Source organism: Ixodes scapularis, unplaced genomic scaffold, assembly GCF_016920785.2.
Source record: "Ixodes scapularis isolate PalLabHiFi unplaced genomic scaffold, ASM1692078v2 PGA_scaffold1__304_contigs__length_218370807, whole genome shotgun sequence".
NCBI classification, from domain to species: Eukaryota; Metazoa; Arthropoda; class Arachnida; order Ixodida; family Ixodidae; genus Ixodes; species Ixodes scapularis.
The window spans coordinates 208,179,927-208,252,015 of NW_024609846.1; the positions used below are offsets into that span (position 1 = coordinate 208,179,927).

Below are 72,089 nucleotides of genomic sequence, written 5' to 3' on the forward strand. Positions count from 1 at the left end.
AAACAAAAACAGAGCAAAACGAAAAACTTTTAAAAGGCAAAATGTTACAGACGCAACAATGGCGGTCTTTAGAGATGTTTTATGCTCAGTAAATTGGGACACCCTTTACTCGGAGACAGATGTCAACCGTGCATATGAATATTTTTTACAAACATTTAAAAAATTGTACGATGAGTGCTTTCCTTACAGAACCGTCAACTTGTGTAAAAAAATACGTAAGCCTTGAATGACGAGGGAGTTATTGCATAAAATACGTGAGAAAAACAGCATGTACCAGCGCTTCTTAAAAACAAGGGACTCCGAAGACCTTAAAGCTTTCAAGAGGTATCGTAATAAATTAACTGGTTCACAAAGGCGTGCGAAATCTGAATACTTTACAAGTCTATTCACTAGAGATGATAACAAAGATTCACATGTTCTTTGGGAAAGGGCAAACAATGTATTGCATCCAAACCGTGAACGTTAAACATTAGATAAAATAATCTGGGGAGATGTTCAACTGTGTGGCTGCGCTCTGGCGAATGCTTTTAACAGTTGCCTAGTGAACCAATCAAGTGATGTAGATCTGCCTCAAGGTGGACCCGATGCTTGTGGTTATATCGATCGTAATTTTGAAAATTCTTTTTTTATGAGTCCGACAGATGAGTGTGAAGTGCTCGCGGTTTTTAAAAACCTAAAAGCTGCAAAAGTCAAGACGTAAATGATTTCAATATCAAACCGATTAAGTATGTCGTCGATATTGTGACACCTGTGTTAACGTATATATTTAGTCTATCGCTTTCTTCCGGTGTTTTTCCTAAAGCAATGCAGCGCGCTAAGGTGGTCACTTTGTATAAAGGTGGCGATAAAAATATGTTTAAAAATTATAGACCTATTTCATTGTTATCCATTTCCTCAAAGGGTCTTGAGAAAATAATTCATCAGAGACTTTATTCCTACTTAGAGAGACATTCTGTTATTTCTAATAGTCAGCATGGCTTTCGTAGGCACCGGTCAACGGAATCAGCGCTCTTAGTACAAAAACAGCAGATCATTGAAAGCTTTGAAAACAAGGAACTTATTTTGGGTATATATATCGATTTTTCGAAAGCGTTTGTCTTAATTAATCACACAATATTGCTGGAAAAGTTAGAGCGCTATGGTATTCGTGGAACTACTCAGAATTTATTTAGATCTTACCTGCAGTACCGTACACAATTCGTTACCATTAACAACTATATTTCAGCCACTCAAAAAATTGAAACGGGAGTACCTCAGGGTAGTGTGCTCGGGTCACTCTTATTTATTATTTTTATTAATGATATTGAAAATAGTGTACCACAGGCAAACCTTGTATCTTATGCTGACGACACAACTATTTTTATTAAGGGCCATACAGCGGATGAAATAGAGAGCACGGCAATAAGAGTCCTTTCAAACATCGATTTGTGGACGAAAGTAAACGGGCTAAAAATAAACGCGGATAAAACTAAATGTGTGTTATTTCGACCACGAAATAGACAGGCACCTAATTTGCTTCAAATAACTTTAGGGTCTTCAACACTTTAAGTGGTAAAGTCGGTAAAAATATTGGGCGTTTATTTCACTGAATCGTTGTCATGGAATGAGCACGTTGATTATATACATAAAAAAAAATTCGTAAATCTATTGGTCTACTTTGTAGGAATCGCGATGTCTTTCCAAGAGGTGTTAAATTACTTTTATATTATTCTTTGATTTATACTCACTACGTGTATTGCCATTTAGTTTGGGGCCAAACAACGATACAAAATATAACAAAACTACTGCTAACCCAAAAGAGGGTTCTTCGAATTATCGCAAATGTACCCTTCTTGGATCCTTCTCGGGGGCTCTTTCTTAAACATAACGTCATTCCTATTGACCACTTGTACCAATTTCGCCTGCTGGTGATGTATAATATGGCATTAAAACATAATATTTCTTTCCTTTTCGCACTGTCGGGCTTAGCAAAACTAGACCATAAATATGTCACACGTCACGGCGAAATTTGAAGCGTTTCAATACCGCGTACGAATTACGGCTTTACATCATTAAAATACGCATTACCATCTTTACCTAATAAACTCGAATCCAATGGTATCAGCATCTATGGGACATCAAATCGGATGTTGGCAAAAATCATACTACAGACAGCATAATTTTTACCTCAAGTGCCTGGAGTTTTTGTATCTGCGATTAAACTTGTTTCTACTTTAAAAATATTTGTTTTGATGCATTCAAGCTGAGTGCAACAATGTGAATTCTCGTGATTGTGTTTTAGTGCCCATTTTTGTGTTTGTTTTCGTTGTGTTTCCAATGCTGCTTTCCCGCCAAAGTGTGTTAGGGCGCCAGGACCTCGTCAAGCTGCAACCGCAGCTTTTTGCCCCGACGTCCTCCCTTTTTGTACCAACCAGAATGGGAAATAAAAAAATAAAAAAATACATTATTATATTAAAATCGTCTAGATATCTGAAGATACCCTTAACTCTTGGATCTTTCAAGCATTCTTGAATGACATATCCAAATGCTGTGAGGTACAAATCACTGAGGTATGGAGCTACGCGGGATCCTATACAGAAGCCTCGTTTTTGAACATACTGTTGGTTTTGATGTGTCACTACAGTCACCTTCGGGTACACGCTCTGGAGTTTCAAGAAGCTGTCTCTGTTGATGCTAGACTCGTTTTGGAAGGTTTGGAAACCTTTCTCTTCAATGGCGTTTCGCAAAATCCTATCTCTCTGTGTGTTCTTCCTTCGTGTACAGCTGGCGCCATAAACAAGTATCAACCTACTACCTAAACTTCAGACCACAGCTCAAGAGTACTGGGGCCCTATGTTAGGCTTTTTTGTCCTTTGTCTCCAAAGGTAACGAAAGTGACGTGATGCGGATGATGCGTATGATTGGTTATTAGTAGGGCTCCGTGTTTTCGGAGTTTATTTTTCGTCAAATTCGGAGGGTGTTTTTCGGAGTTTATTTTTTTGCCGAAGATTCGGAGTTTATCGGAGTTTATATTTGTTTGATTCCCAATTTTCCGAAATTCGGAGTTTATTTTCGCAGTGTTTCCTATTGAAAATAAATATGTAAATAATAACCGAATGTAAACGTATGCCCGAAAAAAAATAAAACGCGCTCGTATCGATTAAAATTTCTTCAGTTGAATTTGACGTTCGTGTCATTGCCATTGGCAATATTAATTCGTCCCACGACATAAGTCCCACACGAGTGTTCTTCGATAAACGTCGATACCTTAAAATAATAAACTCCCGGGGGCAGTCGCTAGGAAGCTCGTAGTCATCCCATCCTATTCCATCAATCTAGCGCGCGGCCGTGCGAGGTGGATTGGTTAAGGATGTAATAGAGAGTTTCAACCGTCCCTTTTCTCTATATAATACAGTCTCTCTGTAGTCCATAGCTTTCACTGTTACAGAAACATACCTTCTTGGCTTCTTCTTTCTCTAAATCACAAATCGCATGGCTCAAACTGGAAACCAAAAGAGTGGCTTTTGTCGTGACCCGAATGTACAATGACATGTTACCCTGAATCAACCTCGACGAGACAAGCGGCAAAACCCCTTTTTATAACGTTCTAAGATTTGAAAGATAATTATGGTGCCATTTTCCCAGGACCATTGACTCCGTGCTAATCAAATTGTAAATATATATATATATATATATATATATATATATATATATATATATATATATATATATATATATATATATATATATATATATATATATATATATATATATATATTCTTTTTTTTTTTTTTGCGGGGGGGCATTGGCACATAAACATTCGGAGTTTATCGGATAAATCCGAATTGACCAAAATTTTACCGGCGGGTGTTTTTCGGAGCTTTTCGGATTTATCCGAAAACACGGAGCCCTAGTTAATAGTTAAACAACGCTCTACGGGCTAGTAGCGCGGGCATCTGGCTGCGCCCAGTATCTCATCCGCATCCGTTACCTTTGGAAAGGGCAAAAAAGCCGAATGTAGGGCCCCTGTTTGCCACCGAAACACAAACATTGGTTCTTCATTATTTGTAAAGTAGCGAGGGAGCCGGCCGTTTACAATGATCCATCGATGCGTTCTATGATGCATATGTGCGTTCATCAGGTGTAAATGAGCATAATTTGATCTTTCAGACTGAGCAGGCAGAGGGATGCAAAAAGTACCTCCGGTGCGACGCCGCTAGTATGTCCAGGCGCTCTGCACATCACTACACATTACCTGGCAGAGTCGTTCAGAACTGGATGACTCTGCCAGGTAATTATTTACTATTCACATGTTAGTACCTTAGGGGAAGAAACAGTCTGAGGCTTCAGTGTTGAAACTTCCTCGCCTTTCTTGCTGGTTAGCTTTTCCTGAAACGTTTTGGGTGGCGTGAAGTTGCTCTGTGTTCAAAATTAAATCCTTCACTTTCTCCCCGAGACACCATTGATATGCAGTTTGCTTGGAACAACGCTAAGGAAGAGTCAGGTACCCATGGTATGCTAGCTGCCTGCGTGACTCAAGGCAGAGTGCTGGCCTATGGATCTCAAGTGGGAGGATTCAAGATTCAAATGCCACCCGACGTCCTTGCTATTGGACAAAGGCTCATTGTAGAGAAATAAATTTGGTTTATGAGCTTTTTTATTCATGTTACTCATCTCCCTGTGAAGTATGGGGGTGAGCGCACGACTTTAGAAAGTGGTTCAGGGCGAGAAATTATGCACCGAGCCGAACCACGTAACGCTCGCGTACCCTTGTTAACACTGCACACAATTCGTGACATGAAGTACATAAAACAATTTAGCGGAAATCTCCAAGGTTGAACAAATATAAGCATGAATAAATTTCTTATACCTGAAATGGAGCATAGTTTTCGCCTTTTCGGCGACTTCTGGCAGCCGAAAATATCCGCTACGTCCAGGAACCGACCTCGGACCTCTCCAAGACTAGCGAAGCGCTCTACCAACTGAGCTCACCAGGAGCTAGCCGTCAGTACAGCAAACGAATGTTAACAGTTTCTACTAGTCTTGGTAATAACTGCCACAAGGGTGAGATCAGACGTCTAGTTATTAAATATAATCATGAACGTCTGGGGGTCCGTAGAACTAGCTGGGGACCTGTAAACCAGCGCTTTTTATCGCTGTCTTCGAGGCGGCTATGCAACTAAATAAAGTCGCATATTTGCGATGCACAGTACAGATTAAGAATTTGTTCAGTGACAACATAGAAAAATGTTCGCAATAAAAACATAACAATAAAAACAAAATCGAAAATGTTCCAAAAGAGTCGGGGCTTTCTTTCCATATCAAGGTGAACAATTAGCGTCATTATGAGTTTTGAGGTATTTGAAGATCAGAAACAAAACAAAAAAAGAGAGACGTTTACAAATCTCTGTAACACGAAATTAGAGCGCAGCTCTTAAGGGGGAGGAGGGGAGAGTAGAGGGGAGGGCATGCCCTTCCTCTGTCTCCTCCTCCATCCCCTCCCCCTCTCCCCTCCTCCTCTCTTCCTTATTTCCTTCTCCTCCTTCGTACCTTCTCCTGCTCCTTTTCCGTACCCCCCCCCCCTTTTTCCTCCTGCGTACCCTTCCCTCCTACTCCATACCCTATTGAAAATTCCATCAAGGTACGTAATTTGGGACACTGACTGCCAGTCAGCAGCCTTGGTGGAACGTGATGGACCATCAGACGTCATCTGATAGTCCATCAGATGACGTCTGACTGCCACTGCCAAGGGAATTTCATCAACAAGGGCAGCATTTATATAAGAGTAAAGCTATACGCACTCATAAATATGGCCAAATGCCTCAATAAAACAAAATGTTCAAAAAAAAAAAAAAAAAACCTGGTCCACCGCGCATCAAACCCGCGACCACTTGCATACAAATCGGGCATCTTAACCACTATGCTATGCCTCCGCTTTGGAAACTCGATTTGACTATTCGATTTATACGAGATGCTTCGGCTACAAATGCAGTTAAGTCGTCAGCGTGTTATGCAAAGCACTCGTACATCACTCGCCGTACTTCAGTTCTACTCACCTGCCATGTAGAGTACTTTCGCGTCGTAGAGCGATCCTTTTGTTCGCGCGTCACCGGCCCAGTAGACCTGGTACACCTTGTCGTCTTCAACTACACCGCTAAAGTCCCTTACATCGTCGGAACTCAGAATAGGCTGGGTCTTGTCGAGTAGAAATTCTACTAAAACATAAGACATTGTAGAGCCCGGGCAGGATCGACAGGTTAAAGCAAGCGGGCAAACAAAACGAGTCGAGAGCGATCGTTCATGAAAGCTCGGCGACGTCTCTATGGGCGAAGCGAAGTCGGCGAAGTGTCGTGTTCGGCGCTTCGGCGGGCTTCTGACCAAGGTTGTCGGTCTGCTGCGTGTCATATCTCTAACGTCAGCGGTTTTATGGGCTCACGTCCCGAAATCGTTTTCTTGTGCATAGATTGCTTTTTGTATTCATAGATTTGACGAAATAGTGGTATCCGAACGAACTTTACGTCCTTTGACCGTACGTCTGTCTGCACGTCAAAGCTTTTTGACGTACAGTCAGAGACAATCGATGTACAGTCAGAATCACCACCAGGAGATCCTGATGGCATTTCGCGGCGGCCGGCTGCCATCAGGAAACCATCAGAAAGCCGACAAGCGGAGTCTGACTGGAGTTTGACTGTCGGTCAGAGTAACTTGTTGGCCAATCAGACATGCATGTCTGATTGGCCAACAAGTTACTCTGACCGACAGTCAAACTCCAGTCAGACTCCGCTTGTCGGCTTTCTGTCTTGACTGTACGTCATGCATGCATGACGTACAGTCAGGCACAGTCAGCGGTCCACTAGAAAACATTGACTGCCAAACAGCGTTACATTGATGGATTTTTCCTTCGGGTACCCTCACCTCCTCCCCCAGTTTCCCCACTGAATGTAGCTGAAAAATTGATGCCACGTGACCTCAACAGCAGTTCAGTTCCCCGCTAAATTAGCGGGGAATCAAACGCTGTTGAGGTGACGTGACGTCACGTTTCCCGCTGAATCTAGGAGAAAACTGAATTAGTTCGTAGGTGACGTGACACCAAGTCATGCGACGTCCTTTCCCCCGCTGAATTAAGGGGGGAAACTGAATTGGGTATGGGGTCACGTGACGTCAGTTTTCCCGCTAACTTTGGCGGGGAATCGAATTGGTGCTGAGGTCACGTGACGTTTATTTTCCTGCTAAATTTAGCGTTGTTACGCCGACGCCGACGGCAACGCCGCGAAACCCGAAAACGACGCCTAAGAGCTGCGCTCTTAAAGATAAATGTTACAACTGCTCTAATTTACGTGTATTTTTTTTAGAGCGCAGCTTTTAAGCGCCCGTCTCCGGCTTGAGCGGCGTCGCCGTCGCCTTTGTCGTCGGCGTAACCGCGCGTTGCAATCTGGGACGTTTCCCAAAATGACGTCACACGTGACATCATGTGTGACGTCATGAAGGCAAAAGTGTCCCGCTAAATTTGGTGGGAAAGTTTTCCGCTAAACTTAGCATGAAAATTTTACCCTCGTGACGTTACACGTGACGCATTCAACTCGGGAAAATCTGTGCGCTAAATTTTTTGAGGGAAAATTTTTCTGCTAAATTTAGCAGGAAGATATCCCCGCTAAATTTAGCGGAGACATTTCCCGCCAAATTTAGTGGGAAAATTTTACCCCTGTGACGTCACACGCTTCACGTCACCTCACACGTGACCCTCCCTTCCTCCTCCTCCTCAAGAGCTGCGCTCTAATTCGGTATTACAGAAAATTGTAAATGCCTTTCTTTCTTTTTTTCATTCGCATCACCGCGTGCTACTTTTAGAGCGCAGCTCTTAGGCGCCTGTTTCCGGCTTAGCGGCGTCGCCGTCGCCGTCGGCATCGGCGTAACCGCGCGCGTGCAGTATGAGAATAATGCAAGCAGGCGTAATTGCGCGTTGCATTATGGGAAAATTTCCCCGCTAAATAGCGATAAAACTTCCCCGCTAAATTTTGCGAAAAACTTTCCCCGCTAAATCTAGCACAAAAAATAACCCGTTAAATTTACCAGAAAAGCTTTCCCGCTAAATTTAGGGGAAAGAATTATCCGCTAAATTTAGAGGAAAAAAACGTGCTAAATGTTGCGAGAAATTGTTCCCGCTAAATTTAGCAGAAAAGTTTCCCCGCTGAATTTAGCGAAAACATTTTCCCACTAAACCTGGTGGAAAATGTTTTAGCGAAAAATATTTCCCACTAAATTTAGCGGGATATTTGCGAAAGTTTTCCTTTAAATGGGAGGCGAGCAGGAGAGGAGGATGGGAGGGTAAGGAGAGGGAGGAGCTGCACACACTGATCTCCACTAGACGGGGCTAGATGGCGCATTGAACGAACAGGTACGAAGCCACCGGAAGTAAGCGGCTTGTTCCGGAAGTGAGCGCTTGGCAGGCTTTGTAACCTTTCCGAGTGCTGTTTCGAAAAGCGTCGAGGGCGCTGGATTTTCGCTTGTTTCCTCAAGAGAGCCTGCTTGTTGCGCAGGAAGAGCGCATGCAGACCCCAGAAGTATCATGGGAAGCCATTCAATTTAAACATTTTGAGATTCTAGTTAATCGAGTGTGAATATGTCCCAAGTTCAAATGCCTCATTCTAGGGATTTAATCCAGAACAGGAGTATTATAACCCAATCAAAGACACAAAAAAGTATGGTCCAAAATATTGACTGAGTCCACTAGGAAGCCCAGCGCACGCCCGACTTCCGGGACAAGCATCGAACTTCTGGTGGCTTCACTTGCGCCAGGCTCGGAGAGCAGCTAAGCGCCATCCAGCCCACTATAGGAGGTATTCACTGGACGCCATATTTGAGGGCGATGTTTAGAGCGCATGCTCAGAGCGAGCTCACATTAATAGCCTGCTAAGACCGGCAACCTTGATGGTGCTAAATGCACGCTCCAAAAGGACTCCGGAAGCTCGCCGTCAGCACGAGCTCAGCAGCAGCGCACACCATAGAGATCATACATACTAACTCTAGAGGAAAAGGTCCGCCATTTTCCCATACATTGTGGCTGCCGCAAGCGGCGGATCATGCAGGCAGACCCTCGGGGTCCCAAACACGGTTACATCATCAGAGCAGTTTCGTGAACTTCAACAATCCACGAACTTACCGGTGGAAAGATATTCGCGTTCCTTTCGAAGCTTTCTTTTCGCATAGCGCGCAGATGTACGGCCTCGCGTTAACGCTAAACTAAACCATATACACGGCTTCGCCGGTGGGGCGCGGGTGGGCGCGCTTGAGGAATACGAAACTGCGCAACCACCAGATTTCCGAGATTTCGACAGAAGGGAAGTTAATGCAGCGTAATGACTTTATTGCTTTTTATAAGCGTTAGAATAGCTCAGAATTTAGTTTACAACGTTAAATTATCATTGTTTATATTGCTGAGAGTTTTCACTCTTCGCGTTTACCATGGCAACGTTGCTTTCTTTCTCTCGTGTTCTGTCGCTCTCTTTTGCGGTCGTTCACTCGGGACCCCGGGTGTCGGCGCACGGGATTTGCCACTCCTCCTCACCCACCTTTACCCCCCTGGCGCACACGGATATGGCCGCCAGTGAATACTCCCTATAGTAGAGATCAGTTGCTGCACACCCTCTCCTCCTCCTCCTCAAGAGCTGCGTTCTAATTCGGAATTACAGAGAATTGTAAACGTCTTTCATTTTTTGTTGAAATGTACAACATTTTCCCAGAAGTTCAACAACTATGCCGTCTTTCATCACAAGTAAGAACGCAATCAAATATATTAAGACACAAATACAGGAAGATCAATTGGTGGACCGTGGATTATTAAGGATTGCGATAGCATGACCCTTGGAAACGCTCAACGCTGACCATTCCCTTTTTAAAGGGCCTTTGAAAAAAAAAACTAATTTAAACAATCTGGTTGAAACGCGCTTGGGGAAAAAAAAAAGAAAAAGAAAAAGATAAGTTAGAGCAACATTGACGGCGCGAGACACGATTTAGTCGGTAGTCACCTCCTTTCCACCTGTCTTCTTTCTCGGCGTTTCGGGCGCGTGGAGAGGTGGATCGGCTTCGCCTTCACGTTGAGGTGGAAAGAGCGCTTTGCATCTACGAGCGAGAAATGTGCCAAATTGCCTGTTCTGAGTACGCTGCGGGAATAGACCATGTTGAATAACCTGAGACTGGGGCAGAAGTGAACAAATAAGTTGAAGGAACAGAAAAGAACAGGACGACAATTGACAAAGCGTAGTTCTGAAGGAATCCTTCGCTCGCACAAGCACTCGCACAGAGAAAGCGCTTTCGAAAACCGGGCGCTCGTGCCCCTGACTCGGTCGCTGGATTCATTTTTTCTGGGACAAAAATGAGGGGACGACGAGAGCTGCGACAATAAAAGATGCTCCCTAGTGGAAATAGTCTTCGTTTAGGGTATTTGCTTTCCAGCTTCCGGCGACGTAACCGAGTGGAAAGCGTCTTCTTTTATGGCATCTGCCCTAAAGCCGTCCGGCTCGGGTCGATAAGCGGGCGGAGACACGCGGGAATGTCTGAGGGCTCCCAAACAAACTCATTTCTCCATTTGACGTAGGAGAGGCGCAGAGTCGTTGTACGAGTGCAAGTCTCCGATTGGTCATCTTTCAGCGATTACAGCAAACGGAGGGGAAAGGAGCCAATGAGTGTCCCGCTGCTGCCTCTGGCGGTTACACCGTTGTGCACGACGTCATCGGTGGCTTCTATTGGGGTAATCTGATGGTCGCGCCATCACCGCCGATAACAAAAGGTGACAACACTACTAGGCCCTCTTCGTACCTCAGTGGAGCCTCTGTTGAGAGGACAAGATTGACCGGACTGTTTCTCGTATTTCGCAACAAAGGTACGTACTGCTGATCCTGCTAGCTCACCTCTTTACATCATGTCGCATAAGGTGGGTTAGTCACCTGATCACGCTCACGGAGCAGCTCTCAATTAACCTGAACTACAAAACTACATTGAATTCGACAAAACTAGCTGATAAATTCTTTACAAATATAGGTGTCATATAGTAACCAGTGTGCCTATAACGCCATATTAAGGCATAGTTTAATCAGACACCCTACTTTAGTCAGTCAGAACGTATTGGCCGCGAGTACAGCGGTTAGATAATTGCGTTGGCAGGTACTTAAGGTTCGGGTTCAATCATACGGTGGGCATTAAAAGTCATTACTGAAACCGCGAGAATAACGTAGGTGATCTTAGTAAAAGTTCGTGCTAAATTTAGCGCTTGCGTAAGTGTACGTTACACGAGAGAGCTTTAAAAGAGCATATATTCACTGCGACAGAAGGCCCAAGCATCTCACGCTTGCAACGCCAATATACACACAAAAAAAAAAAAAAATCGAGTGCATTTACGTTTTGGCGTAATATGTGTCACAGACACAGCATCTCGCCGTTTGCGTAAATCGCTATAATTGGTGAGTTTAGTATTGCGTATTTGAACGAACGCAAGCACTATGCGTTGCGTTTGTCCCGCATGTTCCACACTGTGTGTGCGCGGAGCCCATATTGCGGTCTTGGATTTGCGCATGGCGACTACGCGCATGCGCAACACGGAGCACGCAACGTTAACGCAGACGCAGAGCACTTGCATTTATATACTTCACCTCACGTCAGCATGAACTAACTGCGAAGGCTGTGCAAGCGCGAGCGGATAGCTTGACTGCCTTGAATGGAGCACCAGCCTCAGGAGCGCTTGTGCAGCCGCTGAGGCTTCATCCAAAGCAACTAGCGCGCGCTTTTAGCGTGCGCGGCTAACAATAGTCCATGCTAAGGGGAGACGAAGTATAGGGAGTATTCACTCGCATAGGGTTCTAATAATGTACGCCAGAGGTTCAACTGGCGCTAATGTCTATGCGACTTCCGGGAGGCAAATTGGAGCAGACGGCAACCAGTCTACTTTTGCGGTGCCCCAGTGCATTCCTATGCGAGAACGCGCGTGCATTCTGTCTTTTCGCCCGAACATAACATGAATAACTATGTTTTTCCGGTTGCACCCTATAGTATGTACCTTTATTAATATTCTGAAAGTGTCATTGCTTTAGTCACAGCATTTTTCTTTACCACTGAAGGATGTTAAACTTCGCTATATTTCAGGCCCAAACCTCTGTACCATGGCAGGTATGTAAAAACGAGCGGCGATTCTAAGCAAACTAACGATCGAAACAAATGTAGAGTGTGTTCAAGGTTCGCCAGCATTCCGGTGGCGCTTATATATCGCTAATATGCCCGTCCTGTCATTATATGAAAATGACTCCGTCGTGCGCATCTATACGATCAGTTCAAAAGAAAAAAAAAAACATTTGGACATAAAAAATAAAGTACGTCGGCTCTACAAAAGGTTATGTTTTTATTATTTTCTGTGTCGGGCAGTTTTTATAGGGCACATGTTCTCTGGCTTCTTCCTATTTGCAAAGATGTGGAGCGTGCGGGTGATGATTTGAATCCAGAACAAGCATCTTTGCACATAATCATGAGCAGAGAGAATAAAGCAGTACTTATTTATTGTAAGTCGGACAATATTATGTGTCTTTCAATTAATTTTGATCGTCTGAATGCACAAGGAGTTACTTATCCAGTGTTTCTGCGTAGTTCTTGCCTTCTCTCATAGTTACCACGTGTCCTTCGTTCGTTTGACACGTATATCCCCCATGCTAGAAATCGCCGACGCGGTGTTCGCGCGAACAGTGTCCGACAGTGCACATAAATACATGTACGAAGCGGTTTTAACACCGTTTTTCATGCTTCGTATTTACATAAAAAACGCCGTAACTGACCAATTATTTCTTCTGCGTGACTGAGAAATGTTCCAATGTGCCTGGTACGTACGAATTATTCGTGATATTTGCTCTATATCGAGCGCGGAGATAAAATGCACTCGCTTTTTCCCAGAGAAATGCATTACCCCAAGTCAATTTCCGACTGGTTGCTGTCTACTTCAGATTGCAGCAGCACACTAGCGCCAGTTGAACCTCTAGCGTACATTATAATAACTCTATGTTCACTGGCGACCATATCACCATGAGCGCAACTGCTGAGCACGTGCTGATGGCGAGCTTCCAGTTTTTGCAACGTGCATCCCACATTATCAAGGTTGCCGGTCTTAGTTTCCTATTGATGTGAGCTCGTTCTGAGCATGCGCTCTAAACAGCGCGTTCATGTTGACGTCCCAGGGAACCTCTGGTTCATAAAAACGAATGAACAAAGCCTACCTTAACACCGCTGCTTGAAATGCCAATGAAACGTTTTGCCATCAATAGACACTTTCCGAAATGCAGTCTGGCAGTCTCACCTAAGTGTCTCACCTAAGTGTCTATCATCTGAACATACTAATGGCGGCCTTGTGATGGCTGGTGAAGGAAGAATTTGAAGACCGATGCGGAGACTGAGCATACAGACGTTAGTACGTTGTATTGTTGTTCGATGTCACCGCGACAAGACTTATAATATAAGCTGTTACGCATTTAGGGGTGCCCTGTAAGTCCTTGGAATACTCGGCTTCGGCAACAGCGCATGACAATAAAATGTTATTTTATCAGGAGGTTTACTCAATCACAAGCGCCTCATATGGGGTGGAAGTTTCTTGACACCGTCGAAACTGAAGCCGACAGAGAAATAGCTGTTCAGCGAAAAACACCGTAATTTTCGTATGTCTACATTTGATGAATAGGTACCCGATTTTATACGCCATCAGCATACAACAATTCGGAATGATATTCCATCCACTAGATGGCGCTGAATTTGAGAAAGGTTCAAATCATCAGGTGGACAGCAAAAAAACGAAGAAGCGCGAGATCTGTTCAGATATTCCGAATCTTATTGTAAACCAATTTGTCTCCTCCAAGACGTTAAATTGTACAGCTGAAGGCCCTCGTTAAATCTCCAACTTTGTTGTCCATGTAGAATTTATGCCGTCTAGCAGTGGCGGCGTAAGCAAGCTCGATAGTATTACAAAGACGGAGCGACTGGAAGTCGCTTGGAGCTCAAGCGGTGGTTCGTGTTTGTAAAAAAATAAAAGGACGGCTATAAACAATACCAAAACTCTTTATTGTGGTGCCGTTGTCATTTCTGCGCCGCCTCTGAGCATGATTATGAGAATTTTCGGGCCATTTTCGCGTCCGCTCTCCCTTCCGCTCGCGTGCCTCATACGTATCTGCGTTTATACGACGAGCCTCTCCGGTGCGCCGGAACTGAAATTGGTGTTCTTCGGATTCGCCACGGACTTTCTGAGGTCTAGCTACACGATGTGCAAGTTCGCCTGATTGGACGGTCGTGCGCACGCATAGGCAACAACGAGGTGTCGCCAATAGCACCTGGAAGATACGGCCCACGCATGACGCCATCGTTAGTAGATCCTTGAGCCGGCCCAAGGAGCAAACAGGCGCTGAACCTCGATGAAAAGCAGACGCTCCCGGTTCGGCCTGTCTGCGTGCTAACGTTTCACTCGTTATGAGACGCTGCAATACGCGCTGCCGATGATGCTGGCGCAAGGTAGGTGGCGCTGCGTGGGAAATGGTACTGCTACAGCCAACCCGCGGCTTCTAGATGGTACTGCGTCACCAACACGCGGCGTGACGTCAGGCAACTGCGGTGGCGCTGCTATCGGCAGGGCGCACGCGCGAACGCTCCACTTCACGCAAGTCTGCTTCCTGGTCGTGCGCAGTGCCCACACCATTAGCTTCTTTTATGCTCACAAAGCCTGGCAGTTTGAGGACAGAGCCATAGAGCGCCCGGTCGCAGATTTGAAGCGCGAAGATCTGGTAGCACAGAGCATCAAAGAGCCATTTCTCGGGGAACCTGGACGTCAGCGCACAGCTTTTGCAGCGACGAGGAGCCGAAACACACTCGTTCGCTCGGGAGAAGTGTGTTTCGACGTCTGGCCGCAGCTGGGCGCCAGTCACGTGGCTCTCCTCTCATCCTCTGTCTGCCGCTTTACCTTTTCCATTTCGGCGGCCGCTTCTCGCGGCAATTTGCTAGGTTTGGTCAGTATATAGGAGGCTATGCCACACCTCATGTGGGTTTGAATGGAAGCAGCGCCTTATTGCCCTATTTGCGGCTAGAAGTTTGGGCATCGCCGCCTGGTGGAATTTCTTCACAACCAAGAGTGAGGATACTTGAATTTCCTCTGCTGCAGGTGCAAACAGGCGCAATGAAAAGCTGTTTGCTCAATGAAAATGAAAAGATAACCGCGTTGGTAGCCCGTGCCCTACCCATCGTGAGGTAAAGCCCTCGGGGAAAAAAAAAAGAAGCGCCCCTAGCGAGCTTCTCCCCGCGAATCGACCATTCCAGAAAGAGGCTTCTGACAGGCGACACTCTCACTGTTTGTGCGTATGGCGCGTGATTTGCTCGCTTTCCGAAGCAACGAACATGCGCGTGCTGGGCCGAGGAGATGACACGCTGGGCTGACTTGTATATATTGAAATCGTGTATAGACAATTGCAAGCATGGTGCCCCGACTGGTGCACCGTTAGTGCAAGCTCGTGCAGCGTGGGCGTGAGCATATATCTCTTACAAGCTTGTAATTCTACGGGCTTTCCCGCACGAGCGGAGCCGTGGCGGCGGCCAGCCAAGCTTGCAATCGTCTATAGCACTGATCTCTATTGTAGTAGGCTGGATCGCGAATCGGGAGCCCGTCGGTGGCATCACCGACGGCCATTTCTTGACACCGGGCAATACACGCTGGTCTATGGGAGAAACAAACAAAAGTTAAGAATATTGAAGCCTGTTCGCTGTGCTCAAATGCGAGTATTTTATATGTGCTGCGATCATTATATCGGGTGTTTGGAGATCGAATCAGTATTCGTCGATTAAGAAAATCAAACGTGCCTGAGCACCCACGGCTGAGTTGGCAGGTTTGCTCTCGTAGTGGAGTAAACAAAGGAACTTGCCGTCAATAAGATCGTCCACGGGAAAGCCCAGAAGTTGATGAATGTCAGAAAAGTTCCATGTGGATAGCGGCTCTCCGGGAGTGAGCGAATTCCGCGTAGCAAAGCCCTCAAGGTTGTCGTCTGCTAAACCCAACTTGTGGAAACCGCCACCGACTCCGCGGTAACTCTAGGTGACTCTCGTCTCACTGAGCTGCACTACATTTCTCGCCCAGCGAAGTCACTCTCGATCACAAAACATTTATTTATAAGAACTGCGAGGGCTCTCAGTTTGGTGTTTGTGCGGAAGGTATTTGGCTGGCTTCCTGAACAGCAGCCAAAAAGTTTCAGTGCCGACCACAGCTTAGAAGCGGGGGAAATGTCACTTTTTCCCGTTTCTCCCATAGAGTCCTATGCATTAACTGGTGTCAAATGATGGCTTCCGGTGGTGCCACTCAGCCCTAGCGAGACAAGCCTCGATCCGCGATCCAGCCTACTACAACAGAGATCAGTGGTCTATAGGCCTTGTCGAGAGCGTCAGTGCGTCTCTCTTGAACCCCCGACCTTTAGCACGAGCTCCCTGCCTTTTTGCCGTGCTATGGCGTCGCGTGTGCACTCCAGGCTCACAATATGCCGAAGCTTTATAGAAGGAAGAAATAAATGTAGCGTATGCTGCCTTTAAAGGGATTCTACGACAAAATTTCGGCGCCTATTTTTTGGTCTATACGTGTTCAAAGAAGCAGTATCACATCGGACACGCCAATATCTTGTTAGAAAGAACACAAACATTTTTTAAAACAAATTAAACGATTAGCGAAGAGCACCTGGTGGATGCCGCGAAAGCCTCGTTTGTAGTGCCCGTCTAGAAACCTTCGATAGGTAGTGACGATAACTGCCTCGCCTAGAACTATACATGGTTTGAACCTGACGTCATCCCGACAGCTCTCTGGCCAGCACAGGAGAAGAGGGGGAGGGGGGAGGAACTCCCCACTCAACGGGACTCTCTTTTGTGTGCCCCAGACGTCGCTATTTTCCCTCTACCAAATGATAGAAGATTAATTCGTCACTCAAAATTCACACAAAAGCACTTTTCGGTTAGTTGCGGTGGCCCGATCGCGCTGGCGTTCCTCGACCGCTTCGGCGGCTGCAACGGCTGCGGCATCCTGACAATGTCAGCCGCGCCGCAGCTTTGCTCATCCCGAGACAAACTACATCACGATTGCACCGGATATGATGTGCTCTCCGCTGGCGGCTCTCCGAGCGCTTGCCAGAGGGGGCCGTTTATAACGAAAAATACAGCCATCAGGCTCAAAATACAAACGTGCGATTGTCATTTACGGACATTGTGGATCATATTCAGCTTATTTCTGAACAGCCCGGGCAATCGAAGATGAAGGTGGCACTCCTGCTGGTCGCCTGCATGATGGCCATGCTCCCCGCGGTCATGGCGTTCGCCTTCGTTGGTGCTCCTGCCGGATGGGGCAGCTTCCTCGGTGACTTTCAAGGCGGCGCCAAAGGTGGCGCTCCCTCGGCCGACGCGGCCGGCGCTGCGCCGGCCGACTCGGGCGGTCTCCCCACCGAGCCGTCCTGTCCAGAGTCGGACGGCTTCGAGCCGCTCTACATCGCGGACCCGGACGACTGCACCAAGTACAAGGTGTGCAGCGGAGGCTTCGGCATGAAGCTCGACTGCCCGCCGGGCCTGCACTTCAACAAGGTCACCGGAAAGTGCGACTTCCCGCTTCATGCCAACTGCGAGGAGGGTACGACCGCTTCGCCTCCGTGAGGAGACGCTCTCAGTGTGGACGGCGGTGCCGCATCAAGCGGCGTCTGTGGGCACGCCGCCACTCGATGCGTAAGAGCGTGGAAATCAGAGTGGTGGGCTCGAACAGATTCTGTAAAAGGTGCGAAACATAAAGTTTCTGTTTCTGAATTCACGAGTTCCAACTATTTACGGGCGAAAACTGCTCAGCATTTTTCTTGACTAGTGCACGAGGGTTTTGGCCCATTTCGTGCCGTCACCAGTAGTAATGCTGCTGTCCTGGCAAAGGCATGCCCACAGGCACCGTCCGAGGTCGACGCAACCTAGATGAGTCAATGGCCTGTTCATGTTTTCCGCATTCTTTGGAAGCTGAACTGTGTCCGTCGGACTTATTGGAACTAAGGACGCAAACAGGGGCGGATGCAGGAATTTCCAGGAAAAGGGGGGGGGGGGGGGGGGGGGGTCAGGTGTTGGTCAGCGTACCATATGTTTAGGAACTCCCTCCCCTCCCCCGTTTCCACGCCCCAAAATTTTTGCACATGCAGAAATCAAGAGGGGGGTCAGGACATCCGGACCCCCCCCCCCCCCCTCCCCCCTCTAAATTCGCCCCCGGACGAAAATGAAGGAAACACCCAAATTCCAGGCGAACTGAATTACCGCATTTAACCGGTTTGTGGTGCTTGGCAGTGGGAATGCAGGCCTTGCCTTATCTGGGTTGTGTTCTTCGATTGCACGTCTGGCTGTCTTATGGGATGTAAACCTGCTGATGACTTCCTGTCTTAAACTGGACAGAGGGAAATACTACTGGAACCCGAATGCACCTCTTTAGCCGCGTGACATTAAATGAATTTTGCCTTTGAGGGTGCTTCGACTGAGACTGCACAACCGAAACTAACTGGATGTTGAGGTATCGAGAATGGTAGCAAAGTCGCGTTTTAGACTACACAGGGAAAGCCTTTTTGTTCAAAACAATTAAAAAACAACACAGGCATTTTTTTTTAATTTGCGGTTAAAAAATACGCGGGTCAAAATGAAAGGCTCTTTTTATATAGTTCCCCAACAGGGCCTCTCACAGTTGCCATTCTACACATTGCTCTGTTTGGTGCCTTCTCTCTTGCTGGCTCAAGGGGCCCGCTCACAAGTGCCCTCTTAATTGTACGCTGGACTTAGTTTTGTGAAGCGATTTTCGCTAATTCTCCATGCAAACCCGTGCGTTTTTTTAAAGTTTGCTATTTTTATGTTTACGTACAAAATGAGATGTTTAACGTGTTTAAAGCAACACAACCTGTCTCGCCCTCCTTTGGCAAAGCTATCTTAAAAGTAGCGCGGTACTTATCCTGTTTTTGAGGACAATCGAATACAACTACTTTCTTCGTTTCATTAATTAACTTTTTTTTTTTTTGGGGGGGGGGGGGGGCATAAAACGTGAAATGACTGAGACATCACGTGTGTACAGCGTGAGGTCGGCCTTTCGACTGTAGCTGAGGTTGTCGATGAAATATTTACCACTGCAGTGCCACTGTTATCCCAGAGTCTTTATCAGTAGTGAACACATGTGCATACACGGAAAAGCGGCTGAACACATGACAAAACAGCACACGCCTTAACAGCATGGTCACAAAACACCACAGCATCAAAAACAATGGAGAGTGAAAACGGTACAGTGAAAGAAGAGCACTCACCAAAGTAGGGCAACGTCTAAACAGCACGGCGTAGCAAGCACGAAGGGGGCGTGGTGTTCGCAAAAACGTGTTTAAAAGAAGTGCTGATAATTTTTAAACTCTATTAAACAAAATATTTGCAGGAGTGGAACTTGCAGATTAGTTAACAGAATCTCCGCAAATGTGAATGCAACTTTGCCATGGGTCCTTCAAATGTTGTAGGCCCTCCAATAAAAAGACTGATAATAGACATGACATCAATGGTTTCCGGCAGCTATCACAGTTCTATGAGCATAAAAATTCTGGCCCTTCGAGTGTCTCCACTAAATCTAGGGAGTAAGGGAACGTTGCACAATTTATATTTCTATATCTGTCAGTGTCTGCATTGTGATGGAGGCTTTGTTTGCTGCGGCATTGTCTGCAAAACACAGCACCCACTACGAGAACCGCCCATGATGTTGTTTCTTCCCCAAATCCTGCCTTACTGTGCCCGACAGTAATGCATAATAAGTTGCTGTGACCACGGTACTCGCTTCTAGAAAGTCAACGAATACAATATTTTTGTTGACCCAAAACACGGATGCCATCAGCTTGCCATGCAGATATTTTTCTCTTCCCGACTTGGGTGCAAATTCTTTTTTTCTTCATCTATATCAAAATGCCAAAAAATGACTTCAGAAGGTGTGACACATTCACGTTTCTGGTGAGCATTGAGGCGTTTTGAGACCCATTTGGTAGAAACCTGATTCATGCCCTGTAAATTAGTCAGTATGTAGCTCATGTGTTCTCGTGATATCGCCGCGTGCGTGGCGGAGTTGGCACGCGGACGGCTGCCACGCGGAGGAACGGGGCTGAAATCCCTCTCGAATCTGCTTTTTATTCTATAATATTTTGCTTTTGTGAAAATTTGCAGCTTATTCTCGGCTGCCATAGTCTTTTCTGTTTCCAAACATTTCTGAAAGTACCACCTGCAAGAAGCAGCGGTAACGCGCTGCTTCGGGACAATCATCCTTTCGTCTCCGATGCAAGATGCGTGCACCTTTCTCTTTAAGTTTGTAGGCATACGTTCCCGTCATTCAATGTGCATTTTGAGTGCTACGTTCGTCCACCATTTTCCAATCGTAAAAATATGTCTAGGGTCCCTACTATGCATTCAGTTCATATCCTCTTGTTAAATAGATTTTTTGAAGGTTGTCCATATTTTTCTAGGAGTCACCTCCACAGGTCTTTTGGGGCGTGTTTTTTTCTTTTTCATTGATGGTGGCAAAATACCATGTCCAAATTGAGCCACCCACATGTTCAGTGTTGAACATAAAGTGGAAAAAGAATTAACAAACGAATAGGACGTTTGCATTTCAACAAAGTAGGGTCGGTCTACCTTTGAGCTACGACGATGCAAATCAGTAATTTTGCCAGTGCAGTACGACCATAAGCATGGGTTCCTTAAAAAGTGCATTGCGCAGTAATGATACAAGACCGTACGCCAGTACGATGCTGAAATGGTGCAAAAAAAAACCTGTCCGAAATTGAGCCACCCAACTTTTCCCAGTTGCATATAAAGGAAAGAAAAGTGTTAATAACAGTGACGCTTAGTGTTTAGACAGCTCAGGGTCGGTCTACATTTGAGATATGAAGACGCTGGTTTGCGCTGCAGATAAAAAAGTTTACTAGTGCGGTACGATTATAAGCCTGGTGTTTTAAAAAAAAAGTGCATCGCGCAGTAGGGATTCATGCACGACCCGAAGCCAGTTCGAGGTTAAAACGGCACTGAAATAACCTGTGAAAAATATAGACACCCACTAATTCAATGTTTCATAGAAAGGAGGGGAAGGGGGACAGAACAAACAAATATGTCGTTTGTCTTTAACAAGGTAGGATGGCTGTACATTTCAGGTATGGCGGCACTCCTTTACGCTGTTCATACTGTAATACGAAAGTTTGCATGCGCAGTACGACTGCTACCTAAGGATTTTCAAAAGGTGTATCGCTCTTTAGTAATACATGGCATCACGCCAGTGGAATGCTGAAAGGGTGCTGAAATAGCCTGATCAAAAATCGAGTCACCCATCTTCTCCCTGCTGCATACTAAAAACGAAAAAAAAAGAGAAAATAACAAAGAAATATGACGTCTGTGTGCAAGCAGCGTACGCAGACTACCTTTGAGGTATGGCGACCCTGGATTAAACTGTTAAAAAGGCATTTTCCAGTGCTTTACGACTGCTAGCTTGGGGTCTTGAAAAAGTGCATCACGCAGAAGTGATATACGACCGCACGCCGTACGGTGCTGAAATGTTATTGAACTGACCATTCCAAAATTGACATACACACCCTTGCAGTGTGGAACATAAGGAGAGTTGTCCCCTACTGCTGCTGATATAGTGTCCAAAATATTCTTCACGGACTTTACGTACGCAAAGGATAATCATCACAGCACGACACTTTTTCTGCATAAAACCCATAGTGACTACACTACTTTTTAGCTTCAGCACTCCAAAACACGAGATAAAAATGTGAATTAGAGGGATTATATTTGGCACACAAACTTCGAAGGTAATATACTTTTGAACACAATACCTGAAGCTGTTATTAGATGAGCCGATCAGAGTAAAACTCAAGACTCACCAGCAGCCACTCGTAGATATTTGTGCAGGATCATAAACTTGTCAAAATGGTGTGTTTAATAGAATGTAGTCATTTGTAGGCTTTTGAGTTATACCATAGCCTCCTCTATACGGAGAAAGCCTGGCACATCGACGACGGAGCCATAGAGCGCGCGGCCGCAGGAAAAAGGAGAGGAGGAGCGCGCCGAACGGTGACCAATATGGTAGCGCAGAGCAGAAAGGGCAGACCTAGACAGCGAGCGCTTGGGTCATGAGCGGCCGCTCCCCGAACCACGCTTGTTTTTGTGTTTTCGTCACCGTTGTTTTCGTACTCCGGGAGAAACGGGCGCGGCGATTCGAAAGGGCGCAGGGAGAAACAGGAAAGGGTGGACGTTGAGTTTCTCCTCTCCACGATAGCGAAAAGAAAAGAGAGAGAAAAAAAAAAAGATTGTTTCTGCGTTTGGCCGCTCGCTCTTTTGTGGCGCTAGCGGACAAGGTTCTCTCCGCTCCCGTTTCTCCGCCCCTCCTTTCCCATTTACGGCGGCCGTCTTTTCACGCGACGCGCCAGGCTTTCTCCGTATAGAGGAGGCTATGGTTATACTTGAATGAGCTGTTGCTCTTTCTAAATGCAAAGAATTTATACCATCCTATGTCTCTCCAGGTATAGTGTAGATACAAAAATAGTGAAGCTAACTTTCTTGTACTTTTTTAACGCTTCACGTCAACCACACGTATTAATCTTTCTTGAAGCTCTGATCATAGGACAAAGGCATATTGCAGAGAGGCCACCGTATAAGTGGGCAATAAATTTTGCGTCCAAATATCCCCAGGTGGTTTAAATGATTCCCCAGTACCTCACCGGGGAACGCCAGATGTTCTGTATTGGTCTGACTCGTAAACCGCAAAATGCCCATTACTTTTTTTGTTTTGTTACATCCATGGGAATACCCTGGCCCCACAGCTTCAGCTTTCCTACGCGTTCTTTTTGTCCCTAACCCTTCTCGACTGAACGTTTAGGTGCATAATAGCACACGCATTTAAATAGCTCGTTTTGCAAACTATTTTTTTGTTGTTCGGACTACGCCCGGTCGGGGTTTGGACAGGGGAACTTCGCCATTTTGGGTCACAGAAGGATTAGGACACGCCGGAAGGGGCCCGCCAACCCTTTCGCTCGCAAACGCAAAGTCGTCTGCAAGGCGAAAAAGGCTATGCAAAGCACACTCAGCATCAACCACAATAAAAAATTTTAAAAAATGCATCGCTGAATTTATGTTTTTTTGTGTGCAGCTGTGCGAATTTGGGGTGGTGTGCCATACATGGCGACCTAAAAAGAAGAACCGGACAAAGTGGTATGCAATTATGATTTTTTGGCCTTGTGTCATCACAACTGCGGCATCTAAGAGGGATACATTAGAGGAAATGTAGTACCACGCACACCACGAAATGTGGCTGAAAGCATGTTATACACTGTATTGCAGCGATTAAGCGCAAATAATTTTCACACCCAGTGAGATATATCTTTTATTTTAATGACAAGTAAGTTATCAAATTGTCAAAGTTGAAAACATCCAAATTTACTGCAACAGAGCTCAATGCATCAAAAGTAAAGAAGAAACAGTTAACCTTTTTTCGGCTTATTCTTTCCTGTCGATATACACCAACTCATGTTTACAAACAAACCCAAACGCCCCTAGCGGACGCCACCGGCGCCGCGCATGCGCGATGGAGTGCGGGCAAAAAGCTCGCCGTCGCCCGTAAACCAACCATTGGAATGCGATGTTGTCGGCGTTGGTGTGGGTCTCCGTGGTCTTTTTCCCGTTGGAATGGTTGATTTTACGTCTTCCTGGCAATGTCTCACTACTGTGGCGGGCTCAGCGAAATTAACGAGGGTCGTTACACCGCAATACTTCGCGTGAATATTGTGACATGCGGCGATTCATTCCGCGTGGACGCCGCAGAATGGACGCTTAAGACTGATTGGCAGGCAAAAGAAAGAATAAAACAAACTAGGGACAAGGGACGACGAACATTTCTTTCTTTCGTTTTCGTAGGCTGAGATTCTGCTCGCTTTTTTCAGTCATGACGTCGCTCGGGCTGCGAAAGCGTGAACTGTAGCTGAGATGTCGACGTCGATACTGAAAATCGCAAGCAGAATCGGACCAAGTGAATCAGGCATAACAAGTCGGTGATGTAGTTGGCAACAATTTTCATCATATGTTTGTATCTACTGTTTATACCGAGCCTATTTATTTCGATCAAGCTTCAAACTTAGTATTTCGAGACCTGCGCTTACTTCTTACCGCAGTGACCGGACGTTGTTGGGACCGAGGGGGTTCTCCGGGTAGCGTCACGCAGGGCCAGGCCAGGAAAGGAGCAGCGGGCGGACTCCCGTCCAGGAACATGACGAGACGGGAGGGTATCTCGCAACGAAACTTTGTTTAATACATATGTACAAAGTATTTACAACGTCCGAGAGCACAGATGCGACATTCTGTTTGCCCCCTTTATAGGGTCGCTCTTCGGTACTCTCGCGGCTGGCAGCCAATGGTGGCCGAGCTGCCAACAAATCATGTTCAGGCCCCGCCTCCACTCATCCCCTGAGCACGCACACACCCACATGCACATACTGCAGCTGTTGCCGGACTTTGCACTCCGGCGCCGAGGCACCCTTGCCCTCGAAAGCTGCGCCGAGGAGGCGACAGCAAGGGGTCCAGTGTTTGCCCGGGTGACGACGTTGGCCGTGGTAGTGCTGACCCCTCCATCAGACGGCGTTGAGGCACGGGAAAGGGCTTGGCCGGATCATCCGCAGGTGGCGTCCGGGGATAATCCCACCCTCACGGAGGTCCCGCAGCTGGCGCGTCGTTACCCGGAATCCTGGCCCGGTAATCCTCCCGGTTCTTGAGTCGGCTGACCCCGTTTCAGACCAGCGTTAACGCAGCCAGAAAGAAGGGTCCGGCTTAGCTCCGCGCCTAGGTGGGGCGACGCCAACACGGTGGTCCCACGGCACCCCCTTGTCGCCTCTCGCCTCGTTTCCGGGCAAGCCGACCGGAGCCATGTGATGATGGTACTCATTGAGTTCACCGTTGCCGGACGGATTAGATAGGGAGGGTCTGGTCCGGGGATTTTCCGTTTTCACAACAGCTCCTCCGCCGCTGGGAAGAGTGTCTTGAAAAGGAGCAGTCCACACTGGTCCCTTGAAAGACGCGGTCTCACGGCTGGGCTGGCGAATGAGGTCCAGGCTGGAGTCCAGACCGGGAAGTGGCAGTAACAAAAACCCACACACCGCGCAGGCAAGTGCCCAGCACCCAATCTCTCCAATCCGCCAGACCAAAACGAACAACAAAATAAAATGCGTCGCGAAAGTTCCGTACTATATTCTATTCACGCACGAAGAAACTTATTTTCCTCCGACAGGCTGCTCTAGCGAAAGAAACTTTTGTAGACCAATAAAAGCCCTCTAACGCTCAACCTAAAATAAAACGGACTCCCGTGAAAAAAACACATTACAAACCGCAACGTAACTCACATAGGGCATATCCCTATCAAATTCGAGCACGTCCTTCAGAACCCAAACTTTACTGAGGAGAAAACCGCTTTAAAGGAACAACGCTAACACAACAAGCTAAAGTCGAAAGAAACGCAAAACTCGGACTCCCGAAAAAAGAAAAGCTAATAACCTTGCCGAATAACCTAATCGACTCAATTACACTAAAAAAAAAACACGTTTAGCCCTCCCTTTTCCCCTCAAAAGTCCCTCTCTGCATCTAACCTACGCCCAGTTTGTCCTTGGCTTCACTCGAACTGTTCAAGCTTTTCTCCTTGGACTTGCGTACAGGCCCGAAGTTGCAGTCTCGGAGATCTCCCTTAGTCTCCGCGTCCGACGTGACGCCAGGCTGAACCACAGGCGATGAGCTGTGACTCCGTCTGGAACCTCGCCGAGTCGTTCCAGGCTCGTTGTTGCCTTCTCCAGGATTCTTGCTCGTACTTGAGCTGTGGGTCCGTGGCTCGTTGGGGTGGGGGTCCTGGAGTTTGCCCCCTCCCAGCCTCGAGAACCGCTTCCTCCTCTTGAAGTGGCGCTCGTCGCGCTCAGTGCCTCGACGTTCTCTGCAGGAAGCGTTGCTGCCAGAACGTACAACGCTAGTTTGGCGCCACCTCTTCTTCTTCGGCCTCGGTCGCTTGCTCCTGACGGCATCCAGGTTCTCGGTCTCGGATCTCCCATGCCGCGAGCACGACGACGTCCTTAGATGCACCTGCGACGGGTCTGCTCTGTCCCGCCCGGGCTCCATCGTGTCCCCGGTGGATCCCTTGCTCGCGCAGCCGCCTCCGGTTGCAGGTCCCCTGGGATGGCCGGTTTGGGGTCTCCCGTCCTCCAACCTCGACGACTCGCTGCGGGACGCGTACTCGTCGACGTCCTCCTTGCACCTCGACTCCGTGAATGGTCTGGAGTCCGGGCTCCGCAGCCGTACCAGGCAGGTGTGGTTGACCTTGTCGAAGGAAATCCCAATCACCTCCCTCCTGGTCAGCCGCGTGGACTCCTGCGACGGCGCCGTGGGCTTGTCCTCAAAGCCGCACGGGTGCCGACCAGAGCGGTCAGGATCCTGGCTTGTTTGCTGAAACGCTGTTTGTTGCATCTCGGCGCCGCTCTCCATGAGCTGGCTGGACTCCCCCGGCGTCGCTTCTGTCTTGGCATCGCCTTCGTCCTCCGGGAAGTCGCAGCTGGACGCCCGAAGAGCCTTCTCTTCCTTTTCTTGCCGCTCGGGCGTTCGGCAGGTCTTGCGCGGAACGGCGTCGGTCTCGCGTGGAACAGCGTCGGTCGCGTCGGAAGAGACCCGCTGGTTTCCGGTCACCTCGGTGTCCCCAGCTCCAGTTTTCTTCTTTTCCTGACACACCAATTCTGTCGCTGCCTCCACGTCACTTTCGCCGTCCCGCCGCTCGGGGTATGGGTCGGTCTTGCGAAGCTCGGTGACGGTCGTGTCGGGAGAAAGACGCTGGTTTTCGGTCATCTCTGTGTCCCCAGCTCCCACTTTCTCCTTTCCCTGACACGCCTTTCGTGTCACCCCTTCAACGCCTGTTGCAGCCCGAGAAAGAGCCTCCAACTCCCGCGCTTTCTTCGCGAGCTCGAGCTGCTCGAACTCGTAGTCGAGCCTCTCCATTTCGCGCTTGTACTCGCGTTTCTCGAGTTCCCATCTCTTACACTCGAGAGCCCACTCGAGTTCTTTTCTAGCCCTCTCGCGAGCCTCCTCGTCGGCCCGCTTTCTGCGTTCCTCCCGCTCCCTTTCGCGAACTTCCTCCAGAGCCTCCGTGAACTCTTCAATGCTGACGTCTTCGGCCTGAAGGAGTTTTATAATATGCGGTTTGCGTTTGGTCTGCCCTAAATCGATTCCCAATTCGGTACAAACCTGCACTAACTCGTGCTAACGGAATGCCTCGAGATTCATGATCTAGCTTGTGTTGGCTCTCTTTCTCACAAAATTCTCGCGTCAGAACGGTCACACAGTCCTTCTAACAACGATTATCTCCAACCCCCACAGGCAAAACTTAGAGCTAATGGGTCTGGCAGATTGAGAAAGAGAGGGCCGGGCACTCACCCACACAAGAAGTCCTGGTCCGGCGAAGTCGATCCCACCGCTGCCATCCAGTTGTTGGGACCGAGGGGGTTCTCCGGGTAGCGTCACGCAGGGCCAGGCCAGGAAAGGAGCAGCGGGCAGACTCCCGTCCAGGAACATGACGAGACGGGAGGGTCTCTCGCAACGAAACTTTGTTTAATACATATGTACAAAGTATTTACAACGTCCGAGAGCACAGATGCGATATTCTGTTTGCCCCCTTTATAGGGTCGCTCTTCGGTACTCTCGCGGCTGGCAGCCAATGGTGGCCGAGCTGCCAACAAATCATGTTCAGGCCCCGCCTCCACTCATCCCCTGAGCACGCACACACCCACATGCACATACTGCAGCTGTTGCCGGACTTTGCACTCCGGCGCCGAGGCACCCTTGCCCTCGAAAGCTGCGCCGAGGAGGCGACAGCAAGGGGTCCAGTGTTTGCCCGGGTGACGACGTTGGCCGTGGTAGTGCTGACCCCTCCATCAGACGGCGTTGAGGCACGGGAAAGGGCTTGGCCGGATCATCCGCAGGTGGCGTCCGGGGATAATCCCACCCTCACGGAGGTCCCGCAGCTGGCGCGTCGTTACGCGGAATCCTGGCCCGGTAATCCTCCCGGTTCTTGAGTCGGCTGACCCCGTTTCAGACCAGCGTTAACGCAGCCAGAAAGAAGGGTCCGGCTTAGCTCCGCGCCTAGGTGGGGCGACGCCAACACGGTGGTCCCACGGCACCCCCTTGTCGCCTCTCGCCTCGTTTCCGAGCAAGCCGACCGGAGCCATGTGATGATGGTACTCATTGAGTTCACCGTTGCCGGACGGATTAGATAGGGAGGGTCTGGTCCGGGGATTTTCCGTTTTCACAACAACGTCTGGTCTACGGGCCGCTGTCGTTTGAACAAGCAGACTACAACAAGCAGAAACGCTTGAGAGCAGACGACAGTTTGAACGATCAGGCGGCCGTTCAAACTGAAGACGCACTGGACGTAGTCCGCAGGTGGTCCATACAACTTTGCGGTTTTCCCGCGTTCATGTTGGAACAAAACAAAATAAATCTGACGGCCGCAAGTATCTGTGAATTCAACCCAAAGTGCTTCCCGCACAAACAATTGTGGTCCGACGGCGTCTGGTTTCCTTTTTCAAGGCCCTATCCACGTTCTCGGACGCACCGAGCAGGCAGAAAACACATGAAGACTGACCTTCAAAGCTTTCCCAACTCTTTTGGCACAGTCCTAGTCGCGGTGTTTTGACGAGAAGGCAGGTTTTTGTTTGGTTTCTTCAAAAGCAAAGCAGGAATACACGCCTCGCATGATGATTTCCGCCCACAGCCCCGAACCGGAAGTAAGCCCGACGCGCCACCACCGCGCCGTGACGTAAGAAAGCTGAGTTTGTGTATACTTTTATCAACATACTCTTACTCAAATTTAGAACCCTGTGTCTTTATTAAAACTTGGGTTTGGGCGAGTTTGTTCATACTGAAATAAAAGGTTAAGAGCGCGAACAAAACGAGGACAATAAAGACACAAAGACGACAGGACAGGCGCTAACTCTCCACTAAAAAAAACATTTCACATCAACCCTTTCTCATTGACACAGTTTGATTTGAAAATAATTACAATAATTTATATTTCATATTTTGGCCAGCGATTTTCTCTCGCAGTACTTTTCCACCGGGGAAACAACGGCACATGCGCGTCGATCTCTTGCGAGAATGACGGTCGCTTCCCGCAATACTAGGATAGTAAATAGCGTACCATACGAGCGGCCTCCACGCTTCCCCGCGCCCCTTTGTTCTGCAGCGCCATGAGATAAATTGCGAATTTTACGACAGGATGAAGTGCGGGACATTTTGAACATTTTCAGTATAAATGCGGGACGCGGGACACAAGCCGTCAATGCGGGACAGTCCCGCGAGTCGCGGGACGGGTGGTCACCCTACCACCTCCTCTTCTTCTAGCGTTGAGAAAGGGGAGGATTCAAAAAGAGGAGGATTCAATAAAATAGTTGGTAGTCCAGCGAACGGTTGTCTTTTTTATTTGCTTCCTCACTTTTCATGTTCACCTGGTTCCACCGGAAATCTATAACCAACTAGCTCATCTCATTTCCGTTTCAAGAGTGTATTTTGAAGTCAATGTTAAGGTTACAAAATTTATAAGGCAGAAACTTGCGAGAAACCTTGTCAAAAGCTTTTGAAAAATCAATAAATAATGTCGTGCGCGTAGGTGGCCAAGTATAGGCAGATAGGCCGTAGCCTAACGGTTATCGGGCTTGCCTCCCACGCGAAGAGCGAGGATTCGATTCCTGCGCGCGACGCACCCGCACCTCCACCAAAATGTCACGAAGGACAAATGATGAGGCTGCGAATAACTGAAGAAACTAAACGTTTAATGGGGCGAAGTTGTGCCCAAAACAAAATAGGGAAAGGCTAGCGTCGCAGGCGTCGATGTCGGCGAAACAGCAGGATCGAGCGCTAAGGTGAGACTGACTGCATGCGGCTTGCCACGTGGAGCCCCTTTTGTACACGCGTGGGCTTCTGAAACAATCGGCGTAGAAGGTTCGCCAATAGAATATTAGGACAAGTTAGCTTTTTAGAAGGTTAGAATGTTAGGGCACGTAAGGAACCGTTAGGTCACGGCCACCTACGCGCGCGGCAATATGCAGTCAGTTATAAAGCCCCGGTTGAGAACGACGTGAAGGACATTCGTAAATGTTAGAGGTTGAGGTTCACATGTATAAAATTTCCGGAAACCGTGTTACGCTGGGTTTAGAAAAAAAAGTTGGAGTCAAGAAAGTTAACAAGATGAGAATAAATTACATGTTCAAGAATTTCACATGGAATGCTTGCTAAGTAAATGGGACGAAAATTGGCCGGAATTTATGCTGGTCGCCACTTTCGTGAAGAGGAATCACTTCTCCCCTTTCCAGTCTCTTGGCAATAGTTTTTGTTCAAGCGATTGGCATAACAGCTGGGATAGTGTAATATGCGAATACAACTTAGTGTTTAACAAAACAACTTACCATTAATGTTACCGGTGGCTGCTGCGCAAGGCAGTTTAAGGTATTAGATTATCTTAGCAATACCTTCGCATTCTAAAACAACAGGATATTGCCACGCGCGTCGGCGAGCAAGCGCGTGCGTGGCCGAGTGGTTACCGAAAAAAAGAAAAAAAGACGAGTGGTTACCGCGTTTGACTTTCGCGCGGAAGGTGTAGGTTCGATTCCAGTCAGCGGACTGGCTTTTTATTTATTATTTCAACTTGGCCTTCTCGTAAGCTCGAGAACATTCTCGTCTGATCGAGTTCCGAATGTTCTACGCACCGAATGTTCTACGCCGAATGATCCAGAAACCCACGAGGGTACATAAGGGACTCCGCAAGGCGAGCAGATTCAGTCTCGCCCCCGCGTTCGATCCTGCTGTTACGCCGCCATCGTCGCCTGCGACGCTCTATTGTTATCGTCTGTTCCCTTCTTTTCGGGCACAAGTTCGCCGCATTCAACGTTTATTTATTCCTGTATATTTATTGTTCTTTTGGTCACCACCCGTGACAATATCTTGGCAAAAATCATATAGAAGAAGCACTGAATAGTGAATAATAACAGGACATGAAAGGGATCTAATACACTTTACATAAAATAGAAGAACAGAGTTCGCTGGGCATATCAACTTCGTCATTGTCCCTCAGCGTTACACGGGAATCTGCGGTAGAAATTATAATTGTCTAAAATTGCCAGAAATTGTTTCATAACATAAATGTTAACGAAGTATTAAAAAAAGTAAGTTTTGCCTCTTCTAATGTTTTAGTTGCATACACTGGTAGCAAGATGGTAGGTTGCCCAGCTAGGCGACTCTTTGCGGGGCAGCTTAGCGGTGCAAAACCTTTTTATATTAAAGCCTTTTTAGGGGCACGCTAAACCATGGCAATTAATTTGATGACTGAACAGTGCAAAGGGGTAAATGTGCCATTATGATGATTTTTTTTATTAAACTTTAATTAACACCAATTGAGCACTCTGCAAAGAAACTCGTGTAGTCATAAAAAAAGACACAGCTCAATATTGATAGCATCAAAGTCTGCCCTAGTATACTTATACATCTTCTTAAGTGGTGAACCATATGCACGTATCATTTAGTTCTAGCATGTGCGGTTGTAAACTAAGATTCCGAGTTATTTTTAGTTTTTGACACTATATACGAAGCGGTTATCTGGCGTTGTGCATTTTGTCATTCATATTTGTTCAAGCCTGCTGGTATCGTGCGCAGCTATAAATGTGGCTGTTTTGTCAGGCTAAAACAAGGCTGGTGACCACCTTTGCATTAGCCTGAAGTAAGATGTGCAGCTGCGCTATGGTAGTCCAGTCACACCTACTGAGTGTAGGGAACTACCATGACCTAGACGCTGATTTTACTATTTGCTTCTCTCCACGGCAGTTACGACGCAAGACCCACGCACGCTGAAGGGTGCGCCCGGCATAAAAAAAGACGCCTACTTCGGTAAGACACGTTTTAATATTTGCGATAATATAAAGTTTAAGCGTTCATAGGAGCGGGGTCATGTCGTTGCACTGACGGCAGCCCCAAAGATGGACGCGATCGGAGAAGACACCGACTGCAATGAGGTCCGCCTGATTGTGTCAGCATCTTGGTGACAGAGGCCTTCTAGATTGTTAATTACGGAGTGCATTGTGTCAGCAACCCATCGGTGGCGCTATCGGGAAAAGAAAAGCTTTTTTGACTATGAATGGAGGAGGGGGGGGGGGGGGGGGTTGTTATGCGCTGATTGATGAAGCCTTTTTGTGACAAGACAGTCTGGGTGGCGCATGCGTGGTTGAGTGTGCCTTTTATGTTTTCCTGGTTCCTGTTTTCACTATTAAACATTTAGTTGCGAGTTGACGCCCGTCCTGTGATGTGTGTTCCTTCTCTGATGGTATATTCGGCTGGTCCATTTCCAGCTTCTTGGAGTACTCTGAAAAGTCGGTGCCCATTCAGCAGTCAAAGTCGGGCGCTCTAAGTATAATCGCCTGGTTCTTTCATGGCGCTCTCAGATTTTTGGATCGCGCCGTCTTCTGACTCGTAGCGCTGTGGGGCACTCTGACTTCGAAGTGGCAGCGGTGGGAGCGCGTGCCAGAGGACCGGTCACGTGATTCCAGCCACTTCCGCCGTTGAATTGAAAGAGAAAGATGCACGGCCGAGAGGCGCCACCGCCTTTGGATTCCGCACAGATCCCGCTGTGCTGTGCAGTGAGTTCAGGAGGTGCTCGACGGGGGACTGGACCGCAGCGAGAGCTATTGTCCGCATTGAAGGCTGCCATTTTTTTGTGCGGGCAAGCGGTCATGCGGCGGTGCCGCTGCATGGATAAATGGTATTGGCTAAACCCTTCGTATCGGGCGGTAGCTTGCGCCATGGCAGTGGTGCGGTCGCGGAAATTGTCCTCGGTATCCGGTTCCGTGTCAGCGCTCGGGCCGTTTAGAAAAGTGGCCGAGCATTCGGCTGGCACGCTGTTCCTCTAGCTCGGATTTGGAGGCGGTCCCGTATCTCCCAGATCCAATTCAGAGTGTTGGGGCGCTTAAAAACGACCAGCCGAATATACCATTAGTTTTCGTTGTTAGGCGCTGTTACCCCTACACTATGTTAATCTTGGTACTGTTCTTCCGACACCAAGAAATAATGCTGAAACGATGCGGTAAAACCACCAATACTAAGTGGTCGTTTTTGCACTGGTTAACAGAGATATTCATATGCAATAAAAAATCGAGAAATATTGGCTAGGCTGGTGGATTATATTCCACAGTAAAAGAAATTTAACTTTGCCTTAAAAACAGGCATTACTTTCATTAGTGTCTTTACAAGTATAGTATGTAATCCTCTTTTTTTTTCTTATTTTCGACACATACTTCGGTAACCGGATCAAATCCAACGTTGAGCATTCTTTGCGTACGTTTTGTTTTGCATTGGTAAAATTTCTCAAGTGATTAATTTCCTTCAAAATTCAGAAAACATTATTTAGTACTGTACGCTCTAATTGTGTAGAAAAGTGCCATCAACAGGTACCATGAATTTTACGATGATAGCAACTTAATTACCTCTAAAAAAAATATTATTTTCCTCATTTTTTTATGGTGTTGCTTACTACTATATGGTACTAGTGAAATACCATTAAAAACTAATGCTCATATATTAGGCCCAGCGAATCGAAAAAGTTCAGAGACACTTTATACGCATTGTTTAGAACAAATATTTCGATATTTGTTTTTTTTTTTCTTTTTAACTATGAAAACATTCTTAAAGAACTTTCTTCACGCAACTTGACGAAAATAAAAATTACTCGTGATGTTTCTTTTTTTTTTTTCTTGCACTAAGTGGTTTGCGGTCGTCTAGTAGTGATTTGTCGTCATTATTGAACTTTCATTTGCCGGGTTGTGTTTTTAGATGTTCATATATATTTTACCCATCTACTCTAGCGCAATAGACCTTTTGCAAAATCCCCCGAGCGCCCCGGCCCGCGCGCGAGGAATTGTGGGAGAGACTGTCCCTCGCCTGGCCGCTCTGCCTTGAAATCGCACTACCTTGTCGCTTGTCTCCTCTTAATCCTCTGTTTTTTTCGATTCGATTACCTATTTTTATCTATTCCAGTGCACTTTTTATTGCTTCTTAGTGCAATCTTGGTCAAGTAAGCGGAACTCAAAGGCATGCGCTGCAGTGCGAGTCAACGGAGCCAGCGCGCGCGGCCAAATCACAGTGCACTCGGCTCTCGCGTCGCGATTGTTGATTCGCAACTCCGCTGACCCCTATGACATGTGTGCGGGTTTTCATAAACGGCTCCTCTTGACTGCAAGCGGGTCAAATGAACTAAAATGAACAGCTAACAGCGCGATAGGAATCGGTAGCAACGGTAGTACTCACCCGAGGTACGACGCGCGAAGCGGCGTGTTGTCCGTTGGCACTCCCGTCGAAAAAGGCAAAATAAAGACACAAATACTATATATATATATACAAGAAATATCGCGCGCCGAAGAGAATAGAAACACTTAGAAGCAATAAAGAATACACTGGAATAGATAAAAATAGGTAATAGAATAAGAAGAAACAGAGGATTAAGAGGAGACAAGGCAATGCGATCTCAAGGCAGAGCGGCCACGCGAGGGATAGTTTCTCCCACAATTCCTTGCGCGCGGGCCGGGGCGCTTGGGAAAATTGCAAATCGTCCATTGTCACCATTACTAAGAATGATACATTTTTTCATCATCCCTCTCCTCATGTTGACGTATTTTCAGATTTGTTCGTCGGACGCTTGGAACGATGCTGGTCTTTCTTTTCCTACGCCCGATTTACTCGGGTTAATTCACAACAGTTATGTAAACTTTTTTGTCTTCTCGCCTTTTGTGTACGATGAGCCTGCAAAATCTATTCCAGTTACCTCGCAGAGACTGACTTGCTCGATGCGATTCTTCGGCAATGGAGCTGAGAGTGTGAAAGTCGATTTCAATCTAAACATTTTGAACGTGGGGAAACTATGCAGTCCTTCTTTACCGGTTGTGGTCCTCGTATAATCCAGAATCAACTCCAGCGTGAAGTAGTCGTTGATGCACAGTGAGCACAACTACCTTGTAATTCTGTAGTCGTTTGGGCAAAATAATTGTATACGTAATGGCATCGCTTGAATTGAGGTCTGGCAACTGAATTCCAACTCGCAATATTCCAGCTTCATCCAGGTACGTTCCAAGATTCGTCAATTTGGATCCCTTATTGACAGCACGATTTTATGCATTGCCTGAATATCACCCAAAAACCTCTCTTGCACGATTTTCATCCAATAACGTTCCGCTTGAAGAAAGAACTTCAGCTAATAACGAAGTGCTGGATAGGACACGGTGGTCTCTTTTGCAGCTATTCGCGAAACGAAAGGTCTATGGTGTAACCCCTAAGATTGCAGAGTTTACTGTAACGTGTCAAGTTTAGAACAGGTTATACTGTAGGTGCAAAGGTTGATATTAAAAGTGTACTCATATTTTGTTCAAGTTCAGAATATTTCTTAGCATCACGTTCCTCCTTCTTATGTGGACAATTTGAATGGCTTTTTTGTGAGCCAGTCAGGACGTTTCCACCACGGATGATTCTCCTAAAGATCTGCAACTGAAATGCCTCTGGCAAGTAGGTCGGTTGAATTCTTTTTTCCAGGACAGAAGTTCCACCGTGACTCGTCAGCATTGTTTTCCATTTCTACGATTCCGTTGGCGACGAGCGCGTTCCATCTAATGGCTGATCCTCGAATTCACATCAATGTAATCGTACAATGTTACCACAAATAGTAGGTCCTTGTCTTCGAATATTTTGATGACATACTGCAGTAGTCGGCTGCCGACATGAGCACCCATCAACTATAAGCGAGGTAGAGTTAGTCGTCTTGTCGGTTTTTGCTATAGTAGAAGGTGCGTCTCTACTTTTTCGGTAGCGTCCGACGTACACGCGCGGACATGTGTGGCTGCACCATAAGCCTGTGGCCTCGCATCAGGAAATACATGAATCTGGTAGTTGAGGTTCTTGTCGCTAACCACCTTCGTGGTTAGGGTCTCGTCCTAGCCTATTTTTTTCTTTCTACATTGCCTGGAATAATATCTTGACTCGAATCATAAAAGGCGGGAGTAGGCCTATACAATCAAAATCAGGGTTGATGCCTGCAGAGGATAGCGCTTAGAGTTCACTTTGAATTTCATAATCTTCAATATCGAATATAGCGAAAATTTAAAAACGACTTCCGTGCTGTCTCAGATTATTCCGTAAACCTGCGTGCATGTCGTTTATTTGTTTGTTCTTCACCATTTCGATCAAAGACGCTTTGTAGTGCCTTTCAGTTAGATGTCCATTTCTTCAGTTTCATCACCGCTTACTGCATGATGGAACATGCTTCGATATATAACTGTATAGCCTCTCCGATAGTCGACGCTCCCCTAAGCGGGTCGTCTACGTAAAATGACTTCTCTAGAGAGGCCGCTGTGTCTTGGTGTTTTGTGGAAGTCCTGAGATAGAATGGCTGTGAGTGGGAAGGGGCTTGAAGTGGCTCCAAATGGCACCCTCGTCATTTTCCACACCTCGATGGGCGGCAGTGGGCCCGTGGGATGTGAAGTTTCGTGAGACCATCAAAATTGTAGTGCATCGTGGTCTTGCTGTCTAACTGATATTTGCAAAAAGGCTCGTTTTTATTTCAACTATAATTGCTACATCGTTTGCTCTGAATCGGTGCAAGACTCGCACAATCTTGTCTGCCAAGTTTGGTCCAGTCTTCATGTGTGCATTGAAGCCGTCTTGATCTTTCCGGTGAGAGGAAGCGTCGAAAACAATGCGCACTTTAGTTGCGAGACAGGGTTCTCGCGTTACTACGTAATGTGGCAGGTAATAAAGACGGTGTGCTTCCTCTTTACTCTTGTTTCTTCGCCCTACTTCTGCGTGTTCATCTCTTAGGCATTGTCAAATAACACTGACGTATCTTTAAAATAAATCCTGATCTCTAGGCAGTTTTTTTTAATAGTCCACAAAATCTCAGGTTCGCTTAATCTCGATTTCTGTGAATGTGTCCTTACAGATCTATCTAAAGAAGACCAACTTTGTATCTTATGCCCTATATCCTGGTACTTTCTTGAAACTTTTTCTACATACGTGTGTTCATATCTTCGTTCTCTGAGTCGTGGGTTTTAATATGCTCTAAATCCCCCCCAAAAGACCTGGATTTGATTCATTTCCATGCTCACGTCGCTACACAGGACACACACCATGATGTTGATCCTTTTTATCAAGAAACAATATGCTCAATCGATCCTTGAAATATCCCTCCCACACGAGTGTTGACTGCAAGTGATACTTGATATTTACCTTGGACGACTTGACTCTACATGACCTTCCACAGTTTATCAACTCCGAGCAATAAGATGATGCCCGGGGTTTAATTCTCGTTGCAAGCTGTTCATCTCCTCCAGGAGTTACCTTTTCCTTGTCGTTGTTGTTTTTTTTTTTTGTTTTTTTTTTTTTCACGAAGGCATGTCTACAGGGAATTTCTGCCATGTGTTTACAGATGTGGGGCACTTTATTCGCTTCAAATCTATATTCGATGAAACTGGCTTTTAAACTTCTTACCCCCCCCCCCCCCCCCCTTTTCTTTGTTCGCATAGCTTCACAGCCGAAAAACTGTTAATATTTATGTCAATGTGCCCCAGAACATTCAGCTTACATTGTCTGGACATATCTGTGACAAATTAACGTTGGCTGCCGGAGTCCATAACTGCTCGTATATAGAAGAAGGTGCTCTGTCCTACAATCCAAGATCTGAAAGTTTAGAGCAAGATCCGTGGTTCCTGGACTTAGCGCAGGTTTTTTGGTCCTGCATACAAAGCGTTCTCCTCGTATTTGTTGCCTCCGTTGTTTCTTCGATTCATGTTTGAGTCGCACATCACGGTAGCATGTCTTCTATTACAGCAGGCACAATCCACTCTTCGACAGCAGCCTCTTTCACGGTGACCTTTCATAGTGCACTGAAAACATCGCTGGTCAGTCTGTAATCGTTAGTTTTTTTCGATAATGTGATATCCGCTTGGCACTCTTCTGTGCTGTGTTTTCTAGAGTTACAAGAAGCACTGATCAGGTTTGTTTCGCAGCGTTGAGGCAGATCGTACGTTGTTTGGCTGAAACGTTCTCGTCGAATGGTTTGCGCCGGTCGATATGTTGGTAGTCCAGACGCTTCTCTCGCAACTTTCAGCTTCGATCGAGAGGATACTCAGGATTTCTGTTCTATAATTTGTCCAGTTAGTTCACCGCAACTTCTTCCCCGATGGTGTTCCAAGGTAAGAGGCTTGCGGCAGTGTTTTGATTATATTTCACACATCATTGAAGCATACGATGATGGACTGGCGTCTATGCTTTCTAATCCCGTGATGTCTCTCTGCATATAATAACGTAATCTTTTGAGTCCTCTTACATTGTTTAATGAAGTGACTTTCTCCACTGTTCTCAACTTGTTATGTGTTCTAAGGTTATGCCATACGTGTCACCAAATCGACGCTTCATAACATCTATCGCCTCTTAGTAACTGTTGCCGGGGGGTTGTAACTCCTGGTGTCGGAAATGCCACGTGTCCTGCGAGCAAAGACCGAAGATAGTGCATCTCTTAACGTTAGTAAGACTTTGGTCGTTATGTAATGTCACCGAAAACTGGTTCTAAAATAATCGCCAACTGGTCAGTGACCCTTCGAAGGTCGTCGTCTGTAACTTCGGCAGCGTGGTTCCACTTGATCTAGAAATCTGAAACATTAGCCCTTAGTCGACAAGCAGCCGAAGCCACTTGTCGACTAAAGGCCTGTTCACGCATGCAGCGGAGCGCTACAAGCATAGCGCTGACCTCGCCCTAAGCGCGTGCTGACGGAGGCGCTCCTCAGCTTTGTATCGCACAGTTAAAACTGTTGCTCATCGCAGACGATAAGTAGCTTAGTGTCATTAATAAAGATCAGAAAAAGTAGGGGACCAAGAACCGAGCCCTGGGGAACTCCCGAAGTAACCTCAGCGCGGGTGGATGAGGAACTATTAATTGTGGTGAATTGAGTGCGACAGGAGAGGAAATCCTGGATCCAGGAGAGAATGAGAGGGTCGATTCCGAGGCATGAAAGTTTGGCAAGCAGGCGACAGTGAGCAACGCGGTCGAAAGCCTTTGAACAGTCCAAAAATAGGGCATCAGTTTGCTGGTTGGATTCAAAATTAGTGTATATTTCGTGGGTGAATTCTACGAGTTGCGTCTCACAAGACAGTCCCTTACGAAAACCGTGTTGCTTGCTGTAAAAGAAGTTATTACTCTCAAGATGAGATACAACGTTTGAGTAGATAATATGCTCTAGGAGTTTTGAGGCTACGCAGGTTAGAGATATAGGGCGGTAATTCGAAGCCGAAGAACGATCCCTATTTTTAAAGACCGGAACGACCTTACCCAGTTTCCAGTCCGATGGTAGGCATCCCTGCGATAAGGACTGCGAGAATATTAAGAAGAGAAATTCGCTGGATATTGCTTTGGTGTAGTGAAGAATTTTGGGGGTGATGTCGTCAGGTCCTCCAGAGGATGTCAATTTCAAGTTGTCAAGGAGTTTCGCTATTCCAGCGCATGAGATGTCAATAGGTTCCATTGACTCGTACGGTAGTGCTGGCAATATAGGGACATCGGCGTCTTCTAATGTAAACACAGACAAAAAATAGCCGTTTAATACTGTGGCATAGTCCGCTTCAGATATTGGGGACCCGTCCTCGTCGGTTAGCTGGATAGAGGAGGAGCGAGAGTTAGGGGATATTATCTTCCAGAATTTTTAGGGTTTTTACGCAAGATACCAAAAAGATCCTCAAAAAAGAACTTATGTTTAGCCACACGAAGGTTCCGAGTGTAGGTCTTAAGGCACAAAAAGTATGCATCCCAGGCAGCGTCGCAGTCTAGATACCTTGCTCTTCTAAACAATCGCTTTTTTTTTTTTATTGTTGAGGGACCTTAATGCTTTGTTATACCATGGGTTGCAATCATCGCTCCGGATATGTACAGGGGGTACAAACAGGTCAACGAGATTATTTAACTTGTTCTTAAAAAGTAACCAGTTCTGTTCTACGGTCCTAGAGTAAAAACTGGCGGTATACAAAGGCAGATATGCAGAAAGATTGCTGTTCATTGCGTCGAAATTGGCTTTGGAGTAGTCCTTGATCATTTTTGAGGATGGGTTTCTATAATGGATGGGTGAGGATAACTCCACGGTCAGCAGATTGTGGTCGCTAAAACCTTTCCTTTGGCTAATGGATGTCACCAGGTCTGGGGACGTCTTTAGAATAAGATCAAGGATGTTGTCTTCACGTGTCGGTTTGTCGACGACTTGGGTGAGATTATGGTTTAAGCATAGATCGAGAAAATCCCTGGCTTCACTGGACCCACTAGTTGTTAGACTAAACCAATCTATGTTAGGGAAGTTAAAGTCGCCAAAGACTAAGACATTTGATCTTGGGTACCGCTCATCGATTTCCAGCAGCAGAGAATGAAGCTGGTGGCAAAACATGCCGCTATAATTCGGAGGTCGGTAGCAGACACCGATAACAGTTTTTGTGCAGGACGATGTAACACAAACAAAAGTAGCCTCGATATTGGAGCTGGTAGTAATATGAAAGGAAGAAATGCATTTTTTTACCGCTATTAGCACACCACCTCCTCTCTGTGCGGACCGATCACAACGGTAAATATTAAACGTTAAGTTAGGGGGGGGGGGGGGGGAATTTCGCTGTCACTTTTCTCAGGCTCTAACCACGTTTCTGTAACAATGACAATGTCAGAATTATTATCTTGAATAAAGCCACTGAGCTCCTCACGTTTGGGAAGGATCGAGGCTACGGATATTAGTGAATGTGACTGTATGATTCGAAGTCTTTATACGTCGCGTAGTAACGGGCGGCGGTGACCGATCAGAGAGAGGTCCCTGGTGCTATCTAGGAATCTCTGTGACGGAGTCGGTCGTAGAGTCATACTGGAAACACCTGTCATTGACGCACAGTTTGTCAAAGCGAATTGTGAAAAGGGAGTTCAGTGATTTGCCATAATGAAATAGTTTAGTGCGAGCCTTGTTGCACTGAAAGCGAGAGGTCCTCACGCACCGCGTACTGAGTTTCTTTTAGTTTTCCCCCAGAGAACAAAACGTTCTGCTTGTCCTTGAAGCGCAAGAATCTCACGATAATCGGTCGGTTTTTGTTAACCGAGAACTTTCCCAGCCGGTGGGAGCGTTCAAGGTTTTCGGGGCTTATCTCGGGACGCCTAGGTTTTGTGCACAAAGCCGGATTACCTTCTCCTCCGACTGGGTCCATGTTTCAGTCTGCGAGTCCGGAATGCCAAAAACCGCAGATTTGACTTCCGCAGGAGCTCAACCTGATTCCCAAGAGCCTGCGGCTGAAGCGCCTGGTGAGCTCATCCGAGGGGCACAGGGTCATTGATCAAGCGGAACGCCGTCTTCTCGACGCCCGCATCCATGAGTGCCGAGAGAACGTCAAAAGAAGGGAACTCGACCTTTTCTTCTTGCGAAGACAGCTGGAATTCAAGATACCGGAGGCCTTCCACGCCCTTGATGATTTCGCCCGGTCCACGGCTATCACCGCTACGCAGGAAAGAACTTACGAACATCAGAAGAAGATCGCGGCTCTCCGGCAGAAATCGTCACCTAGCGTCTGCCGGAGTAACAGCAACTTCGTGAGGAACTTGTCTTCAAGGGTGCTCTCGCCGACAGAAACATCCGTGCTGGCAAAAGGACACGGGTTCAACATCCCAAGTAAGCCTCCAATTCCCGCTATGGCGGCCGCCATTGAAGACGGCATTCGTAAACTGGACCCATCTCTGCAAGAAGAGGTTCGGCTCAAGGCTATCGGGGCTATCGCACAGGTGCGCCGTCGCCAGAATAACATTTCATCCGCCGAACACCGCGCCCTGCGTAGCCTGAAGGAAGACGACGCCATCGTGGTTCTGCCCGCAGACAAAGGCAACGCAACGGTGGTCCTGGACAAGAGCTCCTACATCCGCAAGGTGACGGATATGCTCTCCACGTCGGCGTACGCGCCCCTACAAAAATACCCCACCGGCAAGATCCAGAATACCATAAACAGGGCCCTGTCTATCATTTTCAAAGAGCACCCGGATTCACGCAGCCTTTATCTCAGGTTAATTTGTCGCAACGGGTCCGCTCCCGCTTTGTACGGTCTACCAAAAATCCACAAGCCCGAGGTCCCCCTCCGCCCCATTGTGGACTTCACTACTTCCCCACTACGTGCAGTTTCGGCGTACCTGCACCAGCTCATCTCCCCCCTTACTGGCACCACGGACACATACCTGCGAGATTCGAGTCACTTCATCGATCTCGTCAAAGGACTAAAGGTGAACGCCGACGAATCTCTGGTTTCCTTTGACGTCGTGTAACTCTTCACGAGTGTGCCGGTGCCCCTGGCACTTTCTGTGGCCAGGACGGCCCTTTCCGCCGATTCCGGGTTAGCAGAACGAACCTGTCTGTCCGTGGACGAAATCTGCCGCCTTCTGGAGCTGTGTCTCTCGAGCACATACTTCTCGTTCAATGGACGCTTCTACAAGCAAACGAGTGGAACTGCCATGGGAGCTGCGATCTCCGTTACCATGGCCAACCTCACGATGGAGTACATCGAACAAAAAGCTCTTTCTTGCTTTAATCCAAAGCCCAAGACCTTCCTCCGGTATGTGGATGATTGTTTCTGCATCGTCGAAGCCAGTGAGGTTGAGCGCCTGTGCCAGTGTTTGAACTCCGTTGAACCGTCGATTCAGTTCACGGTGGAGCGAGAGACGGACGGCGTGCTCCCGTTTCTGGATGTGAGCGTCAGGAGAGCTTCTGACGCGCTCAGCTTCGCGGTATACCGAAAACCTACGCACACCGGTAGGTACCTGGACTTCGAGTCGTATCACCCCACATCGCACAAGGCCTCAGTGGTCAGGGCCCTTTTCCGACGGGCGCTGTCCGTGTGTTCTACGGAGGAGGCCCTACGAGAAGAAGTTAAGAATATCAAAGCTGATCTAGTTAACAATGGTTACCCAAAGCGGTTCATTAACGACATCTACAAACGCCTACGCCGCCCCCCTGTGACTCCGACCTCGAGACCGTCTAATCGGATCTGTCTCCCTTATGTGAAAAATGTGAGTGAGACCGTCGGACGCGTCCTTCGGAAACACGGCATCGCCGTCTCCCACAAGCCCGTGTCTACCATCCGTCGGCGGCTTCCTCTCCCCAAAGACAGACCAGGAAGGGAAAGGGCTCAAGGCCTCGTGTACCGCGTGCCGTGCGCGGATTGCCCGGTCGCTTATGTGGGGGAAACGAAAAACTTCCCGGATCGTATTCGACGACACAAATACGACGTGAGAAAGAAAGATATTGAGGCCAGCGCCCTGGCAGAGCACGAGCAAAAAACGGGGCACTCTTTCTCCCTCGACGAGACTCAGATCGTGGCCACCGAGGGACATTGGAGGAAACGCCTTCATCTAGAGTCCTGGTTTATCCAAACAACGAGTAAGAACGTGAACCGGTCCAAGGGCACTCTCCCGAGCGCGTACGTGTCTGGACTTCGCGCCCTCTGGGGTAAACCTTAGCAAGGTCAAACGCCCGGGCAACCTTTCACACCGCGCCCCCTCCCCCGCGCCCTCTGGGTTAAGCCTCAGCAAGGCCAACCACCTGGGCAACCTTCCCCACCGCGCCCCCACCTACAGTCACCCGTGACCAAGGGACCGAGCGGGTCCCGAAACGTCGGGTTCATATGTTTTTAAATAAAACTTTGGTTAGAGTCCGCAAAAACTGTCAGTCTCTTCTCTGTGTCGTCGCATCGCGAATTTACCTTGTAAAGTTCCTACACAATACCGCCTGAGGCCTCATGGTCAAGAACGTCGCGGATGGGAGAGGCCTTCGCTGCGGCAAACTGGGCCTCGAGAGCTGTAACTCTATCGGAAAGTGCACTCACATTTTCGTCGGTGGACCTTTGAGCGCTCTGAACCCGCCCAAGCTCGGCAAGCACATCGATCTGGCTCTTTTCAATCCTGGTGATAATTTCAAGAATACAACCTAACTGCTCCTCCACAGTTGGGCGCATTTGGCAGGAATGTTGACGTCCTGTTTCTCCGACAAGGAGGGGGAACGGCCTCGCGTCTTCTCCGCCTCGCGGCCTTGAGAGAGCGAAGCGAAGAGAGGAGGAAACTAGGTATCTTGACAATCACGCGCTTGTCGGCCTGGTTCAATCTCGACTTCTTTTTCCGAAAATACGGCCGTCCATTTGAGATATCGCCGTACTAGTAGTGTTGTAGGGGATACCCTCCGGGCGGCCACTCCGGCGCCACCGTCGCTTGCGCTCCCCAGCGCCGCCCGTGGTCGACCTAAGAACGATTGGTAGGTTCCCATCTGAAAATGGCGGCTCGCACGTGCGATCCGACGGTGCTCTTTTGCGGCTTCAGAAGGATTGACGAGATCGCAGAATATTTCAAAGAAAAGTCACTGAAGTTAGGGGAGCAACTTTATGCGGGCCGTCACGTGTTTGGCGTGAAAGAAGAAGTCCTTCATTCCACAGCTCCCAGCGAAGTTGTAGGGAAATGCCTCGCGGAGATGAAGTCTGCTGTTTACAACGTCCGGCTTCAGGTGAGCGTGCCACCCGGTTCGGTTTCGCGTACCCCCCCCCCCCCCCCCCCTCCACTCCTCATTTGTTGTTGTTCTGATTTCTCGGTTCAACCGTGCATAACACACATTTTTTTTTTTTTTTGCTACGGCAGCTTTCAGCGCACCCGAGACTCATCGTGGGCGCGAGCTGCACCTGCAAGGCTGGCGTGCGTGGGTGGTGCAAACATGGAGCAGTGTGTCTCTGTCGTCACATTGCATATCTTTGCAGTTGTGTCTCTGTCGTCACATTGCATCTCGCCTTGTACGACGAAGGGAAGATCGTGGGGACGTAAGCGGGGTGCTGAGCGATGGAGCTTTTTTTGTTTCCTAGGAAGTGGCAGCTGCAAATCCTGGCCTGCCCATTCGCGGGTTCCCAGGGGTCTGCGTCTCCGCTGTACACAAAAATGCAGTGTCTAACTGTGCCAGCGAGAAACAATTCTGTATCATGGAGAGCAAACAAAAACCGAGAAGCAACAAAAAAAAAAAAAAAAAAGGTTTCTTTACGTTGCGCGCCGCACCGCTGCAACCCATTTCCGTCGACGCTCTGCCTCGTACGGCTTTGCTGGAAAGCGGTAAAACTCTACCACTGGGAGCTTCCCAGCTGTGTTTCCGTAGCTGTTGTGGCAATCGTAAACACAGCAATAAACAGAAGTGTGCTTTTTCGACTGCGTTGTTGCGGACGACATAACGAAAGCAGCCGGGTACGCCTCCACTTTACGCCTGGCAAGCCTAACGCGAAAGCAGTCGGGAAGGGCGGTAACATACCAATAGTTTTTATTTCGTCGGACAGATGGCGCCACGGGTTTTTTCAAAACACCAGCGCCCGGAGCGTATTGTAGCGTCCCGCCTACATCTCCAGCATTGTTTTTTTGAAATTCAAATTTCGGTTCACCATCCCTTTAACCCTCTTGGGTGCAACAAGTCAGTGCAAGCGGCGCCAAATTCAGAAGACGGAGAGACTTTTGAATTAGGCGCCATTTCTGAAAATAACTCTGTGGCCACTTGACTTTATCCAATATTCGCCGCCATTTCCGAGAGTAAGTAATGCATCTCCCAATTACCCCAGGGGCCATAGGCGTAGACTACGAGGGGGCATCAGGGCTCGTGCCCCCCCCCCCCCCCCCCCCCCCCGGGAAAATGGAAAGTCTACGCCGCTGCCTGGGGCAATGCATAACAGTTAAAAAAGGGCACCAGGAAAGGTTGTGTTAAAAGTACTTGTACTTTACTCTGAAAGTACAGTGCCCCTCAAACTTAACGCCGCCACTAAGTTTCGCAAATATTGATCTATTGCATGCGACCGAAAGATAAATTGATCGCTGCAGCTGGTGGAATAACTTCCCCTGGTTGGGTTTTCATCGGGGACGCAAATCTTCACCAACTGGTTTGATTGCTAGGTTCAGGAATAGCTTTCAAAGTTAAGAAACCGAACCATCTTGTGGCGGCGTTAAGTTTGGGGAGCGCCGAACATTATATTTATAGTACTTTACTTCAAGTACATTGCACCTAATGTACTTACTACTTTATTTAAAGTACATCAATTCTCATTTACTTTGTACTTTACTTAAAGTTCCTTTTAAATGTACTTTGCCCAACACTGCTGGTTTATTTCAGCACTATTGTGCTGAAATAACCAGGCAAAAAGCTTCTACAATGTAGCTTGGCTGCTTTCGGTTAAATCCCCTCAATCCTGGGAAAAGTGGCGCCATTCAGTGTTGTGGAAATGCTCGAGACATGTGCCGCGCGCCACTTCTGGGAAGAACATGGCGTCTGAATTCTAGCGCAGTGCTCCGCTCTGCCTCCATATTTCCCCAAGGGCTGCGCGTTACATGTGCCTCGTGCATCGACGCACCTTGTGCCAATTTTGAAACATGAAGAGACTTTCGGTTTCGTGCCCCTGCACCTACAAGGCATGATAATAAAAACCACTATACAATATAATTTGTCTGAACAAAGTACGCGCATACATTTTTTTTGTTGTTGTTTTTGTTAAACAGCGAATTATAATGCGGTCCAAAAATGAGCAACTTTCAGCGATGGTGGTACACCGGTGTGAGAATCGTGCTCCCTAGCTCCTGGATGATCTGCTTCACGGTGCTCGCCTACACCTTCCTGACGTAAAAAAATTAAGTAAGGCTCTAGTACTGCTCGTATTGAGCAAAACTAGAATTGCTTACGCGTCGCAGACCCCACCTCGTACTGCTGTCCTAAGACGAGCATTCAGTGGACAGCCATTTAGATAGGCGCCAGTGCACCCCCTGTAGGTCGTGAAATTTGCGAAAAGGCACATTTTAGAGTTCTTTGCGTCGGATATAGATAGAAGATTAACGTTTTCTTAGGTGGGATAAATTGGACAAAAAAGTTCTAAAGCCCTTGAGGAAGAGGAGGGGACGGTACGGAGGAGAGAGTATTCCCCTCCTCCCCCTCTCTACCCTCCTTTCCTGCTCTCTTCCCATTTAGCGAAAATGTTTTGCTAGATTTCTTGCTGAATTTAGGAAACGTTTCCCCGCTAAATTTAGCGGGGAAATTTTTTCGCTAAATTTAGAGAGAATTTTTTCCGCTAAATAAAGCGGGGAAATTTTTTCCGCTAAATTTAATGGGAAATTTTTTCGCTAATTTTAACGGGAAAAATTTCCGGCTAAATTTAACGGGGAAATTTTCCAGCTAATTTTAGGTGTGACATCACGTGTGATGTCACACGTCAATTTCACGTGTGACGTCACACGTGACGTGAAAAATCACGTGTGACGTCATTATGGGAAACGTCCCGCTAAATTTAGCGGAAACGTTTCCCGCCAAATTTAGCGAAACATTTTCCCGACAAATTTAGCGGGAAAGATTTACCCTCGTGATCACGTGCGACGTCATTATGAGAAACGTCCCATAATGCAACACTTGGTTACGCCGACGCTGACGCCGCTCAACCCGGAAATAAGCGCCTAAAAACAGCGCTCTAAAAACAAAAACTGGGTTGTGTGTATGTTTATTAGCCCCGTGCGCGACCGAAAGCGTCGCTGTGGTCGGCCTTCCACGATTGGCCGAACGTTGATTATGACGTCGGAAAGTGGATTTATCATCGACGGAAATAAGAGGAATGAAAGAACTTTAATTTTTACGGTGTTGGCAGCGTTGCTTAAGAGCTCAATGATTTCAAGCTTCCACCATGCTATTTACAAACACCATCGAACTTGTTGTTTGCAAGGTAATGACGTCACAAGGGGGAACCATAGGAGGGCGCCACCAAAACATCTCGCCGCTAATACAGAACTTGGTCTGCCTCAGCAGGCGACGAGCCTCCCAGCTGGAGAAATTTAGCCAGTGCAGTACAACCGCTAGCCTTGGGTCTTTAACGTGCATCACGCAGTAGTGATACATGACAGATCGCCGGTACGATGCTCATCAAGATCGAGACGGACAGGGGTGGGGGCTGAACCCAGGATCAGCGCGAGCTTTCGCTCTACGTGCTCCGAACTGCTCGTGTGCGCCAGCCCACTCGGTGGGCTAGCGCACACCAGCTCAGTGTCAAGGTGCGATAGAAAATTATTTCCTTATATTTATGCCGTGCACTTCGTACTGTTTTTTTCTACTCGGTGTGCAATAGTGTATGTGTGTATGTATTGGTAATACTTTCATTGTGTTTTTGTATTGGTGTGTTCAGTTTATGCGTAGTTTGTAGTGTGTGTAAGTTTCAGCATCAGGACCGTTCCTAGGCATTTAATAAAATTTATCCTTGAAATTGTATTTTTTAACTTCTCCTCCTCCTCCGCCTTCCCCCTCCTCTTCCTCCTCCTCCTTCTCTGCAGATGTAGACAGCCTGGACGGGCCCGGCCACCCCACGGTCACCGGGCAGCCAAACCCGGGCATTGGACAGCTGAGCAGCGACACTGGCCTCGGAAAGCCAAAGCCATGAGACAGCCTCGTGCTTACAAGCTACGAAGTGATCAAATTGAAAATGTCGATCGCACTTCAATAATAAGTGCAGTACCCAAACAAATCACTATTCAAAGATAAAAATAAAATTCAGTTACTATCTTATAACATTAATGTTGTTGCGGAATTCATGTCCGATTTTCGTTTCTGCGATTAAAATTGTACTAAAAACACTCATACACAAATTGAATTCTGTTTAGGGTCACCTCGCGGCGGTGTGCACTTTGCCAAAGTTTAACGAGCAAATCGTGGGCTTTTGGCGTGTGCCCGTGTTTTTTTTACGTTCGATCGTAGTTTACCCACGGTCAATTTTCTGTGGCATTTCAGAAGGGAAAAGTGCGCGTGCACACTTTTAATGGGCCCATAGCTTTGACTTGAGCCACTTCATGAGCTCCACTTAGAGTATCGGCCCTCCGTTCCCCGATCTTCTAGTGGATGCCGCCATCTTGCTGCTTAGAGCAGAGCTGGCGCAACTTTCGATCGTCACAATTCAAAAATGTGACTAACCTCAGCACGGTGGTAAGGAGTTCAGGTAATATCGTTTTGCTCTGTAGCGAACTGTTCAAACATTTCCGGAGGGCGGAAGAAACGTTTCCTGTGATTTCAGATAGGTTCAGATAACTGGCAATCATGATTTTTTGCACGAAGATGGCTAAAGCGCAGTTACTCTGAAGCTTACTTAGTGGCTGTAGCTTTGACTGCATAGCCACAGATAGTCGGCTACAAATGCGAGCTCAAAGCCTTGAACTACCGAGCACATGTGCTCAAACAGTACAAAAATAAACTCTCAATGTATTCCACTTAGTATCCATTCGTCAGTTACTAGCTCTTAAAGTCACTGAATCCTGAGATAAAAGCGCCAATGAGCGCCAACCTCCAGTATAGTCGCCATATTGATTCATGGAATTAGCACTTTGTCCTTGACCTCTCAATTAGTGGTTTGCCGATTCGAATTTCCGGTGACGGGTTGCTTTATAAAGAAATTTGTTGCTTAACACAAAAGCGCACAGAGGACGAGGTCAAAGGAAAGGAACACACAAGACACACAAGCATTGACTCGCAACAGAGTTTCATTTCTTAAAGGCCGAGATTTTGTTATCCACACACCGGCGAAACAATTCAACACCTTTGCACCGCCACTCCCTGCGGCGCCAGTGCTTGGCGGCCTTAAAAAATAAGTGCCTGTCTTGAAATAAGGAAGAAGAACTATACCATTGCAAGATATCTGTGGAGTTGTGCATCATTCATTAGTAGATTGCATGAACAGTGCCGAAGACGCTTATATTAGGGGGGAATGTTTTCAGTGCAATGATGCTTCATAGTGACCTTGGCGGCACTGGTTCAGAACACCTCTTTGAAAGCTTCGAGGAGTTGAATGGACTAAAGTGGCGATTCCTATGGCAACAGGTGGCTGTCACTCGATCGTTCCTGTGAAGTGAAACGCTTCCATTTTACGCTCTCCCAGAAACCTCGATTTATTCCTGGTCCCTGGGGTTCGTGGTCTCCGCCATGTCGACCACTACCGAGGCCCAGTGCTGCGTTTTCAACGTGCCGGCGGACACAACGGTGGATGCCGCACGGACAGCATCTAAGCCGTCGCCGGCGGAGATAACCTGTAATATCTGCAATACCGTGCTGAAGTATGGTTCATGGCGGCGGTCAACACTATAGCTGCCACTCAACATCTCATAGCGCAAGGGTTCTTGTCGCTTGTAACATGGACGTCCCCCTGGAGCCATTGTGAGCCCATGCTGTGTTTATGTTAGTATACCGGCTCGCCTCCCCCCGTACGTGTCAGGGCCCGGGAGGCACTGGTGCAAGTCCTCGCACAGTACGACAAGAGGAAAGCGATCAACCACGCCACGTTTCGAAACCGCCCACATGTTGGTACCGGCACTCGGGTGGTCAAAATGGAGATGCCAAACCCAGTCCCCAACTTCGTCCACATCCAGGGGCACCGGGTGATGGTCCCTTACCTCGGTCTCCGCCGCGTGTTCAGCCGTGGGGACTGGAGAACAACATATAACCCGCGTGCAAGATTCCTCGATGTGACCGATGCGCCATCTTGGGTCACGTGACGACAGGTTGCCCGGCCCCTTGACAGAGGGTGGACAGATGCGAAATTTTTCTTTAGCCCCAACTAACCTAAAACTTCTGCTAGTCCGATCAAAGCTAGAATATGCATCATCAATCTGAGACCCTAATATCAACTCTCTTATTCTACAATCATAAGCCATCCAGAACCGTTCTGCGCGTTTCACCTTTTCGGATTACTTCCGTACTGCCAGTGCTAGTTCAATGAAATCTAATCTCAAATTACCCAATCTTTCTTTACGTATCTTTCATAATATTTATCACTTTAGCTATCCCCTCAGTGGCTCTCTCTTTCGGCCACCATCATACATTTCTTCCCGCAGCGACCCCCAGTACAAGGTTGGCAAGCAGCCGCACCAATTTACATTTCCACTCCTTCATTTCCAAAACTGCACCGACTGGAAACACCTCCCCACCTTCATCGACTCCCCCCGATCTCTGGCACCGTCCACTCCAAATCTTCCACTCGCAACCATTTTTTTGTAACCTTGTTGGTGTGTTTAAGTTGACGTTTATTGTTTGTGTGCTTCGCCCATCCCTCTCTGTAATGCCTCGGCCTTGCTAATAAGTAGATAAATAAATATTTGACATTGCCTCAGAGTTTTATACTCAAAGAAATTCTTCAATGAGAATTTACTTGAGACTTGGGTACAGCTGAATTTTAATAAAGGGGCTCCCTTCTTCACTAAAATTCCTACCCCTCCTCAGAAGAAAGGTAGTTTCTTACTTTCCACGGGCTTCCTGGCAATAGTGGCGCCCAAGTGCACTCGCATGCAACGCCGACACCACTGACTGAGAAGCGTCTGTCCGGGTCACGTGGCCGCTTGTTATGGGTGCAAGTTGGGTAAAGACGATGCTCGTTCTTTTTTTTTCTTCCGCCATTGCAATAATAACTTAAGCGTGTTTCATCGACTATGGATGTCAACGAATCATTCTTACGGTATTTCCTAAAAGTTTAAAAAAAATTTTGCATCGTCCCTTTAACTAGACGACACACTACGGAATACATAAAAGCAGACTCGAAGAAACTCTTGCCACAAGTACAATTCCGCTTGCAACCATTTCAATAAGGGAACTTGTTCCCGGACCTTACAGCCTTGTACTGTAAAACCATAGTTCGTAGAAACTGAAATGGCCAAGCAACTAAAAGACACCGATGGCACTGCCCCAACTGGAGAAATCGAACCAGCAACGAGAGATAGCACGCATACGAGATGCGATCGACTCCGCCTGATCGGGGTTGTAAACTGGACACCCTTGCTACACACGTACTGCTTCTGGGCTTGTTTATCTTTACCATCATGTCTGCCTGTTAAGACATCGTACCAAATTAGTTGTCTAGGACAAACCCACAGGCCCAAATATGAGGATGACGATAAGGATGGAGGCGGTAGCCAAGCGCAAAGGCTGACTAGCACCCGATACTCCAAAAATGTAATTAATTGCAGACACAAGAACTTAAATTAAAAAATAATTGATTACCGTTCCAAATTACTCACCGTAAAAAGTAATCGATTAATTACTTTGTTACCTTACTGGATTACTTTTGCGTTACTTCAAAGAAACACGCAAAATACGTGCAATATCTACTGCGTGTTTGAGGGGCGAAACTGTAGGCACTGTCAAAAATAAAACGCAAACAAAAGGCATTCATTACTGTCTACCCCCTTTTTAGCTTAATAAGTTTAAAAGTTTTCAAGTTTTGAAGGACTAACACAGGTGTCCAAAATATACAAATATTACGCTGTCCAGTCGGACAGAACTAAATTCAATGAACATGCGACGAATGCATGTGGGTGGTGAAGGCACGCACTCCATTCGAATTAATCCGAGTTTAGCATCGGCGAACTTCAAAGCGCGATTCCCTTGTAGATGTAGTTTACTATGGTTGTTGTTGCATGTTGCCTAAATAGGGGCTGTTTTACCTACTAAAACTGACTGACTGTGAGACCAAGATGCGGTACTTGGGTTGGGGCACATTTCGAAGTCTCCTGCTAGATGGAGGCTGTTTTTCGACCAAATGACCAAACTTGATTTTTATTTTTGATCACCAAACTCGTTAGAATTTTGATCACCAAACTCGTCGGAATCAAAAATTCACACGAATTATACAACCTTAGAGCTGAACTAATTTTGCCGTTTAGAAATTATTTAAAGAAAAACATAATTGACAATGATCAGCAGGCTTCCATGTCTCTCATGCGTTTACAGCCGCCTTGTGCTTTCTCAACTCCCGTGTCCAAGTCAGCCACTGTTTATTCTCAGAAAACTAGGCATGTGTTTACTTTTCTTAAAATTTCGGTCTAAGTCAACGCGGGCAAAATTCGCTGACGAGGACCTCAGCATTAACTCTCCTAAGAATATGAGTGAGCTTTCAAGTCCCAGGGCGTTCTGGTTGTGCTCCCCGTCAAGCTTATTGCCTGCTGTCGAAAGTTACTGTTTAAACTGATAGCAGGGTTGATGGTACTTTTTTTTTCTGTTACAATGAACTGCTGCCATTGCACCCCTCATGTTTCTGCCTCACGCATCTGCTAGTGCGAAGGCATGTGGCAGAAGCCACATAGCTGGTTGGTCCACCTACACTCTAAAAAAAGCCCGTGCGTCTGCTTCTCCGCACAACACTCGAAGAGCCAATCACCGCAACTTACGGAGGCAGCTCAGCGAATGACGATGCCGAAACATTAGTTTAGACCCAAAAACGCAGTCTGAGTTGCGACATTAAGCAATGCAAGCGTGACGTTTTGCATTGCTTAATGTCACAACTCAGACTGCGTTTTTTGGTCTAAACATATGTTTCGGCACCGTCATTCGCTGAGCTGCCTCCGTAAGTTGCGGTGTTGGCTCTCCGAGTGTTGTGCGGGAAAGTAGACTCACGGATTTGTTTTAGAATGTAATACTTAGCTCTCACAGCGCTGTCAAGCATGAGTATGGGCAAGATCTTATCAGAGCTCATTCTGTTAGCCGATGGACGCGTGGAGGCATAAACATCGACAAGCAAGGGACGGTTTCGTGCGTCAGTGACACGAAGAAAAACACAGATTGTTTTGTGGGGGACAAGGCGCAGAGGAGTGAAGAGGAAGAAGGAGGGGTGGGCTGGGGGGAGGGGGTTGGGAAAAAGCGGACTTATGCGCCACGGTCCTACTCCTCACGAAACCCACGCGACGGTTTTATCATTTATGGGCCATTCGTTTTTAGCTGTTGTGTGCTCGAAGCAGTCCGTTCGTTTTCTAAGAACTCGAGGCCTGTTGCCCCCATGTAGGCAGTCTTATCTTCACAGCATAGCTGACCGTACGAACGAGTTCAGAAACGGGCTCTGGCTGGAATGTCGTGCTTTTACAAATTCCTTTTCTTTCCTTCGCCAGCACTTTCTGAGCTAGCGAACCCCCGTTGTGTGTCACCATGCTAAAAGCGCGAAGGCCATTGCATCGCCCATCTTCCCCTCTACCTCTCCATCTGATGGGACGAAATTAATGTAACGAATAATTTTAGTAATTCGTCATTGAAAAAGTAATTGATTTAAATTAAAAATTACATTTTCAGAAACACAAACAAACTAATTACTAAATTATAGGAAAAGTAAGAAATTAGAAGTAATTACGTTGCCTGTAACAAATTACTTCCAAGTCCATATAAAGGTGAGCCTCAGCGGAATGATTCCAAAGATGGAGAAATAACCTCGATAGCATAACGGTGTCCATGGTACTCTCGTCCTCGTGCCATTTCCGACTGCTAGTTCAGCTTCTCGCGCCGAGGCACAGCCACCAGTATTTTTCAGTCGTCGCGTGGTCGTTTCAGCTTGCACTATCCACGACTCGAAACGACCGCTAACATTCTCAAGGACAGAGGATACAAAGAAACAACCTACTAGTCTCTATGTAAACGTGGTCAAAGAAACATTGAAGACCCTTTAACTTATAGCCTAGGTAATAAAAAGATTATACACAGCCTTAGGCTTCCAAGAACAGGCGGACATCAAGTCTGGATATAGAGAAACATATAAATCAAGAAACTTCCATTTGGAGTCAAAACATAATGGTCTTATTCGACATATTTCCATGTTTCATTATTGTTACTGATTCTTTTAGTATAAACTTGTAATTCCCTTTGGTCAAAACCATTTTTTAGAGATCCATAAAAGCTCACAATTATTCTATAAAATGTTTTCACACTTACAAATACGAAATCTCTATTTACATGTACTGTTTATGACAAAACCTTGCATTAACGACCGATTGAATTGGTATAAATGATGCAGAAGATGGGGATTGTTATTTAGCTGTTTCAAAATACTTGATCTAATGTAATACTTGTTCATGATGTTAAAATCCTGAGACTGGGAAGAAAACTTGAAAGAAAAAGTGTAAGAAGTCACATAGGTGTATTCCCTATGTATTCCCCTACAAGTGCTTTGACCCCTTTGGGCATCCGGACTGTGTTCAAGCCTGCGCAAACTTTGGCGAACGCGTTTGCTAAGCCGGAAGACATTACCCCCGCCAACGTCCAGACAGGTGTGGTGTACAAGGTGAACTGTGTTAACTGCGACGCCACGTACATCGGAGAAATGGTGAAGGCCACGCACGCCACGAGAAACAAGTCTGAGCTCGTCGACCACGGCTGGACGACTGGGCGTACGTTTGACTTGGACAATGCGGCGACCTTGGCTCGTGAGCAGCGTTGGGGCCCGAGGAAGTTCGTGGAACCGTGGTTTATATGCCGGGACCCCAAGGCGTGCAACAAAAACCGGTGCCCCCTACCGGACGTTTACGGAGACTCGTTAGATTAGAGTCGACTGGTTTTGTCTCTCCCCACCACCGGGCCAGTTTATACTGATGATGCCACCCGGATAGGTATCGAAACGCCTGTGTTGTTGTTATATTTTTTTATTGTGGTGTTAAGCCAGTGTAAACTTATTTCGTTATGACTACCCCTGGCTTTTGGGACATATTTGCAGAAATAAGGGGACAGACATACGTCTCAAACTCGGCTAACAAATTTTATTCCGTCCACAGCTTTTATAACCACCTCCCAAGGTCACCGCCAACTCACACCGATACGCTTCTCCCTTTCCAGTACAACTAGAAAGACCTTCTATACCCCAAGGGTTCACCATCGTACTCTGAACAAAACACAAAAGAACAACAGCAAACGTCCTAAACCTAGTCCAGAACCGCACGCTTCCTACGCTATCCTCTTGAAAAATATGGGAAGGACATCCCGAACAAAACACACACAAAATTTTAAAAAAAAACGAGGCAAGTACAGTGTGAAAAAAATAATGCTACATTCACAATTTGAGAAACATTTTGAACTGGTTTCCTAGTTGCATTGAAGCTTGACTGACGTAACTGCCCGACGTATTTACTCTAATCGTTTCTTTCACTACACATTTCATGGCATTAGATTCTCTGTGTATAACAGTTCTGTTCCTGACCAGTGAACCGCAAAATTGTTGCATTCCTGAATATGTGTAGCCAATTCCGAATTTGACACTTTGTTTTTCACGTTCCGTTTGTGCTCAGTTAGTCTATCAATAATACGTCTTGAAGTCTGACCTACATACTTAAAACCACAGGCCAATGGTATCTAGTATACTACGCCTTTTTCGCAAGATACTGATTTTTCACTGTGCTTTTTTTGATGAATCCCGGACAAAAGCTCACCAGACAAAACCTAACCCATGTTTTCAGCTTTCACAGACCCGGACAAAAGCTCACCAGGTGAAAATTTCATGTTAATCTTAAAACATGTGCGGACAACTTAGTGCATGCCTGCAGCACTAAAATGCAACGATTAATTTAATCTGACAGGCGCATGGTTTGTAGATTAGAGTAGAAACAAGTTTATTTATCGACTGGTTAGAAGCGAATGCATTCCCCTACCTCCAGCAGTCCTAGATCTCGGCGTACCTGGAACCCCTCGCGAATATTTTTCAGACGGTTCTGCAGGCGCAGAGTAGTTGTTCGCACTCGCTTCACTGGGTGCTTGTAATGTTTGATGTGAAGAAAGAAGAAGCGATGAGGTGAAAAAAGAATGAAGACGATGAGAATGGTACTGCCATTTCGGCGTTCCTTCCTTACTCTGCTTAATCAACCGGCTGCACTACATTTTTGGCGACGAGGTAAAGTGGTTTTCATCTTCATTGACGTCGCAGCGCCTGCTGAGTCACGCAACGCTGCTGCTGCTTCCTTCGTTTCTTGAACCGCCTGGGAGACCTGCGGTCCCAAGGGACCAATGGCAGCGCATGTTCGAAAATTACCTTGACTGCGTCGACGAGGCTTCTCTTACGCCCAAACGGAAATAGGCACTACTGCTACATGCCTTAGGACCAGAAGGTCAGCGAGTCTTCTTCACGTTGCCTCACATCTCTGCCGCTTCCCTTACTACACTGCCTACTGCAATAGCGTCCACGTTCCAAGCAGATAATACACTCAAGCCAGACAATTTCTCTGTGACGGGAGAACAGCTGATGTCAGGTGCACCAGAAGTTGACCAGCAAGGACCGCAAATACTCTGTTGGAGAACGAGAAGCCCTCGATCGTATCTGGGGGGCTATGTTGCGCTTTTTGCACTCGCAGGAGACTAGGGAGAGGGAAGTGACGTCAACGACACAGCAAACGCAGATTGGGTGTTGATTTCGTTTTCTTCTGTCAACATCCAATCTGCGTTTTCTCTAGTCGTTGACGTCACTTCCCTCTTCCAAGTCTCCTGGGAGTGCAAAAAGCGCAACATAGCACCCCTGTTTGGGCTCTAGAACATTGGCATGTGTACCTTTGGGGAAGACCATGCATTCACCCTCTACACGGACCATCAAGCACTTACCACCTTATTGATTTCTCAAGGCACGGGTCACCGTCCATTTAGAATCGCTCGATGGACAGCACGTCTACTGAACTATAACTTTGCTGTGTGCTACAAAAAGGGTGAGGACAACGTCATCGCAGATGCTCTTTCCCGACTACCATTACCTTCCACATCACCTGACAATCTGGACGAGGAAGTTATTTCAGCCATAACTCAACATCCTATCTCCAAGAAGGACATCCAGATTCTAACATCTGCAGATGCGGTGATTAAAAAAGTTAAGCATTTTCTTTCTACAGCAAGGCCATCGAAAGGTAAACTAGGTGCTGAATTTTTACCATACTACCAAGTGCAATCTGAGCTTTCAGAGGTGGATGGCTTACTTCTACGTGGAGAACGGGTTGTCGTCCCATCTACGATGACTACCAAGGTAATCGCCCTGGGTCACGACTCACACTTGGGAAAAGTACGAACAAAACAAAGGTTGAGACAGTGGTATTGGTGGCCAGCCATGGATGCCGAAGTGGAACACGCTGTTCGAGGTTGTTTGATCTGCCAGACAGCAGACAAATCTGCAAAGACATCTCCGGCTCCACTGCATCCCATACCACTTCCCGCGCATCCCTGGGAGAAGATTGGTATTGACATTGTTGTTCCAATCGAGAGGGCAGCACAGCGACATCGATTTGTTATAACCGTCATGGATTATTTCAGCCGCTGGCCTAAAATTGATTTTGCCAGTACTGTAACTTCTGACACAGTGACGACATTCCTGTTGACTCTCTTCAGTCTTGAAGGGTATCCGACTGAGATCGTCTCCGATCACGGAAGCCAATTTACATCGGCAGACTTTGAGGATTTCCTACGGGAACGTGGCATTCGTCACAGTTTTTCATCCGTATAATACCCGCAGGCAAACGGCCTAATTGAAAGATTCAACCGAGTTATGAAAGCGTTTATCCAGCTGGCACTCCTTGAGCAGCGAAACCTTGAGGAAGGGCTAACTGAATACATTGGAGTGTACCGTGCAACGCCTCACTCAACCACTGCCGTATCACCAGCATATTTGTTGCACAACAGGCACCCCCGAACGAAGTTGAGTATTGTCGGATGGCCATCGCAAAACTTCACCGATCCGACAGCAGCAATGAGCGAGCTGAGAGAACGAGTCAAGAAACATCAGCTCGCCTCACGTGGGAACGTGGACGACAAGAGGGGCGCACGCAGGCCGGCCCTTCAGCCAGGCGATTACGTCCGTGTAAAACTGCCAGGACATCACGCTAAAGGTGACTTGCAATATTCAAAACCACGGAAAATGCTAGATCACCGAGGACGAAATCCCTTCCTGCTCGATTATTTCAAAGTTTAAAACGCCAGTAAGCTGTCCAAAGTTCCACGCGGGAAGTCCTGTCACAGATTACTTCCGAGGAAGAAAACAGCCTGTCACCAGCGACTTCGTGGTTCCAAGCAGATAATACACTCAAGCCAGACAATTTCTCTGTGGCGGGAGAACAGCTGATGTCAGGTGCACCAGAAGTTGACCAGCAAGGACCGCAAACGCAGCAAACGCAGCCCCTTCGTCGGAGCTGCAGAGAGCGAAAGCCTCCCGATAAACGCGGGCACACTGTGCCATAATCATTGCACTCAGAACTGATTAAGTTTAGTTCGTTCATTTTAGTAGTTCCTCTTTTAGTTTGTTCATATTGATGCGTACATTTCCTTTAAGAGAGGGGGAAAGGTAGTGTTTGATGTGAAGAAAGAAGTGATTAGGTGAAAAAAGAACAAAGAAGACGATGAGAATGCTACTGCCATGTCGGCGTTCCCTGCTTACTCTGCTTAATAAATCGGCTGCACTACAGTACTCACCTCTCCGGGCTTGTGTCAATGCCGTGGCAACGAGCGCCTAATTTTGCAGTAGGCATTCAATCAGTCTCCAGACGTTTGGGGGCGTAGCCGACAAGACTCTGGAACCCGGCATTCCATCCTTCGCAGGTGTTGTTCGTCCGGTCTCTATCTTGAAGAGTGGCATCATACATAATCTACCGTTTCGGGGGAAACTCCGGTCGTCGTCGGCGCACAGTCAGGCAAAGAGAAGAATTCGCTTTGGTTGCCGCCGCATAAGGAGCACAAGCAAAACAGAAGGGGCCGTTGACATACGTGCAATATAAAGTAGTCCAGCAGTTCGCCGATGTAGCTGGTAGACTTTCCCCTCATAGGTTAGTTCTTCGGGCACAAGCTGTGGTGGAAGGAACGCCAGCCTATCCAAAATTCCGCACAGCTTTCTAAATTCGTCATCTGTATTGACTTGTCCAAAAGACCCAAATCCCGTTCCTTCAAAATATTTTTAAATATTCGCAACTCGATGGTTTGTAGATCACAGTTTTGCTTCAGTTTCCCTTTCACATCACCCTAAGTAATCCTTGATTTCAAATACCTTTACGACGCACAATGACGGAAATATTTTAATTTTCTTAGCCATTCACTTCAAATATTACCCTGAACCCCAACAATGCATTAGTAAAGAAAGGGACATTGTGCCTAACCTCTTAAGCACAATGAAAAAGCGAGTTCACCGAGGGGTGACTTCGCTTCTTCGGTCACTCTTCGGGTTCAAAAACCTCGGTTCACGGAGTTTCTTGGGCGTGGCACCGGGGTGCTCCGGTATACCTTGAGTCAAGCAAGCTTGATCTTTATCAGCTCCACTCAATTTCGGTGACCTAAATTTTGGTCCCAAACTGTTGCTTTTCTGCCTGTTATGGCATATCTGTCGACATCTTTGCATAGGATGGGGTACCAGTTTTCCTAAAAATGGTGTTTAGCAATCAGTATTTATATATACATTATTTACATATCAAGTGCAGATTGCTGTCACGGCCTTCGGAACCTAGCCGCTCAACTTGCTCGCGAGCCTTTTCTCTGTGTCGTCCTCTTCTTTCCTCTTTCAAGAGCTGGCGCGATGACCGCTACAGGTGCAATGTAGATTGCGTCCACACGTTATCACAGCCCGTGTTTCGCCGGGTAGCAAAAGAGGTGAGCTTTTCTCCGGGTCTGCGAAAAAACGAGCGAGCTTTCGTCCGGTGAGATTCTGCCCGGTGAGCTTTTGCCCGGTGAGCTTTTGTCCGGTTAGCCTTTTAGATATCCTCTATGTCCGTTTTGAAAAGGTGTCAATCTATTTGAAGTCCGTGGTAAAAACGGTGTCGACCCCAAGAGTTTTGGCACAGGCCTTCAAGTTGTGTGATATGTGATGAAAATATGCTATAACCGTTCTCAGGTTCCTTGATTCCTGCTTTTTCTTCACATCTTTGATCTGTACGGAGAGTTGTTTTTTAAAGAATGCTTCTTGATACCCCGCATCTTCTAGTCTCCTCCACTGTCTCTGTACTGCTTGATTCATGTAATGGGTGCAAGACCTATCCAGCGCATTTTTAACTAGAGACTTGACCATACCGGCCTTGACAATCTTTGAATGACAGCGATGTTTAGAAAGGACTGTTTTTTTTTTCGTTATCTTCCCGTACTCCCAGCACAACCCATCCCTAGTACGAACGCGTATATCTAAGAACTGTAGCACTCCCTCCTCAGGTCTTTCCACAGTGAACTGTAGTTCCAAGGCCGTTGATCTTACCAAAGTTTCTAGAGATTTTGGTAAACCGTTCTTAAACGTACAAATAATGATGTCATCAACATATCTTCTGACTAACCCTATATCTGGTTTCATTCACTTTGTCATACACAACTCAGTCCAAGGTGTTGAGGTAAATTTCAGCTAATTTGGGCTGAAAAAAGGGGGTCGTCCCTTAAAGACGGACGACTTTCGTGCGAAAAACTTCAGTGCCGAGGGGTCAAAGGGGGGGGGGGGGGCGTAGCCAAAAACAGAGGACAGCAGGCCCTAGTTCACCTCTGGTGGTGGTTCACTTGGGCGGACAGCAGGCCCGTAGCCAGAATTTCGTTGCGGGGGGGCCGATCCATAACAAAATGCTGTATGAAGGGGAGGGGGGAGAGGAGGTCCCAGCAAAATGAAAGATTCGGGGGGGGGGGGGGGGGGGGCGGGCCCCATGGGCCTCCCCCCTGGCTACGTGCCTGGCGGACAGGCATGTGGGGTGGCCCGGCCGGGAAGGCCGCCGGGCGACGACTGTCGGTGGACTCCTCCTCCTCCTCGGCTCCGCCGAGGTCGGGGATGGGCTGGTGGACGGCAAGCCAGCGCAGGATACGGAGAGCGGCGTCCGTGAGGCTGTCCTCCCCATCATCGGGGTCAGAGTCCACCCCGGAGTCCGGGGAAGACCCGGACGCCGGCGCGGAGAGGGCCCGTATTCCTCTGCATCGGATCCCTCAGATGGGGAAACCGATGGAGAGGAGGGGCACCCCAAAGAGCCGACGTCCGGTGCAGACCCGGAAACCGGCGAAGACGCTGACGAGAGGGTGGGAAGGCCAGCCTCACAGACCGCTTGCGCAAGAAGATCTTCTGGGAGAAGAACATCCTGCAGGAGTGCCAGAGTGGGCACACCGTCCACCAGCACGGCCGTAGGCCGGGCGGGGCCGCGGACGAGGTGGAGGGCACGAGGAACACCTTGGGGGGCATCCAGGTAGTCCAGGAGGTCGAGACACTCAGTTGGACAGGTGAAAGTTTCTGGCAAGAGGGAGGGCTCACTCTGGTAGTCCCGTTGAGGAAGGCCCACAGAAACTGGCGAGGGAGCCAAAGGTGGAGATGGTCCACGAGGGTCGTCTGTGCGGGGAAAGCCCGCGGTGACGGCCAAGGGGACCCGGTGCGTCCCTACTTCTTGGGCTTCTTTGGAGAGTTGAAGGGGGGGGCGTGGAGGGACGGGTTGCCCTTGACGGGCTGCCAGTGCGTTCGGGTGAGGTGGTTCGGGTGGTGGCAGGACGGCGGGGGGCGACCGAGGAGCCTATACATACGCCTTCTTTTTGCACATATCTTTGATCTTCCAAGTCTAGAACAGTCGGCTGAAGGTGCATATCCACTAACGTAAGTAAGGGAACCTTCTTCCGATATTCCTCGCTCAGATTGAAACTTGACTAAATTTAACTCCACAAACTCCCTCACCGCGTTCATTAGCCTTTTCTTTTTTAGAGAATAATACAAATGCTTAATGTCTATCGACAGTACCGAGCAGCTTCTCCCATGATTAACACTTAAGATGTGAATCAGTTCTTCTGAATTTCTTAACGAAAGAGATTTATGAAGAGGGTACCCCCAACTTGACTGACGCAATTGCCCCGTTGGGCAATTGCGTCAGTCAAGCTTCAATGCAGCTAAGAGACCAGTCCAAAATGTTTCTCGAAATGTGAATGTATTTTTTTCACGCTGTACTTGTTTCTTTTTTTTTTTTGTGTGTGTGTGTGTGTGGTGTGTGTGTTTTGTATGGAATGCTCTTTCTATATTTTCAAGAGGACATTGAATGAAGCGTGCGGCGGTTCTGGATTAGGTTTTGGACGTTTACTGTTGTTCTTTTGTGTTTTGTTCAGAACGTCCCTACAGAGTACAATGGTGAACTCTTGTGGTATAGAATGTCGTCTTTGTGCTTGTACTGGAAAAAAAAAGAAACGTAATGGTGCGCGCTGGTGGTGACCTTGGGCGGTGGTTATAAAAGCTGTGGACAGAATAAAAATTTGTTAGCTGAGTTTGAGACGTTTGTTTGTCCCCTTATTTCTGTGATTTCTTACACTTTTTCTTTCAAGTTGCCTTCCCAGCCTCAGGATTTTAACATCATGATCAACATACACCAGCTCGCCTGCACCTTGACAATGTTTTCGATAATGCTTGTGTGCCACTGAAACTCCACACTACAGGATTTGTTGTGACCAAAGGGAATGACCACAATCGTAAACTGAAGGAATCAATAGCAATAATAAAGCTTGTAAATATCTTGAATAGCCCTTTCTTCCTGCGTTCTTATTCCGGGTGGAAGAAGTTTCTTGACCTCCATTTCTCCCCCCTTAGAAACAGGTTTGATGTTACTATGTTTTTGGGAACGATGCTGTGTACGTTGTTCTGTACTTCCTAGGTTGAAAGCTCGAGGGAATTCTTTGTTGTTTCTTTAATCAATTTCTTTAATTTATTCCGGGTGAGGTGAAAGCAGCTTGGGGGGGGGGGGGGGGGGGGGGGTTTGGGTTGCATAAATTCCTGGCCATACTACCCCCTGGGTGTTGAGCGTGCATCACGCAGTAGCGGTACACGAACGCATTCCTCCGGTGCGATGCTCATTCATTCATTCATTTATTAGTTCCCCTTAAGACCCACGAGGGGTATTACAAAGGGGGGGGGGGGGGGGGCGTTGGCAAGAAACAATACAATAATGTCACAAGAGAAAAAGAATGAATTCAATGGACGTATCACAGGTGCAAGTAACCAATAACAGCTTCGGCGAATTTTTGAGGGTTCGTTATCGCGACAACGGCTTCTGGTAACATGTTCCAATTTTTAATGGCGAGCTGCAAGGGTGAAAACTTGTAAATATTAGTCATGGGAATGTCTAGGTGAAGTTTGCAGGAGTGGTCATGTCGGCGAGAAATGAAAGAGAGAGGTATGCAATAAATAGACTTACGATATGCAGAGTGATAGAAAACTTTATGAAGTAGTTTAGTTGTCATACAGCTCTACGTTCTCTTAGAGGAGGAAGGTTGCGAATTGACTTGAAAGAGGTAGCGCTTACAGAGTGGTTATAATTCCTTAGGATGATACGTGCAGCTTTATTTTGGATGGATTCTAACCCTTTTTCCCGGAAGACTTGGTGGGGGTTCCAAATGGCAGAAGCATACTCTAAAATGGGGCGCATTAAGGCGTTATAAGATACAAGTTTAGTTTCTTCAGATGCGAGATATAAAGTACGACGCAGAAAACCAAGAGATTTGTTATATTTAGCGGCTATATGATTGATGTAACATTCCCAAGAGAAGCTATCTGGTTAGAAAAACCTCCTAGGTATTTATAATTCATAAATTTTTCTACATAGGCGTTAAATAAAGTGTAATTGAATACAGAAGCAACTTGTTTAGTGCTGAACACCATGAACTTAGTTTTATGAACGTTAATTTCCATCTGCCATTTCCGACACCAAGACTCAATGCTAAAAAGGTCATCTTGCAAGGAAATACAGTCTGCTATATTAGTAATCCTAGCATAAATAAAGCATAAAATTAAGACAAAGTTATAAATGTTACATTAAGTATTTGGGGAATGTAATTGCTGGGATTCTTATATCGTAGCAATGCAGGAACCGAACATAATAATTAACCTTTTGTTGCATACTTCAAGAACGTCCGAGCATATCATAAAATGTTGCGTTTTTGCGAACTCTGGTATTGAGCTGAGACCCAGGATTTTTTTTTTCTTAGCTTTCAGGAATGTAGTTGATTAATTGAAGAACGTCCACTACAGTGGACAGCATGTACTAGGTGCACAAGATCCCTTTCGTCTTATGACCATTACTTTGGTTTTTCTTTTTAAACTCGACGTTGTTTTCTTGGTGGCGGAGCTTGGGTTTCCGTGTCGTGATCCTCTTCATCACTGCCATCACTTTGGCTGGCATCTTCCGAGCTATCCTCACACCTGCCTTACCGCTCATTCACACTGGAAGCGGATCCGCGTTCGCAAAGCGGTTGCGAATGCGGTTGTATAAAGATCCAGTACAACTGCACGCGCACTCGATGACATCGAATGCGCGCGCAATTGCACTGGTTCTTTATACAATCGCGTTCGCAACCGCTTTGCGAACGCGGATCCGCTTCCAGTGTGAATGAGCGGTTATTCATCCTCTATGGCATAATCGATGTCATTATGCTCGCTCTCTAAGAGATCATCCTCACTTCCTAACGGCAAACCATCCTTAAGTAGGACATTGATTTCTGCGTCAGATAGTGGAATATAAAATAAAGCAGCTATCTCTGCTTCCCTTAAAGGCGATTTGATAGCAGATCGTTTGCCCCTAAAACAAAAAATAACAAAATATAGTATTTTTTTCTTGGAATATGTAGAAGTATGGCACCTTATTCATTACAACAGAAAATTGGACAATTCCAGCGTATTTACAGCGCTGCTGACCAAACAACAATTTGTGTATAGTACATGGCCCGTAATGTTGCTGTTCATGGTGTCCACCGGAGTGGTCAAGACACAAATAAATTATTCACTGAACATTGAAGACTTATTGGACACTCATATATATACATATTAAACCCCAGGACTTCCTCGAAGGCATGAAAACGTTTAACAGAGGAGTAATACGTTTTTGCAACAGTTTACGACGATTTTGCGAGGATGCACGTGCGTTACCTGGAATTTGTGGAAGCTGCCGTCTTCGATGCTGAATATGTCGACACCAGTGTAATGGTGGCGCCATCCATGAGTGGCAATCGAAAATGCGAATGTACGCTGAAGTGGACACTGGTATTATGCGCGCTGGCACTTCCTTTTAAAAAAATTGATTAACTTTGTCCACCGTAGTGGCCACTATGCAACAAAGGGTTAAGCTATTTTATTCAATTTTTGTGGTGTTTCTGGCACAGAATCAAATGTCACAGGTCGATAACGGAGCTGGCATCAAAAGTAATTTAAAAGTTTAAGATTTGGAATACAATGCCAAAAAAATTAATATCCTACAACAGGAAGCTCAGCCGCAAATATGAAATAGGTTTTAGAGCAGTGTGGCTGCACGAAGTTACTCCCTGTAATAACCTACTAGGTCACAGCATCCACAAAACAATAAAACAAATAAAAGTTCTGATAACATTCCTGATATATAAGGCAACCTTTCATCAACACACTTGAAGTCAAGGCAGGTTTTCTCCAATAACATTTATTGTATGGCTGCCATGAAGCACGAACATCGGAACAATACACAATACAGACTCTCGTTTCAGTAAACTAACGTTAGGATCCTTGCCGTCCAGTCAGATTCAGCCTGGCCAAGGTGGCACCTAGCACACATATTTAGGCTGCGCTATAGTTTGTATTATGGAAAGAAATACATCATGATATATGTAAAACCCTAACAACAAAAATTCCAGCAAGGATGATTGGGCAAAAGCCTATTGTATTTAACTAGCTGCTGAACGCCAGAAAAATGATGCAACCACGAGTTCAACACGACATGGTAATTATATTTCCCCTTCTAAACAATCTGGAGGACATTCCTTCCCTTTCCCAAACTGTCTGCAGGGCATTACCTCCCTGTTGCTAATTTTCGGGAAGAGAAACTTTCTTCTTCCAAATCATCTGGAGGACCAATTTTCCCTTCCCAAACTACCTGGATGACATTACTTCCCTCTCCCAAACAATCTGGAGGGCCAACTTCCCTCTTTCAAACCATCTGGAAGACCAAGTTCCCTCTTCCAAACTATCTGCAGTAGATTACTTTCCTCTCCCAAGCCATCTGGAACAAACTTCCCCCTCGCAAACCATCTGGAGGACATTACTTCTGTCTCCCAAACCGTTTGGATGGCATTACTTCCGTCTCCCAAACCATCTGGAGGACCGAATTTCCTCTCCAAAAATATCTGAAGGAAAAACTTCCCCCTCCCAAACCATCTGGAGGATGAACTTCCCTCTTTCAAATCATCTGGGGAACATTGCTTCCCTCTCCCAAACCATCTGGAGGTCATTACTTTTCTCTTCCAAACCATCTGGAGGACCAACGTCCCTCCCCAAACCATCTGGAGGACATTACTTCTGTCTCCCGTACCCTCGGGAGGACAAATTTCCATCTCTCAAACCATCTGGAGAACCAGCTAGCCTCTCCCAAACCATCTGGCTGACATTACTTCTCCTTACCAAACCATCTCTAGGTCATTACTTTCCTCTCCAAAACCATCTAGATGACAAACTTCCCTTTCCCAAACCACATAGAGGACTAACTTCCCTCTCCTACACCATCTGGAGGACCAACATCCCTCTCCCAAACTATCTTGAGGATATTACATTCCTCTCCCAAACCCTCTGGAGGATAATACATCCCTCTCTCAAACCATCTGGAGGACTAACTACCCTCCGAACCCATCTGGAAGACCAACTTCTCTGCCCCAAATTATCTGGAGGACATTACTTCCCTCTCCCCAAACCATCTGGAGGACATTACTTCCTTCTCCCAAACCATCTGGAGGACATTACTCTCCTCTCCAGACCATCTGGGACCAACTTGGATCTCGCAAACCACCTGGAGGACCGAATTTCCTCTCCCAAAGTATCTGAAGGAAAAACTTCCTTCTGTCAAACCATCTGGATGATGAACTTCCCTCTCCCAAACCATCTGGTGGACCAATATCCCTTTCTCTAACTATCTGGGGAACATTGCTTCCCTCTCCCAAACCATCCGGCGGACTTTCCTCTCCCAAACCGTCTGGAGGACCAACTTCCCTCTCACACACATCTGGAGGACATTACATCCATCTCTCAAACCGTCTGAAGGACATTATTTCCATCTCCCAAACCATCTGGAAGACCAACTTCCATCTCACAAACCACCTGGAGGACCAACTTCCCTCTGTCAAACCATATCGAGAACCAACTTCCCTCCCCCAAAACATTTAGAAGACCACCTTCTCTCGCCCAAACCATCTAGAGGACCAACTTCCCTCTCCCAAACCATCTAGAGGATATTACTTCCGTCTCCCGTACCCTCGGGAGGACAAACTTCCATCTCTCAAACCATCTGGAGAACCAGCTACCCTCTCCCAAACCATCTGGCTGACATTAATTCCCTTTCCCAAACCATCTCAAGGTCATGACTTCCCTCTCCAAAACCATCTAGATGACAAACTTCCCTTTCCCAAACCACATGGAGGACCAACTTCTCTCTCCTACATCTCCATAGGACAAACACTCCTCTCGCAAACTATCTTGAGGATATTACATCCCTCTCTCAAACTATCTGGAGGACAATACGTCCCTCTATCAAACCATCTGGAGGACCAACATCCCTTTCTCTAACCATCTGGGGAACATTGCTTCCCTCTCCCAAACCATCCGGCGGACTTTCCTCTCCCAAACCGTCTGGAAAACCAACCTCCCTCTCACACACATCAGGGCCCGTTTGCTCAAAGCGCTAACCGCGGCTAAAGTTAGCCGCAGTACCTAGGAGAGGGATTTTGAGATCACGTGACTGGGCACGGTAGGGATGCGGGGTAACATGGCAGTACCCCAGTGAGTGAGCGCCGCTCGCTTTGGAACTAATATGTCGTTGTAGCTGCAATATCGGGCGCGTTAGTCATCAACGAATAATGCAGGAGGCTTTCTCTTTGCCTTACCTCACTTAAACCGCAAAACATGGGCAATGAAATCGCCGCATTTTTTAGATAGTGTTTCGATTCTGGGCATCCCTGAGCCTAAATGAACGCGATAATTGTCGCCATGGCAACGTCTTCGGAAAGCGGATTGTTGATAGCACACAAAAGCAGACAGCGTCCCGGCAGAATTTTTTCTAAATTATCCAAGCATCGCGAGGAGAACGCTGGAAGTGTAATTCTACGGTTCACGCACGCTGGCCTTCCTCTTATAAAAGATTTGAAGTAAAAAATCATAATAAGACTTTAACGAACGCGCGTGCAAGGCAAAATTTGTTTTATACTTTTTGCTTTAGAACGGTTACTACTGCAGACACCAGCACGCGCGACGCGTGCAACTGCAGTCGTAGCATGCACCTCGGTGCTTGGATAATTTAGAAAAAAGGTCTGTTGGGACGCCGTCTGCTTTTGTGTGGTATCAACAATCCGCTTTCCGAAGACGTTGCTATGCCGACAATTATCGCGTTCACTTAGGCTTAGGAGTGCCCAGAATCGAAACACTATCTAAAAAATGCGGCGATGTCATTGCCTATGCTTTGCGGTTTAAGTGAGGTAAGGCAAAGCGAAAGTCTCCTGCAGCATTTGTTTCTGGCTAACGCGCCCGATATTGCAACCACAACGACATATTAGTTCCAAAGCGAGCGGCGCTCACTCACTGGGGCACCGCCATGTTTCCCCGCATCCCTACCGAGCCAGTCACGTGATCTCAAAATCCCTCTCCTAGGTACTGCGGCTAAAAAAAAATTGGGTTGTGTGTGTGTTTATACAGCCTAGAACTTGGTCTGCCTCACAGGGGCGACGAGTCTCCCAGCTGTAGATGAGAAATTTAGCCAGTGCGGTACAGCCGCTAGCCTGGGGTCTTTAACGTGCATCACGCAGTAGTGATACACGACCGCACGCCGGTACGATGCTCATCCAGATCGAAACGGGCAGGGGTGGGGCTCGAACCCAGGATCCCTGGGTTCTGCAGCGCGAGCTTTCGCTCCACGTGCTCCGAGCTGGTGTGCGCTAGACCACTCGGCCACCGATCCTTTTTTTTTTTTTTTATTGCAAGATTTCGACAGTGAACAAAGATTCACAATGCACGATAAATTTCACTTGAACATGTGCAATATTATATTGACGACGTTAGTGAAGGCGACGATAGAACGTCGCCTGTAAGGTTTGGAGAGGCGGTGAGAATTGTTAAAATTCTCTCATCATCGACAGCTTCAAAAATGCAGGCAACCACTCCAGTTCCAGACATACTTTCTCGTAGACAGCTGCTATCAAGTTTATATTTTCAATGAAATAATACCGTACTGGACGGGCATCCAAATCCGCGTGACGAACTGCCATCCTACATCTCCAAATAGCGTGCAGGCCCAGTAAAAATACGAGGTCATATCGGAAAGGCGTCCCTTCCACAGACAAAAAGCGTATTCCCTGAGCCGTGAGCGGTAGGTCTTTTTTAAGAGTGCGTTGGAGCACGTCCCAGAACAGGATAGCATCCCAGCAGTCCAGGAACACGTGCTCCACAGTCTCCGGTTTCTTGCACAAAATACAGTCCTCGCTCCATGGTACAAACATGCCCTTTTTTGCTAACCATGTCTTTACTGGAAGCGTGTTGGTATGTAGTTTAAAATAAAAGGTTTTCACAGATCCGGGAACTAGCATTCTTTTCACGCGGGAAAGCACATCACGGTCAGTACTGTCGGAAAACAAAGAGCGATACGATGGGACGGGAAACAGGCATTCAACAAGATCTCGCTTCAGACGCTTTCGTGTGACAGAGTTTAAGTACTCTCTTTAAAATCGCACACTAAGAAATTGGTACGTACAAACAACCTCTCTAAGAAAGCCCGTTACTTGGCCTTCACATGTGTCACACGTCGAAACGATGAACTCGAGTAACTCTCTGAACAACCGTACTTGAATGACAGTTCTCAGAAACGGGTCAGCCTGGTCTCGCAAAAAGAAAAACCTCGATACCAGCTGTCGTATGAACAAATGCGACAAACTAAGCCCACCCGACTTCACGCGGCGAAAAAGGTTATCTCGTCTGTAGTCGGTTACAAGTTAAGAAGGTAGTAGAAGCCCCTCCCCATAAGCGTGATGCGCCCGCTTCAGATGCCTCCGCAGTCGAGAAGATAGTTCGCTGAAAACGCCCCTTCTACTTCAATGGATGGATATTGACTACAGACAGACCTTGTAGCGGGCGGCAGCTTGCGCCACCTAGCCGAGGCAAATTACTCGCTCCGGAAGGTTGACGTAAAAAGAAGGCTTCAGTGCAACGAAAATTGTAACTTTTATAAGTAATGCATATATGGTTGTTGGTTTTAGCTTGATAACCTTCCTACTCGAATTAGGTACATTCCGTGTATTTTCTGCGTTTGTTAAAAAAAACCTGCGTTTCGGGTTTTGAAAGTTCCTGCAATTCGCGTTTTAACAATGCCTAGAGCACTATATAGCTCCTTCGGAGCAGAGTAGCGCAATCTAGAACGCCGCCTCTCGGCGACTAGCGGCGAACGGCCGGAGGTTCCAACTGTGGTCCGAAATGCATGGAGAACGTGAGAAAATCGTTGTTTCTCCAGTATTGTGAGAATGTACGGAATCGCAATCATTTTTGACATAATAATGGAACACTTTAGAATAATTTGCGGTAAGTTTTGTGCCCCGCAAGGACCTGACTTTTTTTAAAAAATTGCCTGAGCGGCGTCATGCAGCAGACGACACGGCGACGTCACACCATTCACGTGACCCGCTCCGGCCAACCCGAAAAGCCCATCTCCGCTGCGAGCAAAAATCGTCTGCTTCAAACGCCATTGACTTGGAAATTGCCTTCTCAAAATTTGCACACACATCCGATATTATTAAAACTTTGATAAAGTGTTTAGTGTTCTACTAACTTCACGACAGACTAGTTTTGAAAAGTGTGAACTCGCCGCTCATTTTTTAATCAGCCGTGTTGTGTCGATCTCCATGTATTCTCCCATAGGGCGGGCCGCCTCCTGGAACCCTGAGTACCACGTGACTCGCGCCGAGCCGCTCTGTCGGCCATGTTGTCGGCAAAACACGGGGTTCAAAGGATTGCGCTACTCTGCTCCGTAGGAGCTATATAGTGCTCTAACAATGCCGAAGTTGCCGTTTTCCGTTATGAATCCCAACGTGGAGACAGCGGAATGCGATTCCTCCGATTCTTCTTCGTCAAGAGAGTCTGGTGCAGCCTCGCCGCCTACGCCAAGGCGCCTCTACAAGAAGCATAAGAGCGGCGATGTCCTCAACCGAGCTGCACGGCAG

General features: G+C 47.1%; 1 protein-coding gene across 1 annotated transcript; it reads left to right on the forward strand.

Annotated features, from left to right (window-relative positions):
* Nucleotides 1-10,582: 10,582 nt before the first annotated feature.
* On the forward strand, nucleotides 10,583-48,731 carry LOC115327782 (peritrophin-1). Its single transcript, XM_029988810.4, has 4 exons — nucleotides 10,583-10,858; nucleotides 17,257-17,641; nucleotides 31,927-31,989; nucleotides 48,497-48,731. The coding sequence occupies exons 2-4, from the start codon at nucleotides 17,272-17,274 to the stop codon at nucleotides 48,601-48,603; spliced, it is 540 nt and encodes a 179-aa protein (XP_029844670.2). The 5' UTR covers nucleotides 10,583-10,858; nucleotides 17,257-17,271; the 3' UTR covers nucleotides 48,604-48,731.
* Nucleotides 48,732-72,089: the final 23,358 nt, after the last annotated feature.

Bases quoted from the DNA above. Each gene is read 5' to 3' on its own strand.
- LOC115327782 (XM_029988810.4), top strand. From the start codon at position 17,272: ATGAAGGTGGCACTCCTGCTGGTCGCCTGCATGATGGCCATGCTCCCC. The intron at 17,642-31,926 runs GTACGACCGCTT...TCTCCACGGCAG, and splicing joins TCATGCCAACTGCGAGGAGG to TTACGACGCAAGACCCACGC. The intron at 31,990-48,496 runs GTAAGACACGTT...CCTTCTCTGCAG, and splicing joins AAAAAAAGACGCCTACTTCG to ATGTAGACAGCCTGGACGGG.